The following is a 72,089-nucleotide window of genomic DNA, read 5'->3' as shown; positions in this document are numbered from 1 at the left end:
AGTAAATTGAATTGTCTGAGATGGTGTCCACATTCTGGAGTGCTATAGGAAATGCACTTATCTAGTCAACAGGAAAGTATTACAATATACTTCTAGCTTGCACCCCAGATTTTAATGATGGCAAAATATCTACTTTGCTAGAAAAGGAAATGAAAGAAAATCTTTCCTCTAACAGCACAACATGGGAATTCTGCTTGATAAGAGCTGTAAGAAACTAATCTGTGACAAACAAGCTGTGACAAACCACCAGCTTTCGAGACACACAACATTGCAGGCTCGCTGAGCAAAAACTGATAGCCAAGATAGTAAAGACACCCTCAACTGTGATCTTGAGTTCATATCATACTACATGTAACCCCACCATACTGTTCTAGATTTGTAAAATTTTCCTTACATTAATTAGTTTGTACAGCTTTGGATTACTTGTTATTTTGGGTAGACCCTCAGCATTTGACTCTTATTCCTATCATGTTATTCCAACTATTTGGTTTGTCTCCAGCACCATCTTATTTTTAATTTTGTGTAATTATCGTTCTGCTTCAACTAATTGGATTATAGTTCATCTCCTTCACTTACTTTTCAGCTGTTGCCACTTTAATCACACCATCTGACACTTTTGATCACCTGCAAAGACTTATTATTCAGCCTATGTACACTCCACTCACACCAATTGAAAGATCTTTTGATCTCTCAGCCCATTGAGATCTCTGCCTATAAATTCTGTGCTTGTGTGCTTTTCTTCACTTCAGCTGATGAATGGGCGGTGCTTTGAAATCTTGGTGATTTCAAATAAACCTGTTGGACTATAACCTGGTGTTAAGTGACCTCTGACCTTCTCCAACCTTCCATACACAGTTTGGTCCAGGGAACACATTCAGTTCTATCATTAGTTTGACCCAAACATATAAAAATCAGTGTACCAACATTGTGATAATGATTCAATCCAAAATATTTAACGCATAGATAAAATATTGTCCCAAATATCACAGTGTTGCCACTCAGTAAAGGAAGTATGTCCAACTCAGCAGTAAAGGTTTACCTGGAGGCAACAGCATATTTCAGAAGACTAATCATTTTTTGCACATGAAGTCCATTTTGTTAATTGTATTCTTCTCTTTCTGTTTGCAAGAATAAGTAATTTGCTGAATGAATAATTTAAATGTGTTATTGCTGCATAAACTGTCTATTTCCATCTGTAATTTGCAGAAATCAAGCTCCAAACATAATCACAACTGAAGCATATTACTAACAAAGCATTCTGCAGAATCCACCTGCAGCAAATATATAAGAATTTAATACTTTACCTGCTGGAGGACCTGTGGCATAATGGTTAGCAGTACTGCTGCAGAGTTAAAAGCTCTGGCTTTGAGACTGATATTAGGGCACCATGACCAAGAAAGGCACATTTAGAAGACAGCTAAACAGGTTGAGTATCAACTTGCAAATCTATACAGCATCAGTCTAAAGCAGTTGGATAAGTAATTGGCAGAGGGAAAACTATCGCCTTTGAGATGAAAATGAACTGACTACTCTAAATGCCAGTGTGTATTTATATAGAGAATTTTATATAATGGTTAATATTGTGAAGTCAAAACCAAATTGCATGAGGATTCGTGCTGTGGAGATATGATGTTTGAAGCATCTTAACAGAAAGGTTTCAGGGAAGAGTTTAAAATTATGGCCTTCTCATTTTCTTGGATAATGATCCTGGATCATAACCTATGAACATATCGAAGTTTTAATTACGACTTTGTCTTAGGGGAGACACAAAAGAAATAAGAGATAGAAACAGACCCTGGAATATTTCATCTGAGATCTGAAGGAATCTTCAAAGGGATCAAATGAAAAGGGGAAAAATGCATTACAAACGTAATTGTGATCTTCTGGGGGTTATTGTGGATTGTGAACATGGTGGGAGAAAATGTATCACTCTGAGTGAGAGAAATGTTTTCTGTTATCCCTTTACAAGAATAATCAAGGAGCAAAGTCAGTTCAGTCTTGGACTGTGAATCATCGTGGAAGGTGAGGTACTTAGATAAACTGGCCTGACATTAAACTCGAGTGTGCTGTGAAGGTGACAGTTGAAGAACCATCCTTGAGACAAGCCGACATTGCAGATAAAGGACTCTTTCACTCTGAATGCTAAAACTCAGCAATTCAATCAAAAGGAAATGATACAAATGAATTTCAGGCAACTTATAAAGCCAAGAATTTTGAAATTGGCTATTCAACTATCAATGCTCCACTATATACTCTTCATAGATAATCTAGGGACTGATTAAATTGGAGATACACAAAGTGCTAGCATTGAAACAATTCAGGGATATTGGAGAAGGGTTGGAGAGCTTAAGGACATTAAAGATGTGGTGGGTGTTGAACCAGAAACAGAATTGAAAATTGAGGCACAATCTGACCAGGAGCTAGTGTTGGTTAGCAAGCAAAGGCAATGTGTGAATAACACTTGGTTAACCTTAGACACAACAGAATATTAGATGAGTTCAAGGTTGTGGAGACTACAATACTGGATGGTAACCAAGAAAGAAAATGTAAATAGTTAAGTCTTGAAGTGATAAATGCATGGAAAAGGGTTTAGACTGCATATGAGCTAAGGAAGGAGGACAGTCAGAAGATGCTGATGAACCGGATATAAGTGATCTTGATGATCGAGGGGATGTGAAGGTGGAAATTAATTTAGGGTCAAATAAGGTTACGTCAAAATCAATGACATCAGACTAAACGTTAATTTTCTCAGGTATTCACAAGAGCTGCTATAACTGTGACATGGTCCTTTAAAGAATAGCGTTAAGTAGCATTTTTTATCATTTTTTGAGAGTTCTCCCATTTTCTCACCAAAGTTGCAGTAGCTAACCTCATTTGGAACTTCAGGGGTGATTGTTGAACAGTGTGAACTGTCGTTGCAAAGGAAGTAGATTCATCCCTTTTCCATAATATCTTGCATGATCTCATTTCTCGGGTGCGTTGCAAAAGTAGCTGAGGACTAATGTGCTTGTCTTTCTCCAGAGACCCATTTTCTAGTCCGGTTTTTAGTGTGCTGCAGTTGGCACAAACCACAATGTAATTCTTGTCTATAAGCCTATCAGAGTGGAGAGTGTGATGCTGGAAAAGCACAGCAGGTGAGGCTGCATCTGAGGAGCAGAAGAATCGATGTTTCAGACATAAACCCTTCATCAGTCGTTCAGGAGAAACATCGATTTCCCCGATCCTCAGATGCTGCCTGACCTGCTGTGCTTTCTCAGCACCATATTCTCGACTCTGATCTCCAGCATCTGCAGTCCTCACTTTCTCCTGTAAGCCTGTCACACTGATTTCAAGTCATATCCTGGCTGTGCTCATTTTAACGTCAGTTGTGAGTTAGCCCCATGCAGATTAAGCATGCTTGGCTCATGAAAAAGATAGGCATCAATTTAGAAAGTTTATTGATAAATCAGTTCATTTGTCATTGTTTTATGATGATGCACGACGTTCCTAACTCTCCGCACAGAGTGTGCTCTAACACAGTCATCCCATCTGAAATTCCATTTTCTATGTTTTGCTTTGTAGAAATAGGGCAGGAAAGAAGAATATTTGGACTGTAGGAAGGTGTAGCATCACCACACAAGTAGAGCTCCCCATTGCCCTACAATGTCAACAGACTATTTTGGCCATAAGGAAATGATCTTCATTTCTCAGAGGATCAGTATCTATGGACCATATCTAGTTTCCAAGGGCATATTGGAGTTGTGCAGCATACCTCAAACAGCTTGTGGCTGTGTTACAGGGGGACACAAGGCCACAGAGAGCATTGAAGGAGACAGCTGCCAGAAATACATTTGTCTTGAGCTCTTTGGGAGGCCAGTAGGGACATCTAGATTAACAACTAGTGCATTTGACAAAGCGTATTTTTGTGCGTCATTGAATTTTAGGTCATCTAAAACCAAACACCCACCAGCTTGAACTTAGGAGTTTCTCTTTACTTTTACTGGATTCCATTGCTCAAAGCTATCTCTTCAAGTGTCAAAAAGTCCAATAGAGGAATAAAAAGACTCTGACACATTGTTCAAATCTATCCTGGAAGTTCTTGCTGGTACATTCATTTTTGCAGGCTTCTTTTCAAAAATAAATTATTCCTACTGCATTCTATCTATAGCTTTCTCACTTCTTTTCCAGTTTTAGGTTTTAAACGTGTAACTTGTGGAATTTTATTGAGAAAATAAAGATGGATTTCCAATTCAGGACTTAAGGAACTCTCATTTTAACAATTGAACAATATCACCAAATTATGGACTTGGCTACCATTCCCAATTCCAACTTGCTACATGTTATATGTTTAAGGCATGAAATACAGTTTTTTAATTCCAAATGTAGCTAATGCTTACACTGGGGAGTCTGGAACCAGCAGTTTCGACAACAAGTTGAGCTATATAGCAAGATAACACACTTGCTGCTTCCACAACAGAATCACTTGGGCGTGCCAGCATTAGGTTTTGAAAATCTCAAATAAAACACAAATATCAGAGGCAGCACCATGTTAAAACAATTTGACGCCCAAGAGATAGCATTGAAAATAAATTGTTAGTATTCAACCTTCTACGCAGAAATTAAATATTATGTTTTTTTTGAGTGGTAAGCCAAGAAGAACAGAGCAATAGAAACATTGAAGAAAACATTGTGTAGGTGTGTTTTAGCACATTTACTAGTAGAAAGGCTTTTTTGTATCTTTGTTTATACGATTTGAGTGCTGCCAGCAAATACAACATTTATTTCCCATCCTCATTTGAGATGATGTGGAGATGTTGGTGATGAACTGGGGTGGACAAAGTTAAAAATCACGAAACACCAGGTTACAGTTCAATTAGAGTAGCTAGCTACCTGATGAAGGAGCAGTGCTCTGAAAGCTTATACTTCCAAATAAATCTGTTGGACTAAAACCTGGTGTTGTGTGATTTTTAACTTAATTGAGATGATGTGGGTGAATTGCTCTTGCTAATCTCTGTAGTCCATTTGGTGACAGTTCATCCATTGATTTGTTGTATAGGGAGTTGCAGGATTTTTCATCTGGTGATGAATGCAAGGCTATTATTTTCAAGTCATGATGGTATGTGACTCGGGGGGAGATTTGTAGGCTATGACATGCCCATGTACCTGTTGTTTTTCTCCTTCTAGTTGATGGAGTTGTGAGTTTGGCAGGTGCAATGGAATAAGCCTGGCAACTGTTAAATTGTACACATTGCCAGCATTGTGAATCAATGGTGGAAGGAGTGAATGATTGAGGTTTTACCCAAGCTGCAGTTGAGTGTTTTTAAGACATGTATCATTCATGGAAGTGGAGATTATTCCAGTGGACTATCGTAACTATGGCAATATCATTTTTTTTTTACCTGTGGCATTTTCTCCCTCCTTATTTTGCAGTTTGAGTTTTTAATTTGAAGGCTGTTCAAAGATACGCAACATGCAATAGATGAAAATTATTGAAAAGCTGTTTGGAAAAAGCCATACTATAAGAAAACTGCTAACCTATTCAGACATGTGAAAAATTGCCTGGAGTTAGTACTAGCACTTTTTTGACCACAATCCCTGTTGCAGCACCAGTATTATTGCACCTGCCTTTTGAATCAATCTGGGGTTGTCATATGAGCACAACAAGCTATGGCTACTTAGCACAAGGAGCCCAGCAGTTTGATAATAGTATCCTTCAAGGCTTTTATTTTCACTTTCAACAAGTTAGCGTGGAGAAATCATTTAAAATTATTTTTAATCATTGGTTAGTGGTTAGCACTGCTGCCTCACAGCACCAAGGACCCGGATTCGATTCCAGCCTCAGGTGACTGTCTGTGTGGAGTTTACACATTCTCCTCATGTCTGCATGGGTTTCCTTTGGGTGCTCCGGTTTCCTCCCACAGTCACAAAGATGTGCAGGTTAGGTGAACTGGCCGTGCTAAATTGCCCATAGTGTCCAGGGAAGTGTAGGCTCAGTGTATTAGGGGTAAATATAGGGTAGGGGAATGAGTCTGGGTGAGATATTCTTCAGAGGGTCTTTGTGAACTTGCTGGGCCAAAGAGCCTGTTTCCACACTGTAGGAATTCTAATTCTAAAATTAACACCATGCAAATTGTTGTGGGAGTCGGTATCAATCAGCCTGTGTAATTGTGCTGCTGCCCAATACCAAGCACACACCAAAATCAATTTGTTTTAAGGGACATAAAAAGCAATGGATTGTACTATGAGACCAAGTGAAAGTACTGGCGTGGATCAATTATCCTCTGGAATCTGGATGCCCGATTTAAAATTGTGCTGACTACTCTCGGAAGTAGCAGCAACTGTTAACGTAGCTAACATTAAACCATTGCCTGGATAGTTGGCATTGTACATGCAAGTAACGTTATGAATCAATACTTTCACAAATCAAGATTAACAATTAGTAAATTGATGACAGCCATGAAACTATTGTCAATTGCAATAAAAACCCCATTGATTTCACCAACATCCTTTTTGATTCGATAAGGAATCAGATTTTTTTAAATTTTCTGACACAAAGCTACATACTGGATTCTTAAATACCCCTTGAAATGACCTAGCAACCCATTCAGTCATATAAAAACTACTGTAAAGTCCAAGAAAAGATATGAAATAGGATGGACAAGTTGCCATAAACCTAGGCACTGGAATGGCAAACGCAGCCTTGCCAACACTGCAAAATCCTCCTTGCAAACATCTATGGGATTGTGCCAAAATTGGGAGAGCCATCCCATACAGTCTGAGACGTTAGCATCACAGAATCAGATCTTCCAGACAATGTTCTCTTTTATCACCAACATCCCTGGGAATATTCTGTCCCACTGGCATGGGCAAAATCGATAGTTGTTGGTTTGGCAATACAAAATCATATTGGAATTGCCCTGAGTGTCTTCATGGCTGATTCTGGACCCCATGAAGTCTCATGAAATTAGGTCATGGGGGTCAATAATATTTTTTGCTAATTTCATCAGCTACCACCTCCCTCAGCTGTTGAATTGGTACTCCTTCAAATTGAACACCACTCAGATGGTGAGGAAGCCAACAGAGGTAAAAACCTTGACCACGTTCTTCTCAATCTACCTGCTACAGATCTATCTGTCCATGACAGTATTAGTAGGAGTAATCACCACACAATCTTCATAGAGACAAAGTCCTACCTTCACACCAAGGATATCCTCCATCTTGTTGTGTACCAACACCACCAGGCTAAATAGGATAGATTTTGAAAAGAGCAAAACTGCATGAGGCAAATCATTTGAAACTGTGGGTCATGAGCCACAGCAGAATTGTTTTTGACCAAAATCTATAACCACGTAGTGTGCATGTTCCCTGCTCTAACATGAAAATCACTTCTGGAGGATGCAACCCAATTTAATGAAGCATTCAGGAGGACATGCCAGGAACAGCACCAGTTCACATGTAGAAGTTACAATATGGGGCTACTTGCCTGTTAGGTGATGTAAGCAGCCAGTGATAGCCAGGGCTAAGCAATCCCACAACTAATGGATCAGGTATAGGCTCTGTACTTCTGCTGAGCCCAGTCATTAATGATGGTGGTGAACAATTAAACCTCTCACTGAAACAGGAGGTGCCACAATTATCCCCCTCCTTAATAAGGGGGGAGTCCAAAATATAAGGCTAAAATATTTGCATCCATTTTCAACCAGAAATGCCAAGTGCATGATCAAATTTCGCCTCCTCCTGAGGTCCCCAACATCACAGATACCAGTCTTCAACCAATTCAGTTCAATGGATTCTGCAAAGAATATGAGACCTGACAACATTCTAGCATTAGCATTGAAGACCTGTCTGCCAGAGTTAGCTGTGCCCCAAGTCAGTGTTCCAAACGCTAAAGCAGTAGCATTTCTCTGACATCATGGAAAGTTGCCAAATTAACCCAACCAATTACTGTCATTGGTTACTCACAGTTTATCAGCATGGAACTGTTGCCAGTTATATCAAGCATCACTAGCAAAATCATAATCTGCTCACTGACATTGCGTTTGGGTTCTGTCAGGTCTACTCAGCTTCTGACTTCATTGCAGCTTTAGTCCAAACTTGGACAAAAGAGCTGAATTTCAGAGGTGAGATGAGAGTGACTGCTCTGGGTATCAAGGCGCTCATTTGACTAAGTGTGACATCAAAAGTTCCCAGCAAAACTGAAGTCTGGGGGAATCAGGGGAAACACTTCCACCACTTGGGATTATATATAAGACAAAGGAAGGTTGTTATGGTTGTTGGAGGTAAATCATCTCAGTCCCAGGACATCAACGCTCCAGTTTCTCAACATACTGTCCTGTGCCCAATTATCTTCAGCTGCTTTATAAATAACTTTCCCTCCACAATAAGCTCTGACATTGGGGATTTTATTGATGATTACACAATGTTATGCATTATTTTTGCCCATAGTGTTCAGGATGTCTAGATTAGGTGCATTAGTGTTAGGGTAGGGGAATGTATCTGAGTGGGTTACTCTTTGGAGGGTTAGTGTAGACTTGTTGGGCCAAGTGGCCTGTTTCCACACTGTAGGGATTCTATTCTATTCTATTCTAGTATTTTTGTCACAAGCATCAAACATACATCAATTTCCAATACACTGTAGCATCTGTGTGTATGATTCTACTGCAGTAACTCATTCAGTGTCCTTCAACAACATCTTCCAAACCTTCAACCTCTACCATCTTAAAGGATGAGGGTAGCTAATATATGGATATATACCATGTGCAAGCTCTCTTCTAAACCATACTATCTTCACTTGGATGTTGCTGTACTCTTGTTTTGCTGTATCAAAACCTTGGCACTCCCTTCCTAATGATATTGTGGGAGTACCCACATTTGAGGACTGCAGTGGTTGAAGAATGAAGCTCTCCATCACCTTCTCAAAGGCAACTGGGGATGGAAAATGAAATGCTGGCCTAGGCAGCATTACTTACATCCAATGAATGAAGTGAATTTTTAAGAGACTGTAATATTATTTCCTGCACACTCTGAGTTGCTTTTTGTTTCCCCCCCACCCCCCAGGAATGTAATGAAATGTAATACAACATCTCCCTATTGCTAAAACGTTACTGATGTAAATCTTTAAACCAGTAGCAGTCGGGTACTTTACAAGCAGTTAATGAGCCAAAAAATGCCATTGAATTCAAACATCAGTCATCTGCAGAACACGTCCGATTCACCAATTCCATTCGACGTGAAGTTACTGGGACCAATATATAACACTTTAACATTTATATTTGAGTCATTTGATTTAAAGTGTTTGATTATTATTTCCAAGGCATTTGTCAGCTACAAAATATAGTTTCTTGGCAATAAAGCTATAATTTAAATATGATATGTTATGTTCCACACAGTACTTTCAATTCTTTTTCATTCTTTTTAGATTTGGGTACATTGAACTACATCACATTCCAAATAATCTTTCTAAGACTGTAACATAAAGTTTGCAGCTGCAGTTCATACACAATCACAAAGCAATTTAAATGCAATTTTGAAGAAATTGAGACAAGAAGTGAAATCTTAAATCTATATAATATATTGAACATCTTGGTCACCTTCTGAATACCTTCTGTTGCTGACCCCCAGCAATGTGCTAAACCTCCCACTCAGTGGATTCAGAGTGTTTGCTAAAGCAAAGGTCATTTGTTAAATTAACTTCTTTTAGTCTTCAGTGTTTGGGTTAGGTCCTAGAGATAGGACACCCAATACTTTCCTACCTGTTTTCACTCAGACTGCTGACCACACAATAGGCTTCAGGCAGAAGTGTTCCCTCCCCAGCCCTGTCTTTGAAGGAGCTTGGGTTGGTTTTATATAAACAGAGAATCTGGGAACAGACTACTTAATAAAGAGGCTATTGGACAATAGCATGAATGGTTATCAGATGGAGTCAGCAAATAATGGCGATCTGAAATGCAACTGCTGAATGGATGATAGAGGTTAATTCAATCATATCTTTGAAAAGGAGAATTAATGTCCCTCGTGAAGGTAAGAAGGAGATATCAGAGAGTGGGATTAATTGGCAAACAGTTTCAAAGTGTTGAAACAATTTCTGTGTTCCGAATGGCTTCCACTTTAGAATTAGAATCCCTACAGAATTAGAAGTAGAATCCCTACAGTGTGGAAACAGGTCTTTTGGCCCAAAGAAGTCCACACCAAAGAATGACCCACCCAGGCCCATTCCCCTATACTATATTGACCCCTGACTAATGCACCTACCCTACACATCCCTGAACACTATGAGCAATTTAGCATGGACAATTTACCTGACCTGCTCATCTTTGGATTGTGGGAGGAAACCGTAGCACCCGGAGGAAACCTACGCAGACATGGGGAGAACATGCAAACTCCAGATAGACAGTCGCCCAGGGATGAAATCGAACAAGGGTCCCTGGTGCTGTGAGACAGCACTGCTAACGGGTGAGCCACCGTGGCGCCCACTTGTCCTGCACCATTCTGCAGCTTTACGATCGTTGCTTATTAAAGAGGAAGGAAAGCAGATTAAAATCTGTATTGGAACAGAGGTCTGGCAGGTTACTTGACCTGAGCAGATGGAATGGTTTAATTCTTTGGAATGTTTCTGTACATTTTGTTTTGAAGGAGGATTTATGCTACACACCTGGAGAAGGGTTTGGCCTATCCCTCTTTGGATAATGTGGATGGTAACACATGAAAATTAAGATTGATTCCTGGGATGAAAGAATTACTTTATGGGTGGAGATCAAATAGACCAGGTCTTTATTCTCTGAAGAAGAATGGAAGATGATCCCACAGTAATATAATTTTCTTAAGGAGCTTGATGGTGTAGACTTGAACTCGGAATCTCAGAACAAGAGTTTGATCATGTGTGACCTGAGATGGGTGTAACTTATTCACTCACACAATTGTGAATCTTTACTATAGTCTAGATTAGAGTGGTGCTGGAAAAGCACAGCAAGTCAGACAGTATCCAAGGAGCAGGAAAATTGACATTTCAGGCAAAAGCCCGAAGCGTCGATTTTCCTGCTCCTCAGATGCTGCCTGACCTGCTGTGTTTTTCCAGCACCACTCTAATCTAGACTCTGGTTTCCAGCATCTGCAGTCCTTGTTTTTACCTGAATCTTTATTATACCCTATCTCAAAGAACAGTGCATGCTCAGTTGCTGATTAGATTCAAAATCATTGGATAGATTTTTTGATGACTGAAGGAATCAGGGGACAAGAGGATAGTGCAGGAAGGTGAAGTTGATGAAGAGCATTGCTGCTTTGGGCAGTGGGTGCTAATTACTGACAGCTTCAGGTTCACAGTTTGCCAACATTCTTCTTTTATTCTATGTCTAAGGGACTGTCTAACCAGTGATTAGTACAGAAGGACTGCTAATAAATCTTAACAAGAAGAGGTACTTGTCTTGTGTATCATGCAATAAACTCCATCTCATTAACAGTTAATGCTAGTTATTGTCAAGTTAGGCTCCTGATCATCTCAAGCTGTTATGGCTGAGATGCCTCCACTAGGACCTTTAAGAGGGCTGCCTTTCGAGGCAATCATAGAATGTCTACAGTGCAGAAACAGGTCCTTTGACCCAACAAGTCCACATCGACCCTCTGCAGAGTAACCCACCCAGAGCCATTCCGCTACAGCTCTACATTTACTCCTGACTAATGCACCTAACTTACAAATCCCTTCTTTGGTTCTTTGGATTGTTGTTTAAAAAAGTTATGGGCCTGGATTCATCCATTTTCAGGACAGTGAAAGATTCATTATATATTTGTAACATGTTACCACTCAAGAAATTTTATTTACATTCACCTCTTCCACAAAAAACCTAATTCCCTTAAATGTCTAACACAAGACAGTTCTGCTAAATTCAATGAAAAAGGTTGCCTCTGCTCCATAATCTGCTTCAATTAATTACCAAAACTATGTCAGTGATGGTAGGAGCTACTCCTCTGAGCATTCTTTAAACCTAATCCTTGTCATCAAAGTCTGTTTGAACTGACGGGTTTTAAAAGAATGTGGCCATCCCACTAACATGTTGCCAGAGGCCTAAGCGATCAGAGAGTGAGACCTTTGCTTCTCAGGGACAGAAGAGATTGGCTGACAGCTCTAACAGAACCAATAGTATTTAAACTCAATACCGGATGCCGCTGGAACAGCTATGTGAAGAATGTCAATGGTGAGCCACAGCCAGCTAAGTCTCAGGTTTTTGAGTGTGAGGGTTCAAGCAGCATAGCGAGGGAATACAGGAGTAGTTTAGGAAATCAGACAGGGAGGCACAAAGTAATGTATTACCTTGAGGGTGGATGCTCCAATGCACACAGTGTTACTGTTGGAAGTTACACAATAATCTTCCCACCCACTTTTTCACCACACATACTGAAAGAAAATAGGCTTTCCACGCTCGCTGCCTGCCCACACCAACCACCTTGTGGAGTGGGCAGTATGATACTCAGATAGGTTGGCTTGACAACAGGTCCATTCATGACTTTAAAGAAAAATGACAGACAGGCAGCCACACACCTACACACTAGGAGAAGCTGGTAGAATTCAGGTTTGTATTGAGTAGCAGCAGTCCTGATTTACAAACATGATAATGAGTAGATATTATCACTGTGGAAAGTCATCACAATTTGTTACATGGAGGATCCCCTGACAATTTTATTTGTGGCTTCTTATGAGTCATCTTAACTATTTCTCTCACTTTGTTCTGGTGCAACTGTCATTGTACACAGTCTAGAAAAAAAGCTATTTAGATCTGTAGTCAGGATTAGGATGGATTTTTGAACAGTAATTGATTTTTCTGTACTGGAGTGAATGGAACATGACATATAACAATAATGATGAGATTAAAGATTGTGTCTCCATGATTTTCTTTACATTTTCTCTGCCAGTGATTACTTTGTTTTGTCTTATGTTCATATAATTGGTATCACAGTTTCATCCCATACACATTCACCTTCATGCTCCACTTAGACGTGCACTTTTCAGTTGACTTGCTATTTAGTATTGGGATCCATAAGAATTTACTTTATACTTTTTGCCTTATTTCTGGACCTTAACTTTTTAAATCTTACCTAAATTGAAGGAAGGCAAATCTCTCTCATTAATGCACTTTGAATGATACCCCAGAATACTCCATGTCCAAATCTATCTCTCGCTTCAAGGAAATCATTAAGTCAGGCTTGCCAAGATAGTGAGAACTAATGTACTGCATAAGATATTGTAGTATCAGCTGTAACTCAGTTAGATGGCATTCCCATCTCTGAATAACAAGATTCAAGGTTCAAGTCCCTTATTAGGGTATAAATACAAAAATCAAGATTGACACTCCAATATAATAAATACTGCACTGTCAGAGGTTGAATCTTTTGGATGTGATATTCAATTAAGGCTGCATCTGTCTGCTTGGATGGATCGTCAAGATCCCATGGCCACTTTTCTCTGAGAGGAAACCAATTCTTACATTTTGTTTTAACTCCTGGTATGTCTGGTTGTCATCTCATTGCTGTTTGTAGGAATTTGCGTGACCATTTTAGTTGTCATGCATTTTTTACATTAGAACATGGCCTGCATTTCAAATGTACTCGATTGGATGTGAAGTATCTTGAAACATTCAGTGATGGAGAACAGCAAGATATGAATGAAAGCCTTTTCATTCTTTATAATTTATTTGTAGCAAAGATTTAGTTTGTTGGTTTTTGAGAAAGGTTTTTGTTATTCAATGCTTGAAATCATTTGACAGAATTATTTCAAACTTTGCCTTTATATCTACAGCATGGGAAAAATAATCAGGACCAGGCAGATTAGTTATTTAATTGCAATTTACTGAACCAAGTTAATGAGGCTTAAGCTCTTACACAACTCAGCAAGAGTCACATTGCAGCATTTCCAATGTTTTTAACAGAGGGACTACTAGATTCTAAAGAGTACTATGATTTACTTTAAGGTAGGGTTTTTGTTGAAGTTTTCTGAGCCTATTGAAATGACAGGGGAAAATGGTGTCAATGCACCTTCTGAGTCAGAGTGACACTTTTACAGAGAGGGATTTAAGAAAAACACTGAAGAAACTGCTGCTCTTGCAATAGAATGATTTGAAATTGAATTTTTAATACAAAGTACCAAGTATTGGCTAGGTTATTCAGTCTAATTTAAGTATTCCAACAAAATAAGAGGACCAGAATCTACACCGGCTTTTGGAAATTAGTTTGGCTTTAAGACTGACTCCCAGAAAGTATCATTTGTTCTTTTCAAATACTGACAGATTGGTGCAAGTTTCAATCATTTTCTGTTTAGGTGGAGGCTGTTTTTGGTCAGTCTGAGAGATCAGAGAAACATAAAACTTGCATTTACTGAGAACTTTTCACAACTTTGACAGTGAGAGATCATAGAAAAAGTTGTGAATAAAGGATGATTTTAAAATTGACATGTTGTCCAACAGGGAGCCAATGAAGTTCAACAAGCACAGGGCCAACTATGTGCATTACAGTTAAGGTGGGGAGTAGGTTAATGTGGAAATGTGCAATATCACAAGTATGACATTGTCTGGAGGTGGGGAGAATGATGGCAGAGGCTCTGACTCTGACTTTCATTCCCATTTTCAGGCAAATTAAATCCTGACACTGCCAAAATGGCTGTCTGCTTTATCATTTTTGATCAGCGGGTGCAGGCTTGGAGGAGGTGGAGGCTACTAGTCCAAGGAAGTCTGCCTTGCAACTCCAATATGTGGTCAAAAGTTTACAGACTTAGACTAAAAGATAAAGCATTCTTCCTGATCTCACCCATGCACTCCCCTCACTCACTCTATTCCCCATCAATGCCAATGCGTACCACCCTATGCCCTGTACATAACTCTTGTCTCTTACTCTCAATGCTACCCCCTACCACTGTACACACTTCCATGCACCTCATAATTCTGCACCACCTAACATCAACAGGAAAATTAAAGTACTGAACAGCTTCCTTTTCAAATTATTTTGTTTTCTGTCATCATCCAAATTATCAGCAAAGTAATGGAAGGGATTCAATGACATGGTTATTAAGCAGCACTTACTCAACAGTAAACTGCTCGCTGATGCACAGTTTGGGTACAGACAGAGCTTTTCAACTCTTAAACCAATTGTTCTTTGTTCTCAACATGGATGAAATAGTTGAACTTCAGAGGTGAGGTGTGAGTTACTGTTCCTGGCATTAAGGTAGCATTTGACTGAAAATAGTTTCAAAGAGTTTAACAAAACATGAGTCATGAGGAATCCAGGTGAGCAATGGAAAATGGTGTAGACTTTTCTTCCCTTTTTCCCAGGTCTGTCAGGCTTACTTTGGATATCAATAGTCCAAGGCAATTCTAAGAATTCAAAGTTAACTACAAAAAAGCTACAAAAACTTTGCCCAGACAATGTTTACAATCACAAGAGAATCCTTTCACTTCAACTTGACTGAAGATCAGACCAGAACAGATAAACAGCTCATTCTATCTCAACTTCAAGTTGTTGATCAATTGACTACTTCCCTGAGCTAATGAAATGTTTACTGTGAGGCAAGTTTCATTTACACTCTTCCTGTACAAAGAAGCTCTGCATTTTATGCTCTCAACGCTGGCTAGTCTCAAGAAAATTATCACTTTGACCACTGGCAGGAGTTCCTCAGGGTACCATTCTAGGCTCAACAGGCTTTATCAATGATTTTTCCTCCATCAGGTCAGAAGTCAGGATGATCACTGATTGCCATGTTTAGCATCATTTCTGATGATTCGGATGCTCACACTGTACACTACCATATAGTCAACATCTAGGATTAGACTGACGAGTAGTTGAATGTTACTTACTGCTTCAGTACCAGGCAATAATCATCTATAATAAGAGAGAATAAAATCATTTGTGCTTGATGTTGATTTTGAATGGTGTTAGGACTATTTAATCCCTCACTGTCAACATCCTGGAAGTTACAAGTGACCAGAAACTGAATTGGACCACCTACTTATATACTTTGGCTGCATAAATCAGTTAGGGGGTAGGAATTAACTTGCATCTTGTCTCCCCAGTGCATGAACAACACCTAGAATATATAAATCAGAAGTATGATGGAATGCCCTCCACTTGCTCAGATAGGTGCGACTCCAACAACACTTGAAGCTGCACACAATTCAACTCACAGCAACCCATTTTATTGGGATCATATTCACCACCTTTAATATTCACTCCCTTTACCACTAGCCTACAGTGGATTTAATGTGCATTACCTTCTAAATGCACTTCAGTAACTTATCAAGACTCTTATGACAGCACTTCCAAACCTGAAAGGACAACAGTAATAGATGTATGGAAAAACTGCTGCCCACAAGGTCCTCTCCAAGCTTTGAACTATTCTGACTTGGAAATACATTAGCAAGTTTTGAGCAGATTGCCATTGCTTTACTGTCATTGAGTCAAAATCCCAATACGCCCTTTCCAACAGTGTTATGGGTGACCCCACATATTAAGGACTGCAACGGTTCAAGAAAAAAGCTCACTTTTATCTTCACCACAACTATTAGGAGAGGCCAATAAATGTTGACCCAGCCTAGCCAGTGATATCGACATCCCATAAATGAATTTCAAGATAAATTTTACTCATTTTCTGTGCACAAACATGCCGACTTTTCATGACCTCTAAGGGTGCTTCATTTTCACCAAAGATTTATTCTTTCTTCTGCAAAAGTATACCCTATCTATCCAAAAAAAAAACAGACATACTCTTATCTGGTCTAATTTCCAGGGTCTGGATTCCACACTCTAGAGACTCCCAAATTCCATTTCAGTGAAAGCAGATGAACCATGAAATGGACAAGTCCCTCTGGGAATCATGCATGCATAAGCAGTAGATAAGCTTCAGTATTATTCCCATAAGAACATAAGATACTACATTTACTAGATAAGACTTTGGTATCCTGACAATTTCAGTGTAGTCAAGATATAATAAATGTGAAATGATGGACCTCCAACTTTATTTCCACCTATTCTACTCCATGAGCCAAATCATGTGGCGATTTGTTTAAACGGCCAAAGATATACAGTTAGACACATTCTACACCACAGTTAATACAATATCCTATTCTTTAATGTCCAACTATATCATGATTTCCAGGAGACATTGTTGATACTAATGTCAAGAGTGTAGTAGTGGAAAATCACAGCAGGTCAGGCAGCATCCAAGGAGCAGGAGCATTGATGTTTCAGACATAAGCCCTTCATCAGGAATGAGGCTTGTGGGCCAGGAGGCTGAGAGATAAATGGGAGGGGGTTGGGGCTGTGGGGAAGGTAGCTGAGAATTCGGTAGGTAGATGAAGTTGGGGGAGAAGGTGATAGGTCAGAGAAGAGGGTGGAGCAGATAGATGGGAAGGTGATGGACAGCTCAGGAGGACATTGACAAGTTGGAGGCTTGGGACTGGATTAGTGTGGGGGGAAGGGAAATGAGGAAACTGTTGAAACCTACATTGATCCTGTGTGGTTGCAAGGTCCCAAAGCGGAATATGAGGCATTCTTCCTCGAGGTGTCGTGTGGTAAGGGTTTAGTGATGGAGGAAGTCCAGGACCTGCGTATCCTTGATAGGGTGGAAGGGTGAGTTGGAGTGTTCAGCCACAGGACAGTGGGATTGGTTGGTGTGGGTGTCCCAGAGATGGTCTCGAAAATGATCTGCAAGTAGGTGTCCTGTTTTTGTCTCCCCATTGTAGAGGAGACCACATCAAGAGCAACGGATACAGTTGATAACATTGGTGGAGGTACAGGTAAATTTCTGCCAGATGTGGGAAATCTTTTGGGGCCTTGGACCGAGGTGAGGGGAATGAAATGGGCACAGGTTTTGCACTTCCTGCAGTGGCAGGGGAAGATGGCGGGAGTGGGGTGCAGGCTGATGAAGGATGCATGGACCTGACGAGGGAATTGCGGAGGGAATAGTCTCTCTGGAACGCTAATAGGTTTGGGGAGGGAAATATATCTCTGATGGTGGGGTCCGTTTGTAAGTGGCGGAAGTGGTGGAGGATGATGCGATGTATGCGGAGGTTGGTGAGGTGGAAGGTGAGGACGGTTGTTGATATTAACGTCATATGCTATCAGAATACTGATGCCCATAAGAACTACTTTTGCCAGAACAGACATTGCAAAGTTTTAGATACTTCAGCTGGATTTGAGAAACTGTAGGCTGACAAATTCTGCTATACTGCTTCAAATGCTTGGGGGAATTAACAGAAGTGGTATTGGTTTCCCAAATTTGTCTCCAGACCAAACAAGTATCAGTCAAGGACATCATCTTGCTTTATATAATTTGTTCTGAAGGGAGATAAATGGGTTAACATACAGGTACATTGAACAACACACTGTTAAGATAAATTACTGAAATGCAATAACTTGCTAAATTACAGATTATGGTACAAAAGGTGGACAGTCAGCCCATTATGTCTGCACTGGCTCTCTGTGCATTTTAAGTCAGCACCGGTGTCCTGTCTTTCCCCCGTTAATCCTGCAAATTGTTTCCACGTAAAAGAAACATCCAATGCCCTCTTGAATGCCTTGAATGAATATCTCCAGCACACCTCCTGGCAGACCATTGAATAATCCAACTACTCGCTGTGCAGAAATAATCCTCTCATTTCACATTTGCCCCCTTTGTAAAACACTTCACAACTGTGGGCTCAACACATAATGACTACAAGAGCAGCTCAGAGGCTAGGAATACTCAGCGAGTAACTCACCTCCTGACTCCCCAAAACCTATCCACCATCTGCAAGTCATTCCTGATGAAGGGCTTATATCCGAAACATCGATTCTCCTGCTCCTTCAATGCTGCCTGACCTGCTGTGCTTTTCCAGCACCACACTCTTGACATCTACAAAACATAAATCAGGTGTGTGATGGAATACTCCCTGCTTACCTGGATGGGTGCGGCTCAACTACACTCAAGAAGCTTGACGCTATCCAGAGCAAAACAACCCGCTTGAATGGCACTACATCCACTCCTTCCACTGCGGATGCTCAGCTGCAGTGTGTATGATCTACAAGATATACAGCAAAATTCCACAAAGATCCTTAGACAGTACTTTCCAAACCCACAACCACTTCCAGCTCAAAAGACAAGGGCAGCAGATACATGGAAACACCATGTTCCCCACTCATCATCCTGATAATAGTTGCAACCTTTCTGACTTAGAAGTATATTGCCATTCCTTCACTATCGCTGAGTCAAAATTTTGGAATTCCTTTCCCAATAACTTTGTGAGTCAACCCACAGCACTTGAATTGCATCTGTTCATGTAGGCAGTTCACTATCACCTTCTCAAGGGCAACTAGAGAATGGGCAATAAATGCTTGCTAACTAGTATCACCCATGTCCCACAAATGAATAAAAGCAAAACTGTCCTCAGGATATTAATCTGTTTACATGTGGGATTAGTTTCTCCCTAATCACACTGTCTTATGTTTATTCCCATACCCTCTTAGATTTCACCTCTCCACAGAAAATAGTCCAATAGTTCAATTCTCAATTTTTCTCATCCTTGGAACCATTATCCGCAAATGTCTTTGCACACTCTCCAGTATATACTGGTGGTGAGAGTGATGGAGATGAGGCAATAGCAAGAGGTAGTGCAGCCAGTGGGAAGGAATTTCCTGGGAAAGAACCAAGGGATCGGTTAACGTGTGTTTGCTTTAATGCAAGGAGTATCAGGAATAAAAGTGATGAGCTTAGAGCATGGATCAGTACCTGGTGCTATGATGTTGTGGCCATAACAGAGACGTGGGTTTCTTAGGGGCAGGAATGGTTGCTGGATGTTTCAGGGTTTAGAACATTTAAAAAGAATAGAGAGGGGGGGAAAAGAGATGGGGGTGTAGCACTGCTATTCAGAGAGGGTATCACAGCTACAGAAGTTACCATTGTTGAGGAGGGTCTGCCTACTGAGTCAGTATGGGTGGAAATTAGGAACAGTAAGTCATCTCATTCGGGGTTTACTACAGACCCCCCAATAGCAGCAGGGAGATTGAAGAAAGCATAGGTCGGCAGATTTTGGAAAAGTGTGAATGTAGTAGGGTTGTTGTAATGGGTGACTTTAACTTTCCCAATATTGATTGGAACCTCCTTCGAGCAGATGGTTTGGAAGGAGCTGTTTTTGTAAGGTGTGTTCAGGAGGGTTTCCTAACTCACTATGTTGACAGGCAAATGAGGGGAGAGGCCATTTTGGATTTGGTGCTCGGCAATGAACCGGGACAGGTGTCAGATCTTGCGGTGGGAGAGCATTTTGGTGATAGTGACCACAACTGCCTCACATTCTACATAGCTATGGAGAAGGAGAGAAGCAGGCACAATGGGAGGGTATTTAATTGGGGAAAAGGAAACTATGATGCTATCAGATGTGAGTTGGGAAGCATGGACTGGGAGCAATTGCTCCATGGAAAGGGCACTATAGACATGTGGAGACTGTTTAAGGAACAGTTGTTGAGAGTGATGCATAAATGTGTTCCTCCGAGATAGGCAAGAAGGGGTAAGATAAAGGAACCTTGGATGACGAGAACAGAAGAGCTTCTCGTCAAAAGAAAGAAGGCAGCTTACGTCCGGTGAAGGAAGCAAGGGTCTTGCTCAGCTCTAGAGTATTACAGGCAGGTGAGGAAGGAGCTCAAAAATGGTCTGAGGAGAGCCAGGAGGGGGCACGAAAAAGGCTTGGCAGGAAGGGTTAGGGAGAATCCATAGGCATTTTACACGTATGTGAGGAATAAGAGAATGATCAAGGAAAGAGTAGGGCTGATCAGGGATAGCATAGGGAACTTGTGTATAGAGTCTGAGAAGGTAGGGGAAGCCCTAACTGAGTTTTTTGCTTCTGTCTTTACTAAAGAAAAGGACCTTGTACTGAATGAACTCATTGAGGAGCAGGTAAGCATGCTGGAATGGATAGAGATTGAGGAAGTTGATGTGCTGAAAATTTTGACAAACATTAAGATTGACAAGACCAGATTTGTCCTCGGCTGCTTTGGGAAGCAAGAAATGTGATTGCTTCGCCGCTTGCGAAGATCTTTGCATCCTCGCTCTCCACCGGAGTCGTACCTGAGGACTGGAGGGAGGCAAATGTAATTCCTCTCTCAAGAAAGGAAATAGGGAAATCCCCGGCTATTACAGACCAGTCAGTCTCACGTCTGTCATCTGCAAGATGTTAGAAAGGATTCTGAGGGATAGGATTTATGACCATGTGGAAGAGCTGAAAATGTGTTGCTGGAAAAGCTACAGGTCAGGCAGCATCCAAGGAGCAGGAGAATCTGCCACCCAAGTGGACAGGGTTGTTAAGAAAGCATATAGTGTTTTGGCTTTCATTAACAGGGGGATTGAGTTTAAGAGCCGTGAGATCTTGTTGCAGCTCTATAAATCTTTGTTTAGACCGTACTTGGAATATTGTGTCCAGTTCTGGTCGCCCTATTATAGGAAAGATGTGGATGCTTTGGAGAGGGTTCAGAGGAGGTTTACCAGGATGCTGCCTGGAATGGAGGGCTTATCTTACGAAGAGAGGTTGACTGAGCTCGGACTTTTTTCATTGGGAAAAAGAAGGAAAAGAGGGGACCTAATTGAGGTGTACAAGATAATGAGAGGCATAGATAGAGTTGATAGCCAGAGACTTTTTCCCAGAGCAGAAATTGTTAACACGAGGGGTCATTGTCTTAAGCTGTTTGGCGGAAAGTATAAAGGGGATGTCAGAGGCGGGTTCTTTATACAGAGAGTTGTGAGAGCATGGAATGCATTGCCAGCAGCAGTTGTGGAAGTGAGGTCATTGGGGATATTTAAGAGACTGCTGGACATGCATATCGTCACAGAAATTTGAGGGTTCGTACATTAGGTTTACCTTACATGAGGATCAATGGGTGGCACAACATCGTGGGCTGAAGGGCCTGTTCTGTGCTGTACTGTTCTATATTCTATGTTCTGTGTTCTACATTCACATTCTTTCTTTAATATGATGCCCAGAACTGTACATGCTATTACAGCTGAGATATAACCAGTGCCTAATATAAATTCAACATAACCGCCCTGCTCTGGTACTCTATGCATCTATTTATGATGCCTAGAATACTGTATGGTTTATGAACATCTCACTATACCTTTCCTGCCACCTTTAATAGTTTATGTGTAATTTGGGGTGGCACAGTGGATAGCATTGCTGCCTCAGCGCACCAGAGACCCTGGTCCGATTCCAACCTAGGGCAACTGTCTGTGTGGAGTTTGTACATTCTCCTCGTGTCTGTGTGGGTTTCTCTGGATACTCTGGTTTCCTCCCAGAATGCAAAGAATGTGCAGGTTAGGTGAATTGGCTGTACTAAATTGCCCATAGTGTTTAGAGAGGTATAGGTTAGGTGCATGAGTCAGGGGTAAATGTAGGGGAATAGATCTGGGTGGAAGATTTTTTGGAGGGTCGGTGTGGACTTGTTAGGTTGAAGAGCCTGTTTCCACACAGTAGGGATTCTGATTCAATATCCAAATTGCTTTGCCCCATACTCCAATTATAACGGTGCCCTTTATCATATTGTGTCTTTCCATGTTCACCCTTGTCCCAAAATGTTTATTAAATCCTCATTTCACCAAATTAAACTTCATCTACTCATGCGTCCAACCACTCCACCAATATGTCAATATCTTTTGAAATTATACACTTTCTTCAGTTTTTGACACTCCCAACTTCTATGTCATTCACAAACTTTGAAAGTGCTTCCTATGCAATTAGATTCTAATCATTAATATATAATATGAATCCTGAGGAACTCCACTACAAATGTCCTTTCAGCCTCAAAAAAATCCTCACTTTGTTTCCTATCCCTGAGCCAATTTTTGTTTCAACGTTGTTCCTGTCCTTTATTTTCCATGACCTATAGCTTTCCATAGATTTGTTGTGTGGCATTGTGCCAAATGCCTTTGGAAGTCCATGTACACCAATTTTAACAGTTTTTGCTACTTCAACTTTTTCGGTTACCTCTTCAAATAACCAGCAAATAAGTTGGTCAATTTTCCCTGAACAAACCCTTGCTGACTCTTCTGAATCAATTCTCATTTTTCCATATGAATCTTATTTCTATCTCGGATAATTGTTTCAAGAAATTTCTCAACCACCAAAGCCAAACTTCTTTAAAGAGGCAACAAGTAGGTTAGACCAGAGAAACCCAATGGATGTTATCTACCTAGACTTCCAAAAGGCCTTTGATAAGGTGCCTCAAGAGAGGCTGCTGTGTAAGGTGAGGGTCCATGGTGTTCGAGGTGAGCTACTGGCATGGATTGAGGATTGGCTATCTGACAGAAGGCAGAGAGTTTGGATAAAAGGTTCTTTTTCAAATGGCAGCTGGTGAAAAGTGGTACCCGCAGGGTTCAGTGTTTATGATTAGATTAGATTCCCTACAGTGTGGAAACAGCCCCTTCAGCCCAACAAGTCCACACCGACCCTCTGAAGAGTAACCCACCCAGACCCAGTTCCCACTGATTAATGGGCAATTTAGCATGGCCAATTCACCTGACCTACACATCTTTGGACAGTGGGAGGAAACCGGAGCACCTGGAGGAAACCCATGCAGATACAGGGAGAATGTGCAAACTCCACACAGTCAGTCACCCAAGGCTGGAATTGAACCTGGGTCCCTGGCGCTGTGAGGCAACAGTGCTAACCATTGAGCCAACGTGCTGCCCATCGTTTCTATATAAACGATCTGGATGGGGGCATTCTGGCGATGTTTGCCAATGTTGCGAAGTTAGGTGGTCAGGCAGATAGTTCTGAGGAGGTGGGGAGACTACAGAAAGATTTCGACAGTTTAGGAGAATGGTCCAAGAAATGGCTGATGAAATTCAATGTGAGCAAATGCGAGGTTTTGCACTTTGAAAAAAAGAACACAGGCATGCAATGTTTAATAAATGGTGAGAAAATTCATAAAGCCAAAGTACAAAGGGATCTGGGAGTGCGAGTACAGGATTCTCTAAAGGTTGACTTGCAGGTTGAGTCCATGGTTAAGAAAGCAAATGTAATGTTGTCATTTATCTCAAGAGGGTTGGAACGTAAAAACAGTGATATGCTATGGAGACTTTATAAAGCTCTGGTTAGACCCTATTTAAAATACTGTTTCCAGTTTTGGGCCCCACACCTCAGGAAGGACATACTGGCACTAGAGCATATCCAGCGGAGATTAACACGGATGATCCCTGGAATGGTAGGCCTGACATACGATGAATGGCTGAGAATCCTGGGATTGTATTCATTAGAGTTTAGAAGGTTGAGGGGAGAGCTAATAGAAACTTATAAGATAATGCATGGCTTAGAAAAGGTGACTGCTGGGAAATTGTGTCCGTCAGGCAGGGATGCTAGGACTTGTAGGCACAGCCTTAGAATTAGAGGGGGTCAATTTAGAATGGAAAGGAAGAGACATTATTTCAGCCAGAGAGTGGTGGGCCTGTGGAATTTATTACCACAGAGCACAGTGGAGGCCAATATGTTAAATGTCTTCAAGGCAGAGATTGATAACTTCTTAATCTCACAAGGAATTAAAGGATACAGGGAGAGTGCGGGTAAGTGGCATTGAAATGCCCATCAGCCATGATTGAATGGCAGAGTAGACTCGATGGGCCGAACGGCCTTACTTCCACTCCTATTTCTTATGGTCTTATGGCCTAAACTAGTTTGTAATTGTTGGGCTGATCTTTACAACCTTTTCTTGAACAAGAAAATAATGCTTGTAATTCTACAATCTTCTGCACCATGTCCAAAACTAGGGAAGATTGAAACATTGTACACAGAGGCAGTGGAAATTTCAACTCGGTCATTCCTCAATATGCTTGGCTGCATCACCTTTGTCCTGGTGTCTTACCAACTTTAACTACTGATCGCTGTAACTCCTTATCAATTTCAAACCTTTGAATGATGGAGTTTACTCCTCATTCATCATGGCTTGGTTTGCATTTGCCTTGTAGGTAAAGACCGATGTAAACAATTCATTGAATACCTCAGCTGCGCCTCATGCCTCTGGCATGGTGGCTCAGTGGTTAGCACTGCTGCTTCATAGGGCCAGGGACCTGGGTTTGATTCCATCTTCAGGTAACTGTCTGTGTGGTGTTTGCATATTCTCCCTGTGACTGTGTGGGTTTGCTTCGGGTGCTCAGGTTTCCTCCCGCAATCCAAAGCTGCGCAGGTTAGGTGAATTGGCCATGTTAAATTGCCCATAGTGTTCACGGCTATGTAAGTTAGGTGTGTTAGTCAGGGGCAAATATAGAGTAGAGGTATGAATGTGGGTGAGTTACTCTTCGGAGGGTCGGTGTGGACTTGTTGGGCCAAAGAGCCTGTTTCCACACTGTAGAGGTTCTTCTTCCTCTAAAATGTAAAGTTGCCTTTTGGCCCACAATCAGCCCCACTTCTCCTTTTACCACCCTTTTACCATTGATGTGATTCAAAGTTTGTGCGAAGATTTGTAGCTCGGGTGCTCGTTGTTGTGGTTCTGTTCGCCGGGTCGATGTGTTTGTTGATGGAGTTTGTGGATGAATGCCATGCCTTTAGGAATTCCCTGGCTGTTCTCTGTTTGGCTTGCCCTATGATAGTAGTGTTGTCCCAACCACTACAGGGGACAGCTGAAACTGACAACCGGAAGCGGCAGGGACAGACCACTATAAACACCGGAGGAAACATCAAAGAAGCGCTTCGCAGGAGGATCCCAAGCACTGATGATGTCGCCTAGCCAGGGGACGAAACGTTTGCAACAAAAACTTCCAGCTCGGCGAACAGAACCACAACATTGATGTAATTATTGAAGACTTCTACATTTATTTTTGTGTTCATTGCCAGGCTTTCAATATAACCCATCTTTGCTTTTCTCATCAGCTGTTCCACCTTCCTTTGGAACATTCTGTAGTTGGCTTGACTCTCAACTGTATTTAATGACTTACACCTGTCAAAAGCACAGTTTTTCTTTCACTTATTTTTTATCTCCTTTGACCCCCAGGCAGCTCTGGATTTGTTTGTCCAAAGTGTCTCCTTTCTGAAGGTAGTCCATTGTGCTACTGTTTATTCCATCAACATTTGTTTCCAGCTTGGCTGACCCAGCTCTATTCTTGCCCGATTAAAATCCACTCTCTGCCAGTTATTTAATCAGGCCAGAGTGAGAATAATGACATTTTCTATTATCATTCGAAATTTTATCAAATTCTCTTTCATAAGATCACTGTCACTTGATCTACTTGGACCACCGCATTCCCAAAAACCAAGGTGCCTCATTTCTTGTTGAATTATTAGATTTACCTAAATGTGTCAAAATAAGTACATGTTCATGTCTGTTTTGTTCAGTTAGGATTTGGAGACACTGGTGTTGGACTGGGGTGTACAAAGTTAAAAATCACACAACACCAGGTTATAGTCCAACAGGTTTAATTAGAAGCACGAGCTTTCGGAGCGATGCTCCTTCATCAGGTTGTTGTGTCCCCAATCAGAAAACTCATGTTCTTTAAGGTCCGCCTAGCTGACCTCATTACAATCACTACAAAAAGCCTAAAGAGAGATAAGATACTGACTACCCAAGCCCCTCACAACAGGCGCCATATCCTGCACAGACTTGTGTCTTACCCTTCTAGGCACATAAAAATACTGGCTAAAAGTGAGCTTCAGCCATGCCCTGTGCGTATGTTAGTGGTCTGATATCCTCGTGTGTGGAATGGTGTTCTGTGAAGGCTAAAAATTCAAGAACAACCATTAATAATACTTTTGCAATGCAGATGAAACAAAGGAAATATATATATTATGCTGACTGCTGGAAGCCAACCAGTCAGAAGAAATGCGGACAACAGTAAGCATTTCTAAATCAGTGCAAGTAGCCAGCTAGCTAGCAGCCAATGTTCAAAGGAATCAGGATAAAAGAGTTTCAAATCAACATTCAAAGCAAAGAATCTTGAAATCAACTGTTCAACTACCAAAGTCATTACTACTACTAACACTCTGTGCATTGGCTATAATACTCAACTATCTGCTCATCATGAATAATTCAGAAATTTCTGTTTCATTTTAAAATTCATGCTGTCTTCTTATTTCTAATCCATGTGCACACATGTTGTATTATGATGTTGTCTCACATTTAATAACGACTGTTTCTTTTTGTTAATTCAAGAAAGCCTGGTTAAATTAGCCCCCTTGGAAAGTTCATTTGGGTCTGGAAGAAGGGTACTTACAAGGGAAATAATCTTTTAATATTATCTTTCTCGTGACCAACTGAGAGAGTGGGTGAATAACCAAGGGGAAGCAGATCACCTCTCCTCATCTTTGACTTAGCAGTTTGATATATCTCATCCAGTACCATAAAGGGAGAAACTTGCCTGGAGTCTGGTCATGACACCGAATAATACATGCATCAATTCACATTCCTTATAGCCAAATTCTTAACCAGCAAAAAAGTGCGAAAATAGTTTTTCGCAATGGGTTACAATGAAGTTGAATGCATTCTCTGAAAGGATGGTGAAAGCAAATTTATTGGCAGCTTTTAAAAGGGAATTGAAAAACTGGAGGTTTTGCAGAGCAATAGAAATAAAGAAGTAGAATGGATCAGATTTTTTAAACTGAACTAGCACAGGTCAGATGGAATGAAGGATCTATTTCCTATTCTTTAATTCTTGCGGTTCCTTGAGTCATTTATTGGACCAAACACTGGATTTGCAGTGCACATATATTCCAATAAATTTAGCTCTGTAATCAGTGGCATGTCTTTGTTGGTGAGAACACTTTTACTGCAATAGTTTCCCTGTCAGATTAAATTACTTGTCAAAGTATTTTAGTGGGCGGCACGGTGGCACAGTGGTTAGCACTGCTGCCTCACAGCACTAGAGACCCGGGTTCAATTCCCGCCTCAGGCGACTGACTGTGTGGAGTTTGCACGTTCTCCCCGTGTCTGCCCGGGTTTCCTCCGGGTGCTCCGGTTTCATCCCACAGTCCAAAGATGTGCAGGTTAGGTGAATTGTCCATGCTAAATTGCCCCTAGTGTTAGGTAAGGGGTAAATGTAGGGGTATGGGTGGGTTGCGCTTCGGCGGGTCGGTGTGGACTTGTTGGGCCGAAGGGCCTGTTTCCGTACTGTAAGTAATCTAATCAAATCTAATCTAAAAAAATATGCTTTTGTGTCCTGTGAACAAATTGGTGGAAGTCCTTCTATTTGATATTACACATTCTGAATGTGTAATCAAGCAGCCCTGGCTAATATGCAGAGGTGTCAGAGTTTCTGCCTATTCTGAGAGCAGGCTCTGAGGGGGCTGGATCAGTATCAAAGACTTTCCACATGTAAGTAAAGGGTGATGGGATATCGGCCTCTGTGGAGTTATTTCACTTTCCGTCTGAAGTTTCCCTGTCTCTATACATGTATGACATTGAGAATTCCTCTACAGATAGCCACTGAATGTACATCCCATAATTCTCTTGGCTATAGAGACAATTTTTTTAAATTTGTGTAATTTAAATTTGACATGTTCATAGGTGAAGCAGAGATACGATCTGTGGTCATGACAACAATGATAACAGACAATGACTACACTTCAGAAAAATAACTTAATTAGCTGTAAAGAGCTTGAAGATGTTTGGCAGTTTGAGAAGTCCTACCTAAATGCAAGTCTACCCTTTCAGTGAGGTACGCTATGGCCAGAGAATGGTAGTGATGGATACTCATACTTGTCACACTGAGTTGTGCTGTTCACCAGGTGGCTAAGAAGTGTTCTTAATATTTGTTGTACAGGCTCAACTTGATTAGACTCAATTGCATAAATCCTTCTCAAATTCAAAGTTTTCAAGCTCTTTTGGGAATTAAATTAGCTCCAAAATAACAGGCCTGGTAAATACAGTCTTCATGGAAATATATTAATTAAGTACCTGAACTAAGCAAGTTAGTCATATTCTGGGGCTATGTTGATAACTAGCCAGGTACCTTTAAAAATATTTGCGTAAACTACAGAGGCAGACCTATCACTGACAATTGAGAAAATTATTAACCTGCATCAGCTAATTTTGCAGAGCATAGCTGAGAAGATTATATTCCCCCTTCATAATCTGTATATGATGTGGTTTCTGTGGTTTTCAATATGATTGCCTGTGGAGCACACAAAGAGTCTGAATCCTGTTAGACAGATGCCTTGAACTTTACTTACAAGGCTAGATTATCACAGACATGCACAGTCTGGTTCCATCTTTATTGATGTTACTGTACATCACGTACATACTGGTTTCATTACACAGAGAGTGTGGTTCCTTCCCAAAGTGTGGTGTCCAGACTGAGCACTGTATGCTTGCGTACAATCACGGGCCTCTGTGTTAAACACCACATTTAAAATTGTACCATTTAGTTCAACATACCTCTTGTTGTTTCTTTTTTTCTATCAAAACATATCATTTTACATTCTTTTTGCTTTAGTTTAATCTGCCATTTTACTGCTCTGTCTTTCTGAAGTCTACTACTAATCATTTAATTGTTAACTACATTTCTGAGATTAGTATCATGTGCAAAATTTGAAATTTTGTCCAAGTCCAGGCTATTCAATATATATTAGAAAGAGCAGTGGGTCAAACACCAAGCCTATGAGAAATCATACCACTGACCACTAGTCTCTAAAACAATGATTTTTTTTATTATTCTTTGCTTTCCATCTCTGAGACAGTATTATTTATCCATATTTCCATTGTCCCTTAATCTTTTAAAATTTGCCTTCATCTGTTCCTTACTCATATTCAAATTTAGTTGGTTCCTGGCATAATTGTAATGATTATGCAATGGATGGGCTTGTTCAGATCGACCTATTGGATGAAGTGCTATTTTGGTGACTTGACTGTCGAATTTGCTTCCGAGTCTGCTTCTGCACAGGAAGGAGCACAGGCTGTATCCTCAACCAGCTTGAGGATAACTGCTCTCACCTGGATACTGATGGTGAGGGTCACAGTTTGACATTCTTTGACACGATTTAGGGTAATCACCCAAGGTGCATGCACACACACACACACGCACATACACGCAGTTTTCAAACAATGAAAAGTATTTTGTTCAAAATACCATTCAACTCTGCCCCTCCTGTATTCTGATTAGAGACTAATTACACTTGGGAACCAATTACAATCCTCCACCCCTAGAAATGGTGTGATTGAGAAAGTCTATTTGGGTTGTCTCCACTTACCAGCCTAAGTTTGTCCTGTCCCCCACTGCCGACAAGGATTAACTTGTAGGTAAAGGTAAATGATGGCATTTCAACAGTGTGATGTCTGCATAGACCTCAAGTGAACTCATGGCTAACCAGTTATTTTATTTTATTTATTACTTTTCTCCCAACTCTTGATGGTCCATGAGGATAGGAATGGTCCTGTCTCATGCCACCTCATCAACAACAGCTCCAAACCACCAAATTAGTTTACACTCATTCTCTAGAGTCCAGGCTTGATTTGTCTTCTCTATACTAGTGTCAACTGATAAAGCCATGGTCCGGCACTAGCTCAATGCTAAGGAATGTCTCTTCAGGTAACTGATCCCCTGAAAGGAATCATGCAATCCGTGTGCATATGGATATCAGCAGGTAGAAAATTAATGCATATCCACAGGTGTTTTGTTCTGTATTTTGTTTTTGAATAAATGTTAATTCGTTCAACCTAACTATAGTATATGCATATAGAGAAATACAGACAGTGGAATGAGTGTGACATAAACATGTGAATTCTCCAACACGACATTGCAATATTAAATTCAAGATCAATGTGTTTCACATTTTCTATATTAAAGTAACTTTTGGTATATAAAAATAATTAATAACTTATCATTGTTCTCTAATGTCAGTTCTCATTGCTCTTATTTTGCTTTTCCTAATCTTTGAATTTCTCACAATACTTAAATAGTAACAGGAGTTTCCACAAAATCATAACATTGCAGACAAATATCACCAAAAGAAGTATTATATCAATACAGCAGGCCACAGTTTGTTCCACTAATTGCTAATGTTCAGCCCATTTCACAGATGAAGAGTTCAGGTAGACAAGTGTTTTATCCATCTAGTGTATTACTCCCTTACAGGTAGGCAAAGGATATAACATCAGTGCAAGAGACATGGTACACCTCAACCTTTCATATCTCATCCTTAAGTCATAGAACAGAATCCCTCCAGTATGGAAACAGGCCCTTTAGCCCAACAAGTCCACACCAACCCTCCAACGAGTAGCCCACCCCGACCCATTCCCCTACATTTACCCTGACTAATGCATGTAACCTTCACATCCCTGAACACTATGGGCAATTTACCATGGCCAATTCACCTAATCTGTACATCTTTTGATTGTGGGAGGAAACTCCCACAGACACGGGGGTAATGTGCAGACTCCACATGGACAGTCACCCGAGGCTGGAATCGAACCCAGGTCCCTGGTGCTATGAGTCAGCAGTGCTAACCACTGAGCCACGACGCTGCACCAAGAAGTGATCCATTTAGGATTGTTGCTCACTACAACTGAATCCAGTAAATCTGAAGCTGTCTGTGACCATCCCTCACCTTGGATTACTAATACATCAATTTTCATCACCTGAAAGCTGGACAATACAAATGTGTAATTGGCCCAACTTTATTCAGCGATTTCTATGCTTTTCCAAAAACCTTCTACCTTTCACAGTTTTAGGTTTTGATTTAATTTATTAAAACGTAACCTTGAAGCTTTTATAAGTAAGCTGAGATAAGCAAAAAGGGATTCTGTCTTTTAAACTTCACTCCTTTATTGCTCACTCAGCATAACTGAACATCTTCCATAAACATGCTAATGAAGTAATAAAGCTGTATAACTAAGATAAGCATTTCTGAATTTCAACTCATTTCATGAGGGGAAATTAACACCAATGTGTTGTTTAATAATCATTTGCTAGTTAACTCTTTAACTCCACTTGGGGTGGCTTACACCACTGGTACTTCTAAATTAGCTAAAGACTGCTTCATATTTTCTATTTTCTGAAGAAAAGCCATTGGACTTGAAACATTAACGTTGTTTTCTCTCCACAAACCTGCTGAGTTTCTCCAGTAACTCATTTTTGTTCTCATCCCTTACGAAACTGTCATAGCTTTTTGGTGCTAAAGGATGACTAAGCATTATCCGAGAAGATTATTAAACACATAATAACAATATGCCTATTGCAAGGAGGGATATCGGTTTGCTCAGTTGGCTGGATGGCTGGTTTACAATGCAGAGTGACACCAACAGATTATTTTCAGTAACAACAGAGGTTACCAAAAAATCCTTTCACCTGAGCTGTTGCGATTCTCAGTTTAAGCTCACCACCAGTCGTCTCTCTCTCTCTCTCTCTCTAATGAGAGAGCCACCCTATGATCTTCTGGACTATGACAATTTTACTTTACCTTTATTGCAAGGAGGTTAAATTAGAATCTAATTTCCCCATTGTCATCTCAGGGATAAAATGTTACATCTATACTACTTCTACATGCTAGAATAAATGTTGGAAATTTTTTATCCTTACAACTTGCTTGTTCTCTACCTCTCCATGATCCAAAAGGGCTTACAGAGGGTCCCCAATTTACAAATGTCTAACTTAAAACTCTTGTACTTATGAACACGATCCCATACAGGGGTATAAGTTTAAAGACTGAGTTATGAACATTTCCTGCACTTGATGAACAGCTGCTTTCCATTGTCCTGCATTGCATTCCAACTTGTGTACAAATCGACTTGCCAATTGATTCCAGAATGAAACCCATTTGCAAATTGGGGGACTGCTTGTATTAAGTTTTGAAACTCTTTTTTTTTCCAGCCGACATGAAGATCAGCTCTTTCTTCACCTGTTTCTTTAAGCTTGTTTTCCCTGCATTTAATAAACTTCCTATGATATCTGTTCCCATTTTTACATCATTTGAGATTTGCTGCAGTTCTGCTCAGTTTGTTCTGAATTCTATGTGCTTATCACAGTTCCTCAGTGTCCATGAAGTCCATGATGACTGCAGGGTCTGAGAAAGGGGAATTAGTTCACTCTCGCTCCAGCTCCACTTTTCTACTTGACCTTTTGTCTCTGACAAAATGTTGGTGAACAAGACTGCACCATTAAGTAATTGCTCCAAAGGCTATTAATGCTAATGTTAGTAGTACAGTATTAAAACTTTTATGCTGAGCAAGTCAGTCACTTTGTAATATGTTACTGGGCCAAACAAAGTTTTCTCTTGACCTTGACTGTGTTAATTTCAGCATTTTTATTTTACATTATTTAGTCTTTCTTTTTGGAAAGGCAGGCATATTAGAAACTTCATGTCCAACATTATCCTGCCTTTATCTGAAAATTCAACTGAAATATTGTGTCCCATTGTGGATATTGTATAAGGTAATAATTTTGAAAGGGTTTGATGTTCATGCTACATCGGCACCACTCAGTTTACTGATGTCTCTCAGTCTGTGAGTAGAGAAGGAGAATTTTGCTCTAGCCTTTGGGGTCAGGAGATGTGTCTCTACCAGCTACCTCAGGTCTTGGTAATTATACCTGATGAAATGGAGCTATTGCTATCAGGCAATGAAACTTTTAGTTAACTAAGGACAATACATTTTCTAGAGATACTCTTTGTTGGTGTATCCTCTAAAACAAACCACTAGATAGGCAGAAGACAAAACAAAGACAAAAGGAGGATTGGTGCCAGCAAACTATTTCAAACAGCCCTTGCAAAGTGACTTATCCTGGAGGTATTAGACACACACGGTATCAGGAATGGTCACGTGGGAAAATATCACACTGGGCAACATTTTTTGGGAAGCATCTGAACACGTTCAAAAGGATGTAGAAAAGATTTACAAGAGTGTTTCTAGGGATCAAGGACTTCATTTGAAGATAGCTATAGGCTGGGGCTGTTCACTCTGGAGAAGAGAAGGTCAAGAGGAGATCTGATAGATATGTTCAAACTCCTGAGGGATCTAGACAGAGTAGGCAGTGGAAGACTATTCCCATTGGTAGAAGGGGTGAAAATCAAAAGACACTAACTAAAGCTCTTTGCCAAAAGAATCAGTGCTGACATGACAAAAAAATATTTTTTATGCAGTGGTTAGGATCTATAATCTGAGTATGTGGAGCAGGTAGATTCAATTGTGGCTTTCAAAAAAGGGAACTGGATTATTATTTAAAGAAAACAAATGGGAATATGGAGAAAAGATGGGAGAACAGGACTAACTGAGTTAATGTCACAAAAGCTGATCTGCCTTGGGGCAAAGCCATTATATGAAATTCCACACATCGTACCCCATCTGCTTCCCCCACCCCAGATAGTGGGCTGGCAAATAGAGGATGTGAATAACATTGGTTAGGGAGGGATGCAAGCTTATCTGCTGTCCACCTCTATGGGTATTTGACCAATGGCAGGGTAGGTGTCAGGTGACCTGTCTATCTCTTTGGACTAATTAAAGACTTCAAGTGGCCAATGGATGTGGCTTCCCAAATCATTGCCTTGGGAGGGGGTGAGGCTGCTGTTAGTTATGGAATTGGGTAACTCTTGCAAACTTGATATAGAGAGGTAGAAATGGGAGGTCCCTTTCTAATCATGTCTAGGTGAGCCCCCCACCACTCCCCATCCACCCAACATATAAATGAAATGCCGACCTCTGCTTTAGCAGACCCTCCAAACCCAACTAATTCTCTGTGACTGTAAAATCTGGTCATAGCTTCCTGGGTTGGTTGACATGCGATTACCTTGACTTTAAAAATAGGTTGTCAGTACAACAGAAAATTCAATGTTATTCTAAAATATTATAGCAATTGTTTAAATAACAAAGCCGTCACTCTTCAAAATAATGTTAAAAATCACACAACACCAGGTTATAGTCAAACAGGTGTATTTGAAGGTACTGGCTTTCAGAGCTACCTGACCAGTCCAACACTGGCACCTTCACCATCTTCAAAATAATAACTCCATGTCTTATCCAAAAAATATATTTTCTGAAAGTGCAACATATTCCCAGATCTTTGTGGTCAGTCTCCAGGGTGGGATTTAAACACAAAACCTTCATCCAACAAAAAAATTGACCAACCTAGACATTGCCAGCAGATTTTCTCAACAATCATTAATTCCCTGTGAATCCTTCCCTTGTATTTAACTTGGTGCAACCAAGTGTAGTGATGTTGAAATTTGCAACTAGTCTGTTGACTTAAGAACTAGAGTTGCATGTCAGTGTGTTTGTTTGAAGTAAGAACAGTAAAAATAAACATTTCCTAATGAGTTCCTAGCTCCTCTCTGGTTTTGACCCAGCATATAGCACTGTCTCATTGTGGGCAGAATTCTGAACAGAGTGAAAACAGAGAGTGTTATCTCCTTAACCAGACTTGTTCTCCAGGTGCAGGATGTCATGACATCCAAGTAGCACATGCCAAGTGTTTTGAATCAAGACTAATCCCCAAAATAAAGCTCTCCTCTGAGGGCTGGAGACCTCTGCTTTAGTTCAACACTCTCCTGCACATCTTTCAGTTATTTTCACAGATGCGAGGTCAAATAGGATGAGAAGTCAGTTCTGGAGACCAGAGTTGAATGATGATAATTCTTAAGAGCTCAATGCTATTGCAGGTCACCTTAAGGGCTTTTGTAGACCCCTTCGTTTTTTTTGTTTCCCTTTCACACCACTGCTGAGTAAAGCAAGGATAATACCAGCCTGAAATTTACAATGTATAAAGATTACAGAAGCAAATCCTATCGATTCATCGAAGTGTTGTCTTGATGGGTTTTTTTTTGGAAGCACTTGTGATTGCAGTTGTACAATTGAAATTTATCATTACCATTGTAAATTGATCCACATTTCCTCCCTACCACAGAAATTATCAAGCATATGGTGCTCAAAATGGACTGGAAGTTAGCAGTTACACTTCATATTTTCTCTTGGATAATAAAAGCAGAATCCATGTTTGATGTTACTGCTGTCATCTCGTTGGTCTAACGGCCTGGTTTATTATGGTGGAGAGAAAGCACGAGTGAATCTTTAATGAGATAAAGCTCTCGTTTTAAGACAGATAATGGTTGCTTTCACGCAAAGCAGGTACAAGTTTCATTGCTAAGTGCTTCTTGAATTTTCATTGTTCCTGGTCTGTCATGATTATCATTCCCACCCTATCTTCGACTCTTCATCTCATTAGTTATGCATCTGGGCTGTCTGGCACCTGTCAAGTGGCAGTATATGACAGTTCAGGTGGAAGAGTTCACCGCTGCTGGAATATCATGGTTTTCCCTCTGCTGGTCCCATATTTAAACCCCAGCTCCATATCACTTTAGAGGCTGCAATCCAGGATCTAGCCTTCACTCTGTAGTCCTTCTCCATTATCCTCAAGGAAATGGCTGAGAAAGATGACTTTTCACTGCCAGTTCATTAACAGGGACCTGGATGTATTGGTGGGCAGAATGGACAGGAGGCAGTGCTGACCAGCAAAGAGGCCATGCCACCAGACTCCACCAGCTTGCACTGAGGTGGGATCTTGGGTCAGTTCAGTGAACCTACAGTAGTGCAGGGAAAAGGTTCAAGATCTTCTGTGTGTTGCAAGGTTAAATGTCACCATCTTCGATTGTTAATTTGCTCTGTGGGCCACTCAGCACTCTAATTCTGCCACTGCACATGCCCTTCACCAAAGCTTGTGGTCTACAACTCTTACTATTGCATGCGTTATATCCAGTCAATGGCTGTTACCCCACTGCATTTTCTGAGACTGCTAACTTTCCTGCACTCTATGCTTCCTACTCAATGGGAACATCTCAACACCTCTTCTGCTGGTGTATCACCACTAACTGCTCTTCTATCCATTTCCATGACACTCCACCCCTCCCTTTGTCTATTTGCAGGAATAGCTGGCCGACCTCCCAGACTGTGGTAAAAGCATTTTGACTTTTTCATGTAATGTCTAGACTGGTTGCATTTGACCTCCAGGACTGGCTGGAGTAATCCCGAGACTGCAAAGACACAAGAGCCGTGGACTCTTCAAGGATGAAGTGCCTGACTGACCATATTAAAACATTTTCCCATTTACCTATTAGGAAGAAACAAAGCATGATTTAAAGACTCTTAATGAATTGCCGCAAATGGTGGAATCTCATAATGTTGATGTGGTTAGCTGTGTGGGTGAAGACTGATTCAGATCTTTGAAAGAACTATCCCATTAGTTTCACTCTTGATTCTGTTCCTTTTTTCACACTATTGCAAAGTTCCCCCAAGTATGCATCAAATTAATTTTTGATAATTATTAAATCTGCTTCCATTATGCTTTAGGCAATGCATTCTACATCATATCAGCACAGTGTTAAAAAAAAAATTCTTGTCTCGCCTCTGGTTATTTTTCACAAAATCTTAGTTTCATATTCTCTTATTGCTATTACTTTGTTCTTGAAAACAGTTTATCCTTATTTATTCTATCAAATGTTTTGTGATTATAAACATCTCTACTAAATCTCCCCTTAACCCCAGAATCTCCAGCCTCTCCACATAACTGAAGTGCCACATTCATCCTGGTAAGTTCCCCAATATGCCCCAATGTATTTTATGTAATCTAATCAATCAGTAATTTTGCAATTATTTCGCCAAATCAGGCAAATTTGTCTTGATCTTGGAGTAAAGGGAGAGGTGCAACCACCATCCCAGAAGAAACGTTGAATAAATTTAAATTTAAATTAAAGTTAAACTACTGAAATGTATTGAAGACATTAATTATTCATTATAAACCACAGTAGATTGCAAGACATCACTGCATGATAGAATTGTTATATTTTCTAAATGAATAACTACTCATCAAGTTAACTTTTGTTTTAAGTGTGTTTACAGTCTCACTTATACTGTTTTGAAACAAAAGATAAAAAAAACACATTCCATACTTTGAACAGATTCCTAAATTCACAGGAAGTGGGTCACAAAGTTTCAAATGGACAGAGGACCCTGAGCTTGGAAACTCAGAAAACTAAAACAATTGGATGTGAAGTTATTGAATTCTGTAAAAATAAAAATAAAAATAAAAATAAAAATGACACAATTGCTCTTTTAAAAAAAAGGTCCAAATAAATACGAAGACATGCTCTCAACTGTAAATTGCTTTACAGAAAGATAATTCGGAAAAGGGGATGACTGAATGGATAGCATTCAGTCTCTGAGACAGAACTCTAGTTTCAAGTCCTACTCCAGGACTTGATGGCCAAAGGATGCAAGTTCACAATACTGCCAAGCAGATTGAATATAAACTTGTAAATACTTCCAAAATATATCTTTGACAAGAAATAGGAATGAGAGATTACTCGTCACTATATGCTGGAAAGAATATTGGAGACTCAGCCATCATTCTTCATACTCCCAAGCCACACCACGTGTTGACTTGATCACACACAATGATCACAGCCACCATTGAGTGGAATTCTATTTTGTTCCATTTGGATGTTCTCATCACATAGTTAAATTGATTTAGTCTGAAATTAAGAAGCCTCTCTTTTAATCCATGTTAAACACACTTCACTTGAGTGCACTGAATATTAATCTCTTGGCATAGTTGATGCAAATCCCTTGTTACTTAAGCAATTCTAACTAAAAGCTCAAATATTACCAATAACCAGAAATAGCTAGTCAGTCACAATATCTGATGGGTGACCCTCCTTTGATCCTTTACGTCGAGTTTTGTAGTTAGAAGAACAAAGGGAACAAAGAAGAACAAAGAGTAAAGAACAATACAGCGCAGGAACAGGCCCTTTGGCCCTCCAAGCTTGTGCTGACACATTTGCCCTTCCTTACTAAAACTCTTCACTTACAGGATCCATATCCCTCTATTCTCTTTCTATTTACGTATTCATCCAGGCGTTTATTGAATGCTGGTGTTGTGTCTGTTTCCACCAATTCCTCTGGCAATGCATGCCAGACACTCACCAACGTTTGTGTGAAAAACTTGCCTCGCACATCTCTTCCAACATTGCCCTCAACCCCTTTACCTTAAACCTGTAATTGATCCTTCCTCCCTGGGAAAAAGCCCCATTCTTTCCACATTCTCCATGCCATTCACAATCTTATCAACTGCTGTCAAGTTGATCTTCAACCTCCTGTGTTCCAGTGAAAATAAATCTAATCTATCCAATCTTTCTTCATAGCTAAAATTCCTGATACCAGGCAACATCCTGGTCAACCTTTCCTGTACCCTCTCCAAAGCATGCACATCCTTCTGATTGTGTGGTGATTAGTATAGCTCTTACACAATGGTTGGTCTGAACATTGTCTGTATAGATATCACATAGCAAAGGCTGCAAACCTCCATTTAATATTTCCCTTCAGTATCTAAAATGTTTAAATGACCTCCCTCTGGTAAGGTTATCATTAACTGTTCTTTGTCACTTATCTGTCTTTCTTTGAGCAATTTAATGTTGTGTTTTCACAAGATATCAGTTCTATGCAAAACAGGATAAACTGTTTAACACATCCATTGTCTTAGTACCTCTCCCATGTCTTGAACAGCTGATCTTGGGGAACAGAGTTCTGTTGTTATGAATTGCAAATAATGGAACTGGTTCAGACTTGTTGCGGTAGTTTTAGTTCAATTTCCTTCGCTTGGCCATTCTCCTTCCCAGCATACTCCAGAAACTTCTCTGACCAGTCATTTTAGATTACACATGCATTTCTTCCAATGATTATTCTTCTGCACACACTTCCAAGGTCTGAACATGATAGTGGCTGCCAAAATGAGAATGCAATACTGGAAATGCATTGGACCCTAGTAATGCTCTTGGGCCTTCACCTTAGAGGGAATAATGCATGCTAGAAGAGCACTGTGGACATCTTCGTGTACTGCCTGGTTGGTTAGACTCAGAGAGTCATAGAGATGTAAAGCACGGAAACAGACCCTTTGGTCCAACTTGTCCATGCCAACCAGATATCCCAACCTACTCTCGTCCCACCTGCCAGCACCTGGCCCATATCCCTCCATACCCTTCCTATTTATATACACATCTGTATGCCTTTTAAATGTTGCAATTGTACCAGCCTCCACCACTTCATCGGGCAATTCATTCCATACACGCACCACCCTCTGTGTGAAAAAGTTGCCCCTTTGGTCTCTTTTATATCTTTCCCCTCTCACCCTAAACGAAAGACCTCTAGTTCTGGACTCCTCCACCCCAGCAAAAGTCTTTGTCTATTTGTCTTATCCAAGCCCCTCATGATTTAATAAACCTCTATAAGGTCACCCCTCAACCTTTGACGCTCCAGGGAAAACATCTTCAGCCTCTTTAACGACTCCCTATAGCTCAAATCCTCCAACCCTGGCAACATTCTTGTAAATATCCTCTGAGCACTTTCAAGTTTCACAACATTCTTCCGATAGGAAGGAGACCAGAATTATAAAAGTGGCCTAACCGAAGTCTTGTACAGCCACAAGATGACCTCCCAACTCCTGTACTCAATACTCTGACCAATAAAGGAAAGCATGCCAAATGCCTTCTTCACTATCCTACCTGCCTGCGACTCTATTTTCAAGGAACTATGAGCCTGCACTCCAAGGTCTCTTTTTTCAGCAACACTCCCAAGACCTTACCATTAAGTGTATAAGTCCTGCTAAAATATCCTTTCCCAAAATGCAGCACCTCACATCTATCTAAATTAAACTCCATCTGCCACTCCACAACCCATTGGCTCATCTGATCAAGATCCTGTTATAATCTGAGGTAACCTTCTTTGCTGTCCACTACACCTCCAATTTTGGTGTCATCTGCAAATTTACGAACTATACCTCCTATGTTCACATCCAAATCATTTATATAAATGATGAAAAGTAGTGACCAAGCACTGATCCTTGTGGCACTCCACTGGTCACAGGCCTCCAGTCTGAAAAACAACCCTTCACCACCATCCTCTGTCTTCTACCTTTGACTGAATTAATGGCAATAGTAGGGGTTTGATCTCCTGAAGAAAAAGGAAATCAGAGAGGCCATCATTCACCGTCACTGTGCAAACTGGCCTTTTCTCTTGGTAGAAACCATACAATTTGGAAGATCCAATTCTAGAATGAACTATATGGGAAATGAAAAAGTCGTGGGAAAAATTGATGTGCACAGATCTGGGTGTTCAGGTCCATTGTACCCTGAAGTTGGCAACGTAGGTTGATAGAGTAGTCAAGAAGGCATACGATATGCTTTCCTTCATCAGATGGGGTTTTGAGTACAAGAGTTGGAAGTCATGTTACAGTTGTATAGGACTTTGGTTCAGCCACATATGGAATACTGTGTATAGTTTTGGTCACCACATTACCAGAAGGATGTGGATGCTTTGGAGAGGGTGCAGAGGAGGTTCACCATGCCTGGTACGGAGGGCGCTAGCTATGAAGAAAGGTTGAGTAGATTAGGATTAATTTCATTCAAAAGATGGAAGTTGAGGGGGGACCTGATTGGGGTCTACAAAATCATGATAGAGATAGATAGCAAGAAGCTTTTTTTCCCAGAGTGTGGGGCTCAATTACTAGGGGTCATGAGTTTGAGGTGAGACGGGAAAAGTTTAAGTAAAATATGCATGGAAAGTTCTTTATACAGAGGCTGTTGGTGCCTAGAACCTGCTGCCAGTGGAAATGGTAGAGGTGGACATGATATTGTAATTTTAGGTGGACCTAGACAGATGCATGAATGGGCAGGGAACAGAGAAATATAGATCCTTGGAAAATAGGTGACGGGATTGTATAGGGGATCTGATTGGCACAAGCTTAGAGGGCAAAAGGTCTTTTATTGTGCTGTAATTTTATTTGTTCTTTGCTCTAATTAGAAATTCTACTAAAGAAATACCTCAAACTGTCAGATCCACATTTAGAGAAACCAAAGAATGAATAGCAGAGGTTTAGACTATATGTTGTTTTCCAAGTAGAAAGAACATTGGATCAGAGCACAGGTGACTAGACTTGTGACAGGCTCCTTCAAAAAAAGTACAAGAAACTATCATTCAGTTAGTATTGTTTCATTTCTTAAACCTGGAACCATTATATTGGATGGTCAGTGTGGACTTGTTGGGCCAAATGGTCTGTTTCCACACTGTAGGGAATCGAATCTATACAGGATGAGCTTAATAAACACCGCAAGAAAGTTGGTTCAGTTAAGATCAGATTTCTCATGGCTAGGTCATGCTTGATTAACTGGTAAATGTGCCTCAAGTGGATTAGTTTAAGCAAGGTAACATTTAAATGGCTTCCTATACAGAATTAATAGCATTAACTGAATATGGCTCTATGAGGTAAGGATGTGTGGGTTGGGATTCTTGCAGACATTTAATTTTGCTGATGACACTAAATTGAGAGCTATGGCAAGGACAGTGAAAGATTTCAAGAGGCTGGATGGGAAGATAAATGTCAAATGCAACTGAAATGTGAGACATGTTGAGTAATATTTTGTCAGTAAAAATAGGGAAGGACACCTTGGGTCTTCAGCTATAAATGGAATTAAGGACTTTGATACACTGATGCAAAGAATGACATGGCAAACAGGTAAGCTGTTAAGTAAAAGAAAATTAAACCTTTAATTTTGAACCAAGTGCCAAAGCATGCAGATAGGGAATATTGAACTTGCTTCATATTTAAAAAAAAAACAAAAGAATTGTGGATACTGGAAACCAGAAAAAAACCCAAAAAATCCTGGTAAAAGTGAGCAGGTCTGGCAGCATCTGTGGAGAGAAATCAGAATTAACGTTTCAGGGCCAGCAACCCTTCTTCAGAACTGATGGTGACTATGCTTACCCCTTTGAGTGATTGCATCACAGAACACCTACACTCTTCCCCCCCCCCCCAGAAAAGACCCTGAGCTTCCAGATGCCTGGCCCTGCAACCCACCCCCTTGTTCCCTCGCCTTCATCCCTGTCTTCAGCTTGCTCCAGAGCTCCTGTGAAGCTCAACATGAACTGGAAGAACAGAACCTCATTTTCTACTTGGGACCTCAACAGCCTGCTGGACTCGGTACCGAGTTCAACGACTTTACAGCGTGAAGCACCTTTTCCCATGTCCTTACCCCAACTCCCACACACCAGGCCTTGTTATCACATGGTTTGCCATTACACACAACCCATTTTTAGCCACCACTAGTCCCCATTCACAGTTATTCATTCTCTTAGGCTGACAGTTATTCACTTTGTTGTCTGTCCAACTGTTCTTCTCTCTCTTTGGTCTCCAACTCCACCTTTTGTTTATTTCCTACTCCACCCCACCCGCCACCATACCTTCTGCATCAAAAAATAACTTTTTCCTTGCTACCCATCAATTCTGAAGAAGGGTCATTGGAACTGAATCATTAACTCTGATTTCTCTCCACAGATGCTGCCAGGCCTACTAATTTTTTTCAGCAATTTCTGTTTTTGTTTTATATTTAGTTTGGCTCGTGGGAGTGTGGCATGCTTTTTTGGACTTCTTTACAGGGAGATATGAAAGCATTGCAAGATGTACAGGAAAAATTGACTGTGATGTTATTAAAGATTGTGGAGAAAAGCTTGAAAATGCTGATATTTTCCCTGAGGCTAAAAAGGTTCAGGGTGACCGGATAGGTGTCACAACATGAAGGGTTGCTACAAGGCAAAAGAGTATTCCTCCTACCGACCCCTCGATCATGACCCCACTACTGGTCACCAAGCCATTATCTCCCAGACCATCAACAACCTCATCACTTATGGTGATCTGCCATCCACCTGATAGTTTCACAGCCCCGCCCTGTCCATTTCTATCTCCGACCCAAATTCCATAAATACCATTGCCCCAGATGATCCATTGTCACTGCCTGCTCCTGCCTTACCGAGCTCATCTCCTCTCATCTCAACTCCATTCTTTCCTCTTTGGTCCAGGAACTCCCCACCTACATTCAGGAGATAACCCTCATCTTCCACCTCTTCCAAAATTTTTAATTCTCCAGCCCCCAACACCACATCTTCACCAGGCCCTTTGCAACAGTATCCCCCATGAGGAGGGCCTAAAATCCTCTGCTTCTTCCTCCTACAGAGGCCCAATTGGTCCCCATCCACTGACACCATCATTCATTTAGCAGAACTGTTCCTCACCCTCAACAACTTTTCCTTTCATTTGTCCCATTTCCTACAAATCAAATGGGTAGCCATGGGCACCCTCATGGGCCTGAGCTATGCCTGCCTCCTTGTAGAATTTGTGGAGCCATCTCTCTTCCATAACTACACTGGCACCATCCCCTACCTCTTCCTCTGCTGTGTTGGTAATTGCATTGGTGCTGCCTCATGCTCCCACCAGAAGCTCAAGCAGTTCATCAACTTCATCAACACCTTCCACCCTGCCCTCAAATTCACCCGGACCATTTCTGACACCTCCCTCCCCTTCCTGAACACCTCTATCCCCATGTCCAGAAATCGACTCATGAATGACATCCATTTCAAACCCACTGACTCCCACAACTACCTCAACTACACCTCCTCCCACCCATCCTCCTATAAAAAGGTTATCCCATATTCTCAATTCCTCTACTTCTGCCACATCTGCTCCCAAGATGAGGCATTCTACTCCAGGACATCCCAGATGGGGACTGTAGTTATTGGGGATTTCCCCAATTGAATCTCCTTCATTTCCCACACTTCTACTCTCAAATCTCCTCCCCTCAACAACAACAAATATAGAGTCCCCTTTGTCCTCATATACACCCCACCAACCTCCAAATCTAATGCAACAATCTCTGACATTTCTGACACCTACAATCAGACCCCACCAACAAAAAGATATTTCCTTCCCCACCTGTGTCCACTTTCCACAGGGACTGTTTATTCCATGACTCCCTGGTCAACTGTACACACCCCACCAACTTCTCCACCACACTCAGTACCTTCCCCTGCAACCATAAGAGGTGCAACACATGCTTCCACACCTCCCCGCTCACCTCTATCCAAGGCCCCAAACCATCCTTCCAGATCCAGCAGAGTTTCACCTGGACTTCATCCAACCTGATCTATTGTATCCATTGCTCCCAATGTGGTCACCTCGGGGAGACCAAAAACAGACTTTGGGACCGATTCGCAGAGCAACTGTGCTCTGCACGCATCAACCAGCCTGCCCTTTCAGTTGCCATCCACTTTAATTCCCCCACCCACGGCAATGTGTCCATCCTTGGCCTCCTCCACTGTCAGAGTGAGGCCAAATGGAAACTGGAGGAACAACACTTTATATTTCGCCTGGGGAGCTTACAGCCCAATGCCCTCAGTATTGACTTCACCAGCTGTAAAATCCCTCCACCTCCTAGTCTTACCTCATGTCCAGCCCTCCCCCTCCCTCAGCCTCCCTAACCCAACCTTATCTGTCCATCTTCCTACTCACCTATCCACTCCACCCTTCCCACTGACTGATAGCAATAAACACCTACCTACATCCACCTATCACCAGCCCATCTACCCTTCCCCCAGCTTCACATCGCTCCCTCTATTTGCTTCTGGGCTCCCCTCTCCCTACCCAGTTAAAATACCAGGTGTTGATCCTCCAGTTTACATTTAGCCTCACTCTGACAGTGGATTGCCAGGGGAGTGGGAGGGAGAATTAGAACATAGAACAAAGAAAAATACAGCGCAGTACAGGCCCTTTGGCCCTCAATGTTGCACCGATCCAAGCCCACCTAACCTACACTAGCCCACTATCCTCCATATGCTTATCTAATGCCCGTTTAAATGCCCATAAAGAGGGAGAGTCCACCACTGCTACTGGCAGGGCATTCCATGAACTTACAACTCGCTGAGTAAAGAATCTACCCCTAACATCTGTCCTATACTTTAATTTAAAGCTATGCCCCCTTGTAATAGCTGACTCCATATCTGGAAAAAGGTTCTCATGGTCAACTCTATCTAAACCCCTAATCATCTTGTACACCTCTATCAAGTCACCCCTCAACCTTCTTTTCTCCAAAACAGCCCCAAGTGTCTCAGCCTTTCCTCATACGATCTTCCTACCATACCAGGCAACATCCTGGTAAACCTCCTCTGCACCCGTTCCAGTGCCTCCACATCCTTCCTATAGTATGGCGACCAAAACTGCACACAATAATATACAACTGCAACATGACCTCAGTGTTCCAGAACTCAATTCCTCTACCAATAAAAGCCAGTACGCCATATGCCTTCTTCACCGCACTACAACTCCTCCGACTTTCGTATCATCCGCAAACTTGCTCACCCAACCTTCTAACCCCTCTTCCAGGTCATTTATAAAAATGACAAACAGCAATGGTCCCAAAACAGATCCTTGCAGAAAACCGCTAGTGATGGCACTCCAAGATGAACCTTTGCCATCAATTACTACCCTCTGTCTTCTTCCATCCCGCCAATTCCTAATCCAAACCTCCAACTCACCCTCAATGCCATATCTCTGTATTTTCTGCAGTAGCCTACCATGGGGAACCTTATCAGACGCCTTACTAAAATCCATATATACCACATCTACCGCTTTCCCCTCGTCCACCTCCTTAGTTACCTTCTCAAAGAATTGGATAAGGTTTGTGAGGCACGACCTGCCCTTCACAAAACAATGCTGACTATCCTTGATCATATTATTCCTATCCAGATGTTCATAAATCCTATCCCTTACAATTCTCTCTAAGACTTTGCCCACAACAGAAGTGAGACTCACCGGCCTATAGTTACTAGGGTTATCCCTACTCCCCTTTTTGAACAAGGGAACCACATTTGCTATCCTCCAGTCTACTGGCATTATTCCTGTAGACAACGAGGACATAAACATCAAGGCCAATGGCTCTGCAATCTCCTTCCTTGCTTCCCAGAGAATCCTAGGATAAATGCCATCAGGCCCAGGGGACTTATCTATTTTCACCCTTTCCAGAATTTCCAACACCTCTTCCCTACATACCTCAAAGCCGTCCATTCTAATTAATTGTGACTCAGTATTCACATCGGCAACAATGTCCTGTTCCTGAGTGAATACTGACGAAAAGTATTCATTCAGTGTCTCCCCAATCTCTTCAGCCTCCACACGCAACCTCCCACTACTATCCTTGACTGGACCTATTCCTACCCTAGTCATTCTTTTATTCCTGACTGGCAATTGAATGGCAATTGAACATTGATTTTCCTGCTCCTTGAATACTCTCTGACCTGCTGTTCGTTTCCAGTTTCACTTCTATCGACCAAGAGAGTATTTCCATTTGATAGTGAGATTGTAGTCAGCAGGCAAAGATGTAAGATAATCACAGAATGAATTCTGAAGTTAGAAAACTTCATTTGCACAGAGGGAAGCTAAAATATCAAGTTCAGTGCCAAAAACAGGCTAAAAATTATTCAAGAGACAGTTAGAGAATGGCCATAAAAAAATTAAAGGTAGTAGAGAGTGCATAGGAGAATAATTCGTTATATAGAGTAAAGTCATTCATTAAGCTTTGGTAGGCTAAATGAATCTGTGTCTATTCAATGAAACTTTGTGGTCAAAATTTATGACTGTTGGCAGGGAGATACTGCTCTGGTCTGAAAGGGAGATGGTGAGAGCAGTGCCAAAGATACAGTGGAAAAGAAGGTCCCTTCCAATAAGCACCACCAAAAGGTCACCAAGTTCTGAGATGTCCTAGTCTTCCTGTTGGTAGAAAATGTAAAAATGTCATTGAAGGTGGGAAGAAACCTTTAGTTGGTTCCTTAAGGCAGTCAAATTGCATCTGGATGGGAGGTCAGTGACAGTAAGAAAATACCCGTACCCATATCATCCACATCCTTCTCTTTGTTTTATGGGCCAGTTTTGCTAAAATAAACTGTCATTATCCAGTTTGAAGAATAAAAAAGATAAGGGAAAATAAGCAAAAAAGTAGAAAATAGATTTTCTCTCTTCCTTTTCATAGAGTTCCTCCAGAGTGGAAATAGGCCGTTCGGACAAACAAGTCCACACCAACCATCTGAAGAGTATCCCACCCAATCCTATTCCCCTACCCTATATTTACCCCTGACCAATGTACCAAACCTACACAACCCTGAATACTATGGGCAATTTAACATGGCCAATTCACTTAAGCTGCACATCTTTGGATTGTGGGAGGAAACCGAGCGACCAGAGAAAACCCACGTAGACACAGGGAGAATGTGCAAACTCCACACAGACAGTTGCTAAAGGCTGGAATCGAAAGTGGGTCCCAGGCACTGTGATGCAGCAGTGCTAACCACTGAGCCACTGTGCTGGCCCTTCTCTTGATCTTCCTCTGATAGAAATACAGGAAGGTTCTGTGGAGAAAATGGAAAAGATAATTCAGTTGTTTCTCCCGCACACCAAAAAAGAAAATAATTGGTAACATCTGCAGTGGTATAAAACAAAGAACTACATATGTTGAAGGTCTAAATGAAGGTTCTGACGAAGGATCACTGACTCAAAATGCCTGAGTTTCTTCAGCAATTTTAGTTTTTATTTTGCAAGTAGTCTACCGGATTAAGAGTAGTTTTTACGTACATCAGACCTGGATCATTGGTGATCAATGCTGAATGAGTATTTTTTAAATTCCAATCATACTTCTGTATTTCTAGTGGCCACTGCTATTTAAGAACTAATTGGCTTAACTAACTTACAGAGACGGCTCATAATTTCAAATCTTCCCAACAACTATGTAATGTAAAGTGCGTTAGTCAACAATGTGAGCTAATATCCTCATCACTGTTCATGAGAATGTTACCACAGAGTGCTTATAGTGCTTTGCTTGATTTATAGATGAAATGTTAGTCCTGTTTCACTCCCGTGAACTGGTACTGGATTAGAATTTTTTATTTCGGATGTCGTGCATCTGCAGTATTTGGTACTTTTATGCTTTGTCTCCTACTCCATACAGCCTTTGGAAGAATGTCATTTGCTATTTAGGGGCTTTTTAAAAATTAAGTCTATATCATCACATTGATGGAAAGATCAAACGAAGCAGAATAGAGGATAGACAGGGAAGAAAATCTGCTGTCTTTACTTAGTTTGGCCTGTATGTGGCTAGTTTCACTATCAGTGATTATACAACTATCATTGTTGGAAAAACACATTTGGTTCACTAATATCCTTTCAGGGATGGATATCTGCCATCCTTAATCAGTCATATAATTTCACATCACAGTGATTAGGATGATTCGTAACTGCCCTCTGAAATGGCTTGGTAATCCATTCACTTAAGGGCCAATAAGATGAGAAATAACTGACTCTATCAACAAAGTTAACATACAAAGGACAATGTAACTTTTAACAAAAAAAACTCCTTGGGTAGTATTTTCAAGAGAGCTGTTTGTCTTTTAAACCATTTTATGAAAAACAATTATTGAATATTAAATATTTCAGTTGTAAATGATGAATGTTGCAGTAAAAAAGTTACTTCTAACAAGGATTTGACATAATTACTGAGAAAAGAGATTTTTATTGTGTGATCATGCTACATGGCCTAAATCTATATCTGCCTGGCACATAATTTCCTGGCGCTGCTAATTGTTTGAGAGGTAAGCCAGTAACTAGCAAGCAGTCCTGGCTAAATTTGTTTGAAGGTGATACTTTCTACACGAAATGGCAGTGTTTAAAAGTTCCAAATGATAGAGTGTGACTGGGATGTATTAACTTCTTCAGTTGTTAGATTGGACAGCAGTAATATTTCATTTCTGCATAATCCTTGTCTAATGGGAGCAACTTTAAAGCAGTCTGGCAAACAACAGAAGAAGAAAGGACTTCAGGAAGATGAGAAGTGATCTTTGTTTCAGGGAATTTTTACTTGCTAATTGGTGCTGGTAAAACAGGAATATCCATGCCATTTTCATCTGTGCAAGAATGGACAATAAATGCTGCTGACATTCTATGACTGAATATATAAAAAAGCTAACATACAAGATCAGCTCTATGCTGACTTGGAAGTAATCTTCCCTTTAACTTTGATTCATATGGCACAATAAATGACTGAGTGTAGACAACAGCAGAAATAAATTCCTTCTCTCTCACACGCTTTCGATGTCAAAGGAGTCAACAGGTTGATATTTTGCATTTCATACAGCAAATTTACATTCTGAAGACAGCTCCTTGGAACTGAAAAATATTAGGGAGTTGCTCAGCAGTATTTTTATGCATTATTTTGATTTACAATGATGTTTCTCATGATGAGTGCTCATCCTGTGCACATCGGCACATAATACTGACAATCGCAAAGTGTACCGCTCACAATCACAAAATCTCACTGCACAACTACTTTGGTTGCTCACACAGTTCTTCCATATTGAGCCCATAACACAGGTATATAGTCTTCAGTGCAGTGCATAATACAGTGCATACCATTCTAAATTATAAGTAAAATGGTGAAATCAACCACAAAGTTAGTAACTTCAAGTTTAGATGATACCTTGATGGAAATCTTATAAAAAATATCTTAAATATCTTCAATGGTAGGTAAAATATTTGTTGCCTACAGCCTCACTTATTTCTGTAGTACGACCTGCTCATCAGTTACCTGCATTGTTGTGTCTGAGTCACAGGGTTCTGAGATTAAATCCCAGTCCAAAGCTTGAGCATAAAAGTATATTATAGCTTTAATTGAGATATTAAACAAGTCCCATTTGTCAGTTTGGTTGGATGTAAAAGGTACCATAACGTTATTTTGATCAAAAGTGGTGGATTTACCCTTGTTAGTATTTGTTCCTCAATCAACATCTCAGAAAACTAGGCATTATCATGTGCTTTTGTGGGGATAAATTAGCTGTTGCATATCATACAACAGTGACAAAACTTTACCTCATAGATTGTAAAGCACCTTGAAGTATTTGAATTTATATATAGATAAAAATGATATTTTCTCTTGTATGATTTAGCAATCTAGTAGAACGTCATTCATAAGATGAAGACACCTTTCTCTGCTGTCTAATGCATACAGCGAACAAAACAAAATTCAAGTCTATTTGTTATGCAAGACACACCATTGCGTGAATTGGAAAACTAAATAGAATTATCACAACACTCGTTGATTTTTGTGATGTGAAATATTGTTTACAAGAAGTAGGTCTTCATTTTAATATAACTATCCAAACAATTTCATATATAGAATCATAAAATCCCTACAGAGTGGAAACAAGCATTTGGCCCAATAAGTCCACAAGTCCATGACCGACCCTCTGAAGTATAACCCACCCAGACCCATTCCCCTACCCTAACGCTCTACATTTACCCCTGACTAATGCACTCCACCTACATATCCTTGAACACTATGGGCAATTTAGCATGGCCAATTCACTTAATCTGCACCTCTTTGGATTGTGGGAGGAAACCGGAGCACCAGGAGGAAACCCACGCAGACACAATGTGAATGTGCAAACTCCACACAGCCTGAGGCTGGGATTGAACCCGGGTCCCTCTCTACAATTAATTTGCCAGGACACAAATGAAGACCAAATGCAACTGTTAAAAATGCTCACAAAGTTCCAAAAAGTGTATTAAATTCAAATAGTCAATACACCGACTTTTAACTAATGTGGATTCTTTTGTGTTTCCAGCCCCTGAGATCAACAGATTCCTCGATAAACTATAGGGTGTTTTCATTATGCATTGACTAAGGCAGGAGACAATTGTCAAATTGATAGAAAATGTCTGAAGTGTCATATTGGACTCAACTTTAATTCTGCTTCTCTCTCCACAGATGCTGCCAGACCTGCTGAGTTTCTCCTATACTCTATCTTGTTTTTATTTTAGATTTTAGCATCAACTGTGTTTTGCTTTCTTTTGCTTTGAATTGTCACATTGAGCCTGGACCACACTGGGTGGCATTTCACATGAGGTTTAATACACTGCTGTTAACTTCCTTTTTGCAATTTTCATGATAATTTTAATGTCTTAGCTTTAATTCATTTCTTCGAGTCAAGCTGGTCTTCTATGGCACTGCTCAGCTCAGTCAAGGATGTGTAATATTCAACTCATGCAAGAATGGAGGCAGAAGGCCAATTGCACCGAGGTGGAGATGAGAAAAAAGATAGAGGCAGAGGAGAAAGAGAAAGGTGGAGAGAAAGAAGGGAGGAGAAGAAGGAAATGAGAGGACAGCAGAAGGTAAACAGAGGAACATGAAGAAGAATATGGAAGGGAATAAGGAGGAAAATGGATATGAATTGTGCAGGTTAAGTTACAAATGGAAGAGCATGGAAATCTTTCCATGACTCTAAGCAGCTATTTATTTATCTTACTGAGGCAGACTTAACACCTGACACGATACATGCAGATAAGTTTGTAATCCATCTCTGCAGTGATTGATGAGTGTTTGAATATGAGAGGTTTGTTACATTGATGCTCACTGGTTAAGTCTGGTTGTGGACACTGAGAAATATAAAGCTGGAAACTTGGGCTAGAAGCTTGGCAGAGCAAATATTTTATTGCACTGAAAAAATTGCTGTTCCACTCATATAATCTAGTATGCCAGCTCTGCAAAACTCTGAGGATGTTGGAAATTGTTTCATATTTTACATGAGCAACACAGAGGCCGTATTTCAAGTACATTAACATCGAAGATGTTTTGCTGTTTGTTCATCAGTAAGTGTCAGAGGTCACGAGGTGATGTTTCTCCTCTAGTGCTTTGGCATGGAGCTTGAACACAATCTTCTCCTTGGCAATTGTCTTGACGTTATTCAACTTGTTTGCTGATAAATTGCCAAATTATTTCTCTTACTGTAAGAGATCGCATTCTGCTACTCAGCAACTGTTTGCCATGCAGCTTTATTAGGTTTTATTTGTGGAGGTAAGAATTTTAGCTCCAAAGTTGTTCCAGCAGCTCTTCTGTGAACAGCGACTTAAGTGTGACCTTCGATTACAGTCACTCTGTGAACCCTTGTGTGATAACTTACAAATAGGAATAAGTTGTCCATTATCTTTATTTTGAAATGTTAATCAACTTACTTAAACAAGTTTTGTTTCAATGGTTAGCTTGAAAAATGTTAATGAAGCAATATGGTGACTTGCAGATAGCAACTTGAAAAAAGAAAAACATGTTTTTTGAAAACAGATTTAATGCCAAGAGAGCTCCTACATCTTCAATTAAAATGATTCAGGCTTTATCAATAAGTTGCTTTCCTTGGAAACATTTTATTTATGTTCTAACACAATTACAGAAGCTTACATGAGGGTATCATTGATAATGTATTCCCTTGTGTCAGAGCTGTCAACACTGAGGAAGAGCTTTGAGCAAAATTTGTGATCAGATAAAGTGAGACTAATTTCAAAGCCCTTTATATGCCTGGACTCACCAGTGCAACTCTAGTCAAATGTGTTAAACCAAGGTGGGAGAAAGAGAGAAAGGAGCCTTAGATGAGAAAAAAAAAGTGATGAATGGAACTGGAAGGATAGACACAACAAAAAGGAAGTGAAAGTACAAGAAATGAAGAAAATGTGAGAAGGCAGCAGAAGGGGAAGAGAAAGGAAGATGAAGGAAGTGGAAGAGGTGCAAGGAAAGAAAAAAATGGCAGGAATGAGGGAAGAAGATTAAAAAAGGGAATGAAGAAAGAAAGTGGAGATAATTGGTGAATAGGAAGATGATTTTAGAGGATTGCCAAATTGGAAGAATTGCATCAATGGCCATTTGGCTGAGGAACAGTCTTTCACCAAATGTCTAAAATGTCATTGGTTAACCTCAAGGAACATGAAATTCTTACTTCTAGACGTGAGCATAATTTTTGTATCAATCATTGAATTTATCATTAGTGGATTGATTTTGTATGTAGACATGCATTAGTTGAAGTAGTGATAAAGACCCAAAAGTGTCAACCAGTGGATCAAGAAGCAATTTAAGCGGTCACTGCCAGAGGTATGAAACTACATCCGTTTTGAACCGCTGCCAAACTATATTATTTGCATATTTATATGGTCCTTATGGATAGATATATCTTCTAACATATTACTAAGACAAAATGGTTACTAGCACTAAAGGAACAATGATACCTAAATAAATCCATGATTTGGAGACTCCAAAAGCTACTGCTTCCAAATAAACCTGTTGGATTATAACTTGGTGTTGTGTGATTTTTAACTAAATAAATCCATTCAGCTTTCATCACTGACATCACTTTATATTTTACATTTTATAATGTACACAATTCATTTAGTAAATGAAAAATGTCATTATGTTTGGAACATAAATGTGAATTATTTCATCTGTTTTCTTTGATATTGACTGAATAAGGAACAAACAGAAACTGTTACTTCTTGTCGATCACAAGGTCATATGATCAAAAAATACTTAGCTAAGCAATCAAAAGCATATTCACATAGGTGCTTGCAAGAATCATTGAGGGCGTGATCAATGGATATGAGAAGGTTAAAAAATGCCCACAAGCTAACAGAATTATTGGGTTTTCTCTTAAATTGGTGCTTACCTCGTTACATTAATGCCAGTTATGTTGATATTTATGATGTGGAGGTGCTAGTATTGGACTGGGGTAGACAAGGTCAACCGTCACATGAGATCAGGTTATAATCCAAAATGTTTATTTGAAATCACAAACTTTAGGCTCGTTGACCCTTCGTCACTTCATCTGACAAAGGGGCAGTGCTCAGAAAGCTTGTGATTTCAAATAAATTCATTGGCCTACAACCTGGTGTCGTGTGACTTTTGACCATGTTGATATTTAGCATTGTAGTGACAATGTTCGCCATTCATGCTAATTTCAAAGCTTTTACAAAATCAGTAGTAAAGGAAGCAATGTTGTTGTAGGTTATTAATAAATCACCAGAGTTAACTGAAAACACTCGTCACCAAATGGTGGAGCTATTAAAAGTGAGGATAGATGAGAAGTCAGAATTGGAAGAGCACAGATACGAAGGTGGAGGGTCTGGTGGAGATTATAGAGATAGGGAGAGGTGAGTTCATGCTTTGAAAAGAGAATAAGAATTTTAAACTCAAGGCATAACTTGACTGGGAGACAGTGTAGCTTAGCAAGCACAGGAGTGATATGGAAATGAGACTTGCTGTGAGTCAAAACACAAGCAGCATGGTTTTGAATGATTTGGGGGAGGGTAGAATGTGGAAGACCATTGAATAGTGCAATTGAATCATAAAGTTTTGTGCTAATAAAGGTACAAATGAGGGCTTTAGTAGCATTTAAACTCAAGCAGGGCAAAGTCTTAGAGTTGGAATTGGGCAATGGGGAACTAATATGAGCTTTGGAGCTCATTTCAGGCTCATACTTGATCCTAAGGTTGTGAAGGGAGTCGTTTAATTTCTGTTGTGAGGGAGAGGGATGGAGTTGGTAGCTAGAAAATAATACTTCAACTAATTAATTGAATAAAATGATTAATTGGCTTGAAATTGTCCCATTTCATTAAAATTTTACCCTCAAATTTCAGCTCAGAAAATCTGGAAATAATGGATTATCTGAGGATGAAGTACCAAGAGTATATCATTTTAATCAATGAGATTTAAGGATTAAGAAACAAAACAAAAGCAATGACAGAATTAAAGAGTGTGAATTTGAAACAAATTGAAGAGAAATAAAGAGAAATAGTTTCTGTTGCAACGAAGTGAAAAAGAGACAAGGAAAAGTAAAAGTAAGCAAATAAATTAAAATTAAATTTTAATTTTTCTCACAATTTACAATGTATAGGAACAAGACTCCAGAGTTTTAATTGTTTCCTTTGTGAACTAAAGAGTTTTAGTAGCCTTCACTTTGCTTCCTGATTTTAATCTAGAGCACTTTGAAGAGAATAAAAAAAAAGAAACAATAATAAAATATTGCTTGTCAGTTTCCAGAGACAAAAATTAGTTCCTGTGGCCCAAACAGCCAGTCAAACAGTTGGAATGGTGGCTGTTACTAATGGCATCCTGTCTAGTGGAACTACATTGGATTTTATTTGGCAGATAAGATGGCATTCATAGAAAAGGGGGTGGCTATGAGGGTGGGGAGGATTGTCAGATGTAAGGGCAGGAGCATGGCTGTGCCTCTCGCTACTGCTGCTGGATCCTTGAATAATGTGTTGAGTGCCCATCAATGAGGGGCTCTTCACTATGATGTCATAAGCAAATGAAATAGAATTTGCAAGAGAGACATGTTCAATCCCAATAAAGCTCTTAGACAATATAAAATTCAAGGGAGCCCATGGAATTGGTTTTAAGTGCCTCTTTTAGATGTGTATTTGACATCCTGCTGCTCCTGAGTGGGATTATTTCATCTGGCTTGATCAACGCCGGGTTAAATTTGGGACAGTTTTCCTGACAGTGGGAACAAGACATGAGGGCTCCCATTTGATTCTTACTGCTCTTATGATTCTTGTTTCAGAAGGTTCCATTAATTTTAGCTGCACGTGGATTTGTGCTGTCATTTCTCAACCGTTTTTTTTTCCGAAGATTTGGGAGTGACGCTGCCAATTATATCAATAAAAAAACACTTTTTTTTGAAACACTTTAAATTTACTTCTCCATCCAGTCAAGTTGGGAAAACCTAAGCATTCTTTTTGTTTAATTTGAATTATTGTTGTCACATGCACCTCAGTACAGCAAAAGGTTTTGTCTTGCATGTAGTACAGGCAGATCATAACAAACAAGGACATACAGATCATAGGGTGCTTAGTCAGAGCAAGGTATATAAGGCTATGGCTGCACAGGATGTGCACCAAGCAAGATCAACTTTGAATCTGAAGTTAGAGAAATCCATTCAGCAATCCAATAACAGCGGGGAAGAAGCTGTTCTTAAAACAATTGGTACGTATGTTCAAGCTTCTGTAGCTTCTGCCTGATGGAAGAGGTTGAAAGAGAGTATTACTAGGGTGGGAAGGGTCTTTGAAGATGTTGGCAGACTTTTCGCGGCACAGAGAAGTGTAGATGGAGTCCATAGATGGGAGGTTGGCTTCTGTGATGTTCAGGGCTGTACACACAAATTTCTGGAGTTTCTTACGGTCCTGAGCAGAGAAGTTGCCATTTCAAGCTGTTACGTTCCCAGATAGAATGATTTCCGTGGTGCCTCTGTAAAAGTTGGTGAGAGTCTTTATGGACATGTCGAATTTCCTACACTTTTGTCACTTTGCAGAATGCAGCAATCCCATTGTCTCTGTCAAGTGGTACATCCTAAATGACAGCACAAGGTTCCAATTTGACTGAATTAATTGTCAGTATCACATCATAAAGCATTCTCAGTATGACTAATGCAAGAAAGAACACTTCTTCAAAAGGGCACTCTCATTGTAATTTCATTAAACTGAAGCCAATTATACTAAATTCAAGGGCAATTTTGCAGTGATCAATAAGCACACACAAAACACGATCTAAGGCTGAAAAAAGTTAACTTCTTTAGAGATCAAATGTATTCTACGCATTTTCAATATTTTTGATTTCATTTTCCATTTCTCAACAGAATTATTAATAATTTAACAACCTGATACCTTTTTTGACTATTTTAAGCCTCCACAATGCTGAAAGATTTAGTTTGAGTTTTGCAATTCATCAAGTTTTGAATTCTCTTCAACTCAGTGTACTGACATGATTCCTGTACCATTTCAAAACATTAACGTTTTTTTAATATACCCCCAATCCATATAACAGAGAAGTGTATGTGGTCTTGCATTTTAGCTTAAATCTTATAAAAGTGATAACAACCAGTACTAAAAAAGAATATCTTTGAAATTTATAAACTGTGCTGAACTATTATGGTTCCACAGATGAAACCTGAGCTGTTTTTCATGATCTGGTTGAATTTTTTGGGTCACTTTTAATTCCAATAATTTGAATTATATGTATGTGTAGGGATAACTTAACTTACATGAGATATGCAAGTAATTTATCCAAAACTAGCAAATCAAAATCTGGGAATAATTTGTCTGCTTCAAAATTTTCAACAGCCTAAGAGGTGAAAATGATAAAATATGTAGTTGTGTAAACATTGATTGTTTCACAAAATGAGAGTCAATAGGAATCAGGAGAAAACTCCCCACTGTTTGGAATCATACCTGATGCAAATGAAGGTGATTATGGCCATGAAGATCAATTATCTCAGCTCCAGGACATCTCTGCAGGAAATCTTCAGGGTAGTATCTTCAGAACCAACCATCTTCAACTGCTGCATCAATGATCTTCCCTCCATCATCATGTCAAAAGTAGGGATATTTGCAGATAATTGCACAATATTCAGCATCATTTGCAGCTCCCCAGATACGGAAGCAGTTTATGTTCAAATGCAACAAGACATGGGCAATATTCAGGCTTGGGCTGATAAGTGGCAAGTAACATGCAAATACCAGGTAATGACCATCTCCACTAAATGGCATTTCATCCACCACCCCTTGTTATTCAATGGTATTACTTCCACTGAATCACCAACTATCAACTTCTAATGGTTACCACTAAGCAGAAACTCAACTGGATTAGACATATAAATATGCACCTCCTGACTTACCAAAGCCTGTGCCTCATCTGCAAAGCACAAGTCAGGACATATGATGGAATTCTCCCCACTTGCCTGGATGGGAGCAAATCCATCAACACACAAGAAGCTTGACACCAACCAAAACAAAGCAGCCCACTTGATTGGCACAATGTCCACCACGTTCATCAAAGATCCTGAGACAGCACCTTCCAAACTCATCAACCACTTCCACTTAGAGGGGCAAGGACAACAGATACATGGGGACATCATCATCTGCAAGTTCTCTTCAAAACCACTCACTGTCCTGACTTTGAAATATATTATAATTGCTTCACTGTCACGGAGTCAAAATTCTGCAATTCCTTCACTAACGTTATTGTGGAGATGGACTGCAGCAATTCAAGAAGGCAGCTCACCACCACCTTCTCAAGGGTGACTAGGGAGACACAACAAATGTTGGTTCAGTCAGTACACATACATCCCATGAGTGAACAAATTAAAATATATATATATATTACCAACACTTGTCAAAATCCTTTTTAGACTATTTGGGTTTCATGAAGTCTTTTATTTTATTTTTTAAATTGTGTCTGGCATCAGATGTAGAATTTGAATTATAATAGGAATTTGAGCTTAATGCTATCCATTATATTTGAAGCTGAGTTTAAGATGAAAAATGGCAAGGAGAGTATTTAAAGCGAGATTAAGAAATAAATGAATAATTCTTGACCATGTGTAGCACATGGACTGAGTGAAAGCAAATAAAATAGGTTGATTAAAATCATGGAAAACATGTAACACAGAAGTAAGTTATTTAGCTCAGTGGGACTGAACCAACTCTTTCCAAAAGCAATTTATTCTCTTCTCTTCCCCGTGCTCTTTCTTTTTCCTTTCCCTTTCAAGTGCTTATCCAATTTCTTTTTGAAAGTCATGATTGAATCTGACGCCACCAAGACTTCCAATGAGTTTTAGATCGTAACCGCAGTACTTACAATGGGGAAAAAATATATTTTGCTTATGTTGTCATTGGTTGTTATGGATTGCCAAGTATGGATTAGATGGAAAATTTATCAAGAGCTATTTGAGGGATAAATAATAAATGGGTTTGAAGAAGCAAATAAAAGGAGTTTGAAAAACACTACAAGTGAGGTAGTGGTGCAGTACAAATGTCAATAGATTAGTAGCCCAGAGCTGCGGGATACTGTTCAGTGAACATGATTTTAAATTCTATCATGGGCGATGGTACAATTTAAGTTCAATAAAAACCTGGAATCAAAAGTTGGCCTTATAGCAATGAAGCACCCATTATGAATTGTAAAATGGCATCAGGCTCATTAATATCCTTTAGGGAAAGAAATCTGCCTCCCTTACTCAGTCCTTAACAAAATGTGACTCCAAGTCCACACCAATGTTGCTACGTTTTTACTGATCTTGGAAACAGTCAAGAAAATCACCCAGTTTAAGGGCAATTAGGGATAGACAACAAAAGTTGGCCTTATTTATTGATATCCACATCCCATAATAGAACACAGGAAGCTAAAAAACAAGGTGCAACAAGCAGTGGTTTTAAAAAAATGTAAAAAACTTAAATAAGAATTCTGACACTTCTAGTTCTCAAACATAATGCCAAAGAAAACAAATGGAGATGGAGGGTAGGGTTTCTTGTAGTTCAAGGGCTGATACCTGTAAAGTATTGAAGAACAGCAACGTGATATAGAAGGTAGACTGCCTCCCCTGGTTGGCCCCATTATTTCCAATCCTGCAACATCACCCGACATAATCCTCCTGACTTATTCTTTGGAAAGGAGTGGAATGTTTTAGATATTCCTTCTCTTTAAGAGAATTCACATGGAGGGACTCCATGTGCTGTGTATATACAATGCTGTGACTGTTTGCTGTGTGTACTCTGCATATACACAAATCCACTTGGTTTGCTGTAATGTCAGATTCACAACTTATTATGTTTTATTATTTTTAATAAATTAACCCATGGAGTCGATCAATCCGTGATGAGCAGTTTGCCATTAAACTATTATGCTTAAAATGACAAGTGATATAGATATTTAGTCAGCTCTTGGAGAATGTTATAAAGCATTCTTAAGCATTATTCCTCAGAATTTATTTTACTAACCCGCAATTTTTTCCATTATTCTCTACTCAAAGCAAAATGAGAAACATTTGGGGTAAATTTGCAGATCATAAAAAAAAATTAGTGGTATCATAAATATTGAACTGTAAGGCCTCAGACAATATTGTTGGGCTGGTCAGATGAGCAGAACAGTCGCAAATGGAACTTAATTCTCAAAAGTGTGTGCATTTTGGGAGGAGTAATGAGTCAAGGGAGCACATAATGAATGGTAGGACCTGAGGAGGTACAAAGGGACTTTGGTGCACATGCCCAAATGAAAGAAACAGAACAGGTGGATATGTTGGCTAAGAGGGCATATGAGATAGTTACCTTTATTATTCGAGGTATTGAATGCAAGAGCAGCGGATTTGTGATGAAGCTGTATAAGATGTTAGTTCAGCCATTAACTGGAGTAATGTGTGTCGGTCTGGTCACCTCACTACAGGAATGTTGTGATTATAGTAAAGAGGATGGAAGGGAGGTTCAACATAAAGTTGCCTTGAATAGAGTGATTCAGCCATGAAGAGAGACTAGTTAGGTAAGAGTTGTATTCACTAGGGTCATTCCTGACGAAGAGCTTATGCCCAAAACGTCGATTCTCCTGCTTCTCGGATATTGCCTGACCTGCTGTGCTTTTCCTCACACTCTCAACTCTGATCTCCAGCATTTGCAGTCCTCACTTTTTCCTTGTTTTCCCTAGAGTGGAGAGATTAAGTGGGGATCTGATTGAGGGGTACAACATTATGAGGGACATTGATAGGAACAAATCTTTCACCCAGCAGAGAAATCAATAACCAAGAGGTATAAACTTCTGGTACAGGCAAAGAGGTTTTTCGCTCAAATGGTTGTTGGTATCTGGAACTCGCTACCTGACAGGTTGGTATTTAAATGATCACTTGAAGCTCAATAACATAGAAGGCTACCGACCAAGAGCTGGAAAATGGGACAAGAATAGTCTCAATTGGTGCTTAATGACCAGAGCAGGTATGATGGGCTGAAGGGCCTCTTTTCATGCTATAAAGGTCAATGTTTCTATGACATGATGGACATAAAGGTGAAAAGTAATGTGGATCATGTCTGAGATATTTAATATAAACCATTCATTTATATAGAACCTCTAAATGCAGTAAAAAGCCTGAAATTGCTTCAAAAGAGCATTATCAAACAAAGTTTAACACCAAGCCACATTAGGAAGTATTGAAACATATGACAAAAATCTCAATTAAAGAAGCAGGTTAAAGGAGCTTCTGAAAGGAAGTGATGCAGAGTTTATGGATGGAATTCCAGAATTGAAGGCACCTGAAAAAAAAACAACTGCCAATATTACAGCAACCAAAATCTGGCATGCAGATTGTAGGACTGGAGGAGGCTCCAAAATTAGGGAGGGTCAAAGTCTGAAGGGATTTAGTAACTCTTGACAAGGCAATACTGCATGTTAAAAAGCCAGTTTCACAAAAATTAGCCTTATTTACTTGGCATGGTGAGTACTGTCATACTGAGTTCAAATATTATGTGTTGAATCCCACTCTGGGATTTAATGTGATATCAGGATACACGTTTCAATGTGGTGTTGAAGATATATTTCACTCTCAGAGGTACCTTCTTTTGGCTTAGATGAGAATTAACATTCACCCAGAATATAGCCTGAGGTTACGTGTAACAGATCCCTTGCCATCACTCTGCAAACAGCAGTATGAAAGCAAAACATAATTCAGCTGGTGATCCATCTCGTTTTCTTTTGGGACAGTTGTTGTTGCAACATTAGTCATTGTATTTATCTATACATTAGTGACTACATGTAAAAATAATTGATTGTGAAACAAATTGGGTCATCCAAATGACGCAAATAGATACTCTACAAATTCAGTAATGCCAATTTTCCTTGACTATATTATATCAATTTGTTTAAAAGCCCTAACCTGTCCATCATATGGCAAAAAATGGGTAGTTGCAAGGCTACTTCATTGCTGAAAGAGGATACAATTATTAATTACATTTTTCTAATGTGTTTTTAGAATATAAAAGCATAATGACTGATTACTAATGTTTCCTTAGCTGTTGCTTCCACTTAAGTTCCCTTTGCGTGATGGCTGCTACATTTAAGTGAACTTTCTGTGAATGCCAGTATCCTACAAAAACATTTTCCTATATAGAAACGTGCAGCTGTTTCATCATTAATGCACATTTTCTAACCATATGTCTGAGGTTCATTCTCCAAAAGCATTTCATTTAAATCATCTTTAATGTTTCTGTACTGTAATTCGCAAAACCACAATGACCATTCATTTTGGTAGAAAATGGACCAACCTGATTCAGGATTCAGGCAAGATTGACAGCTGTTATGCCTCCTGTTTAGTTGCTGCAAAGATATCTGAGACTTTATAGTGTGGAAATCAGAGGTGTTACAAAGAACCACAAGGGTAATGTTTGGAAGATCCAATTACTGCTGAAATGATTGGAAAGCGGTATTTCATCAGTTTCAACATGTTTCTATCCTGACAATAGTGCCAGGGCACTTGACACTGAGGCACATTTTAGGTAGTATAATCATTGCTTTTCCAATCATATAACAATATACCATAACACTTAACTGGTCCATTTCTCAAAGTTCAATTCCTTGCTGTATATAATTTTAGCTTTGAAAAGAAAACAACTTTGTTCCTCTGTGTTAGAAACTAACATTTGGTGGCCCTGAAGTACAGGATGTTGAGACATCATTACCTGCTCCAAATAGAAATGCGACATTAGTTTTCATCTGTGCTTCACGTAAGTGATATTCTTCACCCTAGCTGTAGTTGTCCAGAGAGCTAACAACACAATTAGAATGTGGATTTCACGATCATCTGGAACAATTGATGCAAACAAAAGAAATGCATTTCAGGGCAAACAAGGGAAGGACATGTGGGAGGATGAAAAAGGAGATTATGTTGCTAGGGTTTAATGAAGTGAAGTCTAAGGAAGCTCCTGAAATTGCAGGAGCCAATTGGACTCAAAGGCCTTTATCTATGATGTAAAGTCCATGTAATTCTAAATAGAGGCAGCTGTATCCGTTAAAAATATATGAACATTTGCCATATAATTATTTACATAATTTAATTATTAAGATTTACAAAGTTGTACAAGACAGCGCAAGACCATGAGATGATGTATCAAATTTTTAAATGACATATGCTCTCTGATTAATATGCCACCCATTTGAAATCATCCCTTTATCCTTTCCTACTAATCCAAATACTGGTCAACAAAAGAGAGATTACTATATAAGAAGCACATTGGACAGCTTATTTATTAAAGCCAATTCATCTCCTTTTCTCTGTACCTGAAGGTACAAAACTGGAAACTTTTGTAACAAAATCCAGATTTTCTTTGTAGATTTATTATTACAGTAGCAGCACAGAGGATACAGTTGCTTTCTTTGTTCTTAGCATTGTCTTCATCATTCCTACAACAGTAATTTGAGGTCAAAAGTTACAGTCTCTCATATATCTGGTGCTGTTGTCAGTCCCATCCATTAGAATTAATAAAATATTCCACTGCAGATCATAAAGTTAGTAAATTTTAGTTGTGTTCAATTCATGACAGCTATTTCAGCTCAGCCCAGATGTCTTATTGAAGCACTCAACTAAATGTAAAACATCATGGATGGTGAAAATCTGGAGTAAAAACAGAAAATGCTTCTTTCAGTAGTTCTGACAGTGGCTGTGGAGAAAGAAATAGCATTAAATTTTCAAATCCTAAGACTCTTCTTCAGAATGAAGCCACTGGACTGGAAACATTAACTCAGTTTCCCTCTCCACAGATGCCGCAGGAGCTGTTGCTTTTGTCCATTAGAAGCAGCTTGTCTGTTCAGATTCTCAGTTGAGAATTGATGGAAGATTTGACAGGAGGGGGAAAGAGACACTTTTAAGATCAAAGGACTGTGGAGGGAAGTGTGCTTCTGAAACTCATTATGTGTGTGTTTTTTTTTTTAACTGCTGCTTTAATTCAAGTTTCCTTGTGTTTATTAGTGGGATTTGGACTTTGCTTGCTGAACCAGCATTTATTGTTGGTACCTGGTTACCCTTGAGAAGGTGCCGGTGAGCTGCCTTCATGAACTGCTAAAGTCCATGCACTGTAGGTTGACCCACATTGATCTTGGGGAGGAATTCCAGGACTTTGACTCAGTGGCAGTGATTATATTTCCAAATTACGATGGTGAGTGGTTTGCAGGGAATCTGCGGGTGTTGGTGTTGCGATGCATCTGCTGTCCTGGTTCTTATAGATGGAAATGGTCATGGGTTTGGAAGGTGTTGTCTAAGAATATTTGAATTTTTGGAATGCATCTTGTAAACAGTACACACTGCTACTGAGTGCCAATTGTGGAGAGAATGGATACTTGCAGATGTGGTGCCAATGAAGTGGGCTACTTTCTCTAGCTTTTTGCATCTCACTGTTTTGTTTACTCAAAGCCTGGTTAATTTGCTCCTTTTTAAAACCTAGATTCCTTCAGGCTGAGGGAAAAATATCCATAATCAATTCTCTTTACTAAAAAGACTGAAAAATGCTCTCTTGACTCTGCATTATTCCAGTATAGAAACTTTTGCATTCAATCCCTGCATGTCCTTAGCACAATTACGGAAATTACTTTTAAAAATGTAAAATTATACCCTGACAGGTTTAATAATTAGAATTTCAACTGGAAGCCAGGAAACCTAAAAGTTTAAAAGGTCGTGTCAATTTTTTTCAGTTGTTCGTGGAATCTGGGTATCACTGGCAAGGCCTACATGGCAATAGCTACATGGTCACCAGTAGGCCACCATATTTTTACTGAATTTAAACTGCCATGGTAGTATTCAAACCCATATCCAGAGAACATTAGCCTGAAGTTTTGGATTATTAGTTTGTTTTCATACTGATGCACCACAACCTCCCCTTCCAATGGAAAATGTGGGCATGGAAAATTACCTGACCAGAGTAACTGGAATTTGAAAGACTTCAGCAGCTTGCTTTAGATCACTCGGCACAGGCATTTAACACGGAAGTTTACAAATCCTGTGTGAAATAATTTTCCTTGAAGGATTTACAAACTCCAAAACCTTCTAAATAAGAGTGCAACTTTTATTTAAGGAACAGAATGTGAGTGGACCAATTAGAGAACATCCTTGCAGGGTCTGACATTAGATTACTGTCCACTGTCAATTAGATGCCAAATAAGTTCATTCATTCATGTGCCAACTGACTCCCATTATCCTTGAGACACCAGTTTAGTGGGGGCTTAGAGATTAAATGGAGAAATGAAAGGCTTTCCCCCACTATTGGAAAGCCTCCTAGATAGCAATCCATAGTTGCCAAGCAGTCTATGTCTAAACAAGATATCTGTCATTGGGAAGTGAGGTATGGGAGAGACAACAGGAGATTGGGGGGGAAGCACTGCTCACTTTACCCTCACCACCCCTCCCTAGTCTTCACCATTCCCGTAACTCTATACACCCTCCATTGCCTATGCCTTTTAATGCTCTATGAACCCTAAGCTTCTGGTGCACACATTGTTCGTAACTGTCCATCCTCTGGTCTTGGCATCACCAGGAGCATCTGGCCTGGTATGGTTGTTGTTTCTTCACAGATGGGTATCCTTCCATCAGGAACCTCATATTAGCGAGTTTTGAGAAGATTTGTAGCTCAGATTGAGGTTCTGGATGTAGGCTTGCTCGCTGAGCTGGAAGGAATCTCATTCCCAGAAGAAACCCTAGCTGAAACATAGTAACTTTCACCCAAGCTTGAAGGATACTTGATTCCATTAAGCCCTCAACCCCACAGAACTGATAGGGCTTCCCACCCACTCTATAGCCAGTATTTCCCTGCTCTTGCAATGCCCAATAGAACCCTTGGTCAAGGTTTGTTTATCTTTAAGGCATGACCATCCTACATCTTTGCAAAGTAAATGTTAGATTGCATTGTACAGATTGATGCACAGCAAAGCACAATTTGTTTTTGGCTTGTCTCTACCATTAGAATGGAAATTGAACTGTTAATGTGATATGCTAATATCGCTAATAATTAAACTGTTTTGATACTTGCGCTTTACTCTTGCATCATTTGCTTGAAACAATCAGATGTACTGTGACTGTTAATATGTTTTGGTCTTCTTTTGGCAATGCCAAGTACCCTTGTTTATGCCCTTAACAAATATTTACTTGTAAAATCATATTGGATTTGGGTATATCTGTCCACTGGCCACCACTTAATGATTTCCTTGCTTGGAAAAAAAAACCTATGGGTTATTAGGGAGTTTTTTTTATTGAACAAAATTCATTCACAGCACAGCATGTAATTTCATTTTCTTTTACATTGTCATTCAGATTCATTTCAGTGACTCATGCGTAAACATCCTTTAAAGTACAGTGTTATTAAATTTTACTGTTTTGTTTCAGACTATGTCTTTATTAGAAAGCATCAGCCAAATATGAAAAGCAAGGGTTTAATGCTTTAACATATACATATTGATATGACAATTGGCTGTCATGAACACACATTTGAAATGCTCTCGATTTATTGATCAGCATGTTCTAAGTGTATAATATTGTATCTTCAGTTAAACAAAGGCTTGTGTGATTAAATGCATTTCAATGAATTCCCTTGTACTTTCTTACTTTCAAATGTAGGCATTTAGATTTGCCCATGGCTATTTCTGTTTATTAACTTTTAAAACCTGCCAGTGCTTTATATGCCTGTCCCAATCACATGAAATTTAGAAATGAAGGTTCATAATGCAATACATCTTGTACTTTCAGAATATGACTTTGGTTGTAAAGCACTCTGGGATGTCCTGAAGTCATCGCGAGTCTATTTTAATGCAAGTCCTTTCTTTAAGTACTCTAGCACTGCAGAAGGGACACCAATTATGTGACAAAGTCAAAATAAATGGGATTCTATTATTATCCTCTGGAAGTATAAATCTTCACAAAACACCTTTGTTTTATTCAGTTGAATTATACTCTCTCTTGATGACGAAATTCCATCTGAAGACTATACCATCAGACAAAACCAATGTTGTATGCAACAGACTCTTGTTTGAAGTACCAAAATACTCAAATCTATCTCTTTGCAACTCTAAGAAAGGTGTAAAAGTCTTGCCCCTTTGTTCTGGAAAGTCCACAATGATTCCAATAGTGTCAGACTAAATGAACAGAATGTGAGGCATCACATACTTGTAATGCCTCAGCAGCATGGAGTATTGAACAATTTGGTACCCGCCTAAACAGAGTGCCTAACTTCAGGACAGGTAATTTTGGGTGTGCAATTTACAAGATTATGTGCAGAATTTTACATTTGTATGAGACTCCATCCAGTCTGATCATGAACTATAAAAGCAGAATAGAAAGCCAACTGAAATCAATCTATAGTATTTTGCTATTTTTCAATGATTTTAGGAAGCTTGTCTTTCTGTCTTTCCTTCATGAGGGGATGCTGTGCACTTGCACCATTTTCTACATGCCAGAGAGTATGTTCCATATCTGGAGCGCAGACAATTTTAGCTAAAAGTGTGAAGAGGATCTGGTCATGAATCTTTTAGGTGAGGAGAACATGAGATCAACCACAACAGTAAACTTTCAGTGCATATCTATACAAACAAGGAACAACCAAACTATTTTTGGTCAGCAATACTATTACTTTACAATAAAACTTCAAATCCGTGATAAGTAAGATTATATATTTTGTAGCATTCTCATTGATGTTATAGGAATCATCCATTTTGACTACCCTTTCAGTGAAACATGATTCATAAGGAGTTGAAATATCAACCATACCCTGTCATCCCCAGCTATGAGTCAAGTTTTCCATTATCACAAAGTTGCAATACCCTTTCTATCACAAGATGTGAAAACTGCACATGGTACTGCATCTGTGATCTCAGAGAATTATTGAACAGATTGATCAGTCCCTTCTGATGCGAGAGGTAACAGGATCTGGGGCAGCATGGTGGTTCAGTGGTTAGAACTGCTGCCTCACAGCGCCAGGGACCGCAGTTTGATTCCTGCCTCGGGCGACTGTCTGTGTGGAGTTTGCACATTCTCCCTGTGTCTGTGTGGGTTTCCTGCAGGTGCTCCAGTTTCGTCCCACAATCCAAAGATGTTCAGGTCAGGTGAATTGGCCAAGCTAAATTGCCCATAGTGTGTTGGTGCATTAGTCAGGGGTAAATATAAGCTAGGGGAATGGGTCCGGGTGGGTTACACTTCGAAGGGTCGGTGTGGACTTGTTGAGTCGAAGGGCCTGTTTCCATGCTGTAGGGAATCTAAACTAATCTTCTTGCCTTCATACTTGCATACTCAAAATATGTGGATGTCAAACCCAGAATTTATTTTGTCTTATAGTCTTGCTTTTAATGTTCTGCATATCGCCATCCCAGAAATATACATTCCTCCATTTCTGAGAATCTTACCTTTCTGGGAATATATTTTACTCTGTTGCTTTCTTCAAAATGTAACATTTCACAATTGACCCCATTGAACATAATACTCCACATTTCTCTCCAACATTCTAATTGATAATTTTCTTTTGCAGTCTACTGCATTCTTCCTCATTCTTGCCATGCATCTTCTTTGAACACTTTGAACAGATGTCTCCAATATTCTCTCTGTTTCCATCAACTGAACAATTCATTTTTTTGGTGGAAACAATCCTTTTTTGGTGGAAAAGGAAAACAGAGCCTGCCACTGTCTTTGAGCATGGCAATGGTTACAACTTGTCAATGCAAGATCCAATTATTTAGTCTTTTTCTATTTTGTACATTCCTTTGCACCTAGTAAATAAAAAGAAAGATTGAACTATTCTGCAGGTCTGACAGTAACTGTATTAAGAGAAACAGAATTCATGAGCTAAATTTACTCTTTTATCATAACATCTTTTCCATTGCCATTGCATAGAACCTGAGCATTGTACACATTGCATACCAGATGAATCACTGTGGAGGATACATGGGAATATAGAAAATACATGAGGGGCATTGAGGTGAGACACCCAATCTGAAGGGATAGGAGTTGTCATGAGAATGGGTGGAGAGTTAATGGCAGTGAGGTCTAATATTTAGAGGGCCATTGAACAGTATTGGGAGCTGTGATGACATGGGACAACCAAGGTGGGCCTCTTCAGTGCCTTACGTCCATATTTGCACTCTTCATTCAAGACTGACTTTCAAATGCACTGTAAACGCGATCTTGATATGAAAAAAACAAAACTGTATGTGAACTCACAAATGGGTCAGGTATGCAAGCCACTCGATTGCAGAAGTTGGATTTTACTGAGTCTAGATAAGATTGGAGAACGAGCTCTCTTTCCTGAACTCTGCCTGGAATTTGATATTCAAAACAAAAACTGAAATCAAACTGTATGCTGAAAAATTGTTGAAATACTCCAATTAACCTTCAAGATGGCACCAATACCAGGCTTCTCTTTGCGAGCTTTCTACAGCACATTTTATTCTCACATTTCTTATAACTGAAACTACATTTGATGCCTGTAAAAATGACTAATAATTTTCTTTTACATCTATTTACATGTCAGAAGATCTCTCTGACTTCAAATAATGCTGATCTTGTTAATGTTGACCTTGCTTTGCATACCTCCTATACAGAGTCAAAAAGCGTGGTGCTGGAAAAGCACAGCAGGTCAGGCAGCATTCGAGGAGCAGGAGAGTCGACATCTTGGGCACAGCCCTTCATCAGGAGTGTGGGAGGGTGGGGAGGTGGAAGGGGTCTCAGAGATAAATAGGAGGGTGGGGGTAGAGCTGGGGGAAAGGTAGCTAGGAAGGCAATAGGTGGATACAGGTGGGGTCGGATGGGAGGGTGGAACGGATAGGTGGGAAGGCAGATAGATAGGTAGGACAGTTCAAGAGAGTGGTACTGAGTTGGAAGGTTAGATCTGGGATGAGGTGAGGGAGGGGAGATGAGAAAACTGGTGAAATTGTTGTTGATGATATGGGGTTGGAGGGTCCCAAGGTGGAAGATGAGGCATTCTTCTTCCAGGCATCAGGTGGGTTGGATTTGGCGGTGGAGGAGGCCCAGGACTTGCATGTCCTTGGTGGAGCAGAAGGGGGAGTTCAAGAGGTTGGGCACAGGGCAGTGGGGTTGTTTGCTGCTTGTGTCCCAGAGATGTTCTCTGGAACATTTTGCGAGTTAGCATCCTGCCTCCCCGATGTAGAGGAGACAGTAGATGTGGTGTTCAGATGCGCAGGAAAATCTCTGCTGGCTGTGGAAGAATCCTTTGGACAGAGATGGGGTGGGGGGAGATGTGGGTGCAGGTTTTACACCTCTTGTGGCAGCAAGGGAAGGTGTCAGGAATGGACAGTGAGTTGGTGGGGGGCCTGAACCAAACAAGGGGGTCACGGAGGGAATTATCTATGGGGAATTCTGATTGGGGTGGGGAGGGAAATGTATCTCTGGTTGTGGGGTCAGATTGATGGTGGCGAAAATGGCAGAGGATAATACACTGTATCCGGGGATTAGTGGGAGAGAAGGTGAGGACCGCGGGTGTTCTGTCCTTGTTGCAGTTGGAGAGGTTCAAGGACAGAGGTGCAGGAAGTGGACGAGATGTGCTGGAGGGCATTGTTGGTCACCTGGGAGGAGAAATTGCGGTCCTTGAAGTAGGAGGCCACCTGGGATGTAATGGAGTGAAATTGCTCGTCCTGGGAGCAGATACAGAGAAGGTGGAAGAATTGGGAGTAAGGGATAGCATTTTTACAGGAGAGGGGATGGGAGGAGGTGTAGTCCAGGCAGCTGTGGGAGTTGATGGGTTTGAAGTTGATGTCCATGTTGAGTTGGTCACCAGAGATGGAGATGCAGTTGTAACCTTGCACACCTCACTCTGTCTAAGCACCCTATGATCTGTATATCCTTGTTTGCTATGATCTGCCTGTATTGCTCACAAAACAAAGCTCTTCACTGTACTTAAGTACATGTAATGACAATAAATCAAATTAAATGAAATATGCTGAACTCACTTTTGCATGCAGTTCTTTCCACAGTGAGACCTGTTCTAAATTCATCTCATTAAAGTGATTTTTATTCCTTTCATGGCCTCAGGATATCCAAAAGTGCCTGACAACTAATGAAGTACAGTAACAGCAGTCGGTAAAAGTAGCCGTTAAGTTGTGCACAGCAAGATCCCACAAACTGCTGTGAGACAGATGAGCAGATAACATATTTAGTCATGCTGGTGGAATGATAATTATTAGGAGAACTGTTTTGCTTTCCTCAATAGAGTCATGGAATCCTTAGCCACTGCCTTAAGGCAAGGTCAGGCCCTACTTGATGTTTCATTCAAACCATTTACGGATTTCAATCTTTATAAATTTGCAAGAAATTCCAACTTTGCCATGGAGTTCAGGAATGTCATTTTGAAAAATTAATGTAAAAGATTTGTTATTAATACTGTCCGATCACAGATTGCCACACCAAATACCATTCTAAGGTTGAATGGTGCTTCCTGACCTAATTTTCATTGCTTCCCCAGCAGACCCTTGCGTGTGAATATATTTTGCATCTATGAAGATAATTCACGGCTGCCTATGATCATATTCAGGCTACAAAAATGGCTTATAAGTCCTTAGTTTCTGCTTCAAAGTTTATGGTCTTTGCTAATGGAATAAATAATGCCACACAAGGTAAATGATACCTCCCATTTTTGTCTTGATTTGCTAATTTGGTTGTGGCAGATTATTGGCTGTGGA

This window comes from Chiloscyllium plagiosum, chromosome 6 (assembly GCF_004010195.1).
Source record: "Chiloscyllium plagiosum isolate BGI_BamShark_2017 chromosome 6, ASM401019v2, whole genome shotgun sequence".
In the NCBI taxonomy this organism is placed as follows: domain Eukaryota; kingdom Metazoa; phylum Chordata; class Chondrichthyes; order Orectolobiformes; family Hemiscylliidae; genus Chiloscyllium; species Chiloscyllium plagiosum.
Note: the sequence above shows the minus strand (reverse complement) of the source record.